The 69,662-nt window shown below is 41.2% G+C and overlaps 6 protein-coding genes across 9 annotated transcripts; 3 read left to right on the plus strand and 3 right to left on the minus strand.

Annotated features, from left to right (window-relative positions):
• The first annotated feature begins 8,311 nt into the window (after nt 1-8,311).
• Nucleotides 8,312-9,944, plus strand: gpr101 (G protein-coupled receptor 101). Its single transcript, XM_030116695.1, has one exon. It carries the CDS (start codon nt 8,392-8,394, stop codon nt 9,775-9,777), a length of 1,386 nt encoding a protein of 461 aa, XP_029972555.1. The 5' UTR covers nt 8,312-8,391; the 3' UTR covers nt 9,778-9,944.
• Nucleotides 9,945-12,107: 2,163 nt separating this feature from the next.
• On the minus strand, nt 12,108-21,465 carry tm9sf5 (transmembrane 9 superfamily protein member 5). 2 transcript variants are annotated; one of them, XM_030108223.1, is made up of 18 exons: nt 21,184-21,465; nt 20,562-20,629; nt 20,384-20,477; nt 20,147-20,274; nt 19,680-19,809; nt 18,327-18,454; nt 18,073-18,190; nt 17,893-17,972; nt 17,670-17,775; nt 17,301-17,351; nt 16,545-16,677; nt 15,915-16,034; nt 15,737-15,794; nt 15,402-15,561; nt 15,155-15,306; nt 14,930-15,041; nt 14,658-14,829; nt 12,108-13,077 (listed from the first exon to the last, which is right to left on the minus strand). In XM_030108223.1, exons 1-18 carry the CDS (start codon nt 21,319-21,321, stop codon nt 13,010-13,012), a joined length of 2,016 nt encoding a protein of 671 aa, XP_029964083.1. In that variant the 5' UTR covers nt 21,322-21,465; the 3' UTR covers nt 12,108-13,009. The 2 variants fall into 2 exon arrangements, with proteins under 2 accessions (XP_029964083.1, XP_029964092.1); XM_030108232.1 differs by lacking the exon at nt 17,301-17,351.
• A 3,480-nt stretch (nt 21,466-24,945) lies between these two features.
• Nucleotides 24,946-29,852, plus strand: rbmx (RNA binding motif protein X-linked). The gene is made up of 10 exons (XM_030109384.1): nt 24,946-25,089; nt 25,171-25,295; nt 25,839-25,945; nt 26,023-26,188; nt 26,340-26,483; nt 26,604-26,721; nt 26,922-27,050; nt 27,135-27,226; nt 27,996-29,645; nt 29,735-29,852. Exons 2-9 carry the CDS (start codon nt 25,187-25,189, stop codon nt 28,313-28,315), a joined length of 1,185 nt encoding a protein of 394 aa, XP_029965244.1. The 5' UTR covers nt 24,946-25,089; nt 25,171-25,186; the 3' UTR covers nt 28,316-29,645; nt 29,735-29,852.
• A 1,323-nt stretch (nt 29,853-31,175) lies between these two features.
• Nucleotides 31,176-52,507, plus strand: arhgef6 (Rac/Cdc42 guanine nucleotide exchange factor (GEF) 6). Of its 3 annotated transcripts, none has more exons than XM_030104706.1 (22): nt 31,176-31,441; nt 32,500-32,583; nt 34,461-34,545; nt 37,578-37,696; nt 37,916-38,123; nt 38,372-38,424; nt 39,172-39,266; nt 39,471-39,566; nt 40,108-40,230; nt 42,641-42,779; nt 43,043-43,102; nt 44,157-44,303; nt 44,925-45,011; nt 45,829-45,910; nt 46,455-46,570; nt 46,776-46,955; nt 48,874-48,894; nt 50,181-50,277; nt 50,559-50,645; nt 50,797-50,896; nt 51,194-51,248; nt 51,565-52,507. In XM_030104706.1, exons 1-22 carry the CDS (start codon nt 31,277-31,279, stop codon nt 51,685-51,687), a joined length of 2,322 nt encoding a protein of 773 aa, XP_029960566.1. In that variant the 5' UTR covers nt 31,176-31,276; the 3' UTR covers nt 51,688-52,507. The 3 variants fall into 3 exon arrangements, with proteins under 3 accessions (XP_029960566.1, XP_029960575.1, XP_029960583.1); XM_030104715.1 differs by having other exon boundaries at nt 50,800-50,896; XM_030104723.1 differs by lacking the exon at nt 48,874-48,894.
• A 2,108-nt stretch (nt 52,508-54,615) lies between these two features.
• Nucleotides 54,616-56,072, minus strand: cd40lg (CD40 ligand). The gene is made up of 4 exons (XM_030104734.1): nt 55,764-56,072; nt 55,611-55,638; nt 55,400-55,519; nt 54,616-55,323 (listed from the first exon to the last, which is right to left on the minus strand). Exons 1-4 carry the CDS (start codon nt 56,004-56,006, stop codon nt 54,941-54,943), a joined length of 774 nt encoding a protein of 257 aa, XP_029960594.1. The 5' UTR covers nt 56,007-56,072; the 3' UTR covers nt 54,616-54,940.
• A 3,329-nt stretch (nt 56,073-59,401) lies between these two features.
• tmtops3a (teleost multiple tissue opsin 3a) lies at nt 59,402-65,699 on the minus strand. Its single transcript, XM_030114555.1, has 4 exons — nt 65,252-65,699; nt 62,534-62,862; nt 59,728-59,961; nt 59,402-59,626 (listed from the first exon to the last, which is right to left on the minus strand). Exons 1-4 carry the CDS (start codon nt 65,637-65,639, stop codon nt 59,402-59,404), a joined length of 1,176 nt encoding a protein of 391 aa, XP_029970415.1. The 5' UTR covers nt 65,640-65,699.
• Nucleotides 65,700-69,662: the final 3,963 nt, after the last annotated feature.

Raw genomic sequence — 69,662 nt, forward strand, 5'->3', positions numbered from 1 at the left:
AGTGTCATTCACCTCATTGACCGTGGAACTGACGTCAAAATTGAAGTGCAAACGGTTTATCACACCAAAGTTCCTGACAAGGCATGACCTGGCACATGGGCCTGTTACGTAAGAGAAGCATTGTTTTAACTGTTTATATATAATTTGAAAGAATTTTTTTTTTTTTAATTAAAGTTTGCAAAGTTACAAAGGAATTTAAACAAATCTATCACTAATTTTATAACAATATATACAAATTTAAATGGTCTTACCGAGAAGTCGAGGCAGTTTTTGGAGACTTGTAGTTTCGAACTAATCCAGTCCAGTACGGCGACTCAAATTATGAGCAGAATCAGTCAGTTTACTTCCTGTGAACACATCTTTTTTTTCCTCCATGAGCTATCACTGTGGGCACAGATTTCAACTAATTTCATGCCCACAACACACCTCTGACTTCTTCCCCGTCTCAGGATCAGTTAGTCTGACTCCTGTGAAGGTCAGCACTGAATCGTGGCCCGCTATAAGACCAGACCGAGAAGAAGTGAGAAGGCCCCTCTCTCCACCAGGGAGTGGCAGCACAGTGTGGACAAGCTTCACACACACACACACACACACACACACACACACACACACACACACACACACACACACACACACACACACACACACACACACACACACACACAAAAAAACAACTCAAGTCTGTGTGTTTATTCACATCCGCAAATTCACGTGCACATACACAATCTCACACACACACACACACACACACACACACACACACACACACACACACACACACACAGGCACACAATCTGCCTTACCCTCACATAGACATACGCATACAAAAGCACACCTGTCAGGGCCTTTCCACTGTGTGAGCAAAAGCAAAGAAGTCTGGCCCCCCCTCCGTCTCTCTGTATGTGGTATCCCATGTCTGTTATATTAAAGCAAATCCATTCAGTTCCCACTTTCTCATCTGAAATAATGGCATGAGCAATTTTCACATTTAGACTAGCAAGGACACATGCCGTCTCTCCCTCTCTTGCTCTCTCTCTCTCTCTCTCTTTCCTTAATGAATGGATTCAGACCTGGGCCCCTGTGGTTGTGGTCTAATCTTCCTTTGAAGATTTCTACAGTTTACGGCAGAAAGAAGGAGCCCGAGTTCCTTTCCACAATTTTACTCATTTGTAAAATACACCGGTAAACGAGACATACACTCGCGTCCTATATTTGCTTATATTTATGAGTGCATGCGATTTCTCTGCTTCTGACCGTGGTCAAAAGAGCCCCCGGGGGCTTTGCTCGGAGCCTCCTGATTGTGCCAGTCAACTGGTGTGTGACGTCCATTTGAAGGGGGAATCTGTCAAATAGAATGATTGAATTAAAGTGCACTTTGGTCCAAAGTGCTCTCTCTTTGCCACTTTGCACCATAACATGTCTTGTCCTAAAATAATTAGATTGAGGCCTTGGATGGTAGAGTGTCCGGATCCTCAATGGTCAAAAGAAGGAATGGCCGAGCGTTGAATGGAAGCCTCCGATCTTAAAAAACACTTTATTTCTTTACACTTGAGGTTTGTTGTCTTTTGTGAGTGTTATCCCCATTCACCAATTGCTTTCATGCAGCTGTGCCCCTCTTAAAAAGTCTTTGTGCCAGCACCATGAATACAGGGAATGTGTCCATGGCAGGTAGCCCTTATTGCAAGTTAATCTCCTGAAAGAGCCTCATACAAGTACTTTTAAATTCTCTCCGAGCCACAGAGGGCTCATCATCAATCGAGCACTTCTCCCCTTTGTGGGGCTGATGAGTGCGGTGCGCGACCGGTAACAATGGCTGCCAAGTGTGGCAAAGTAATCACCTTCTGGGGAAAACACTAGTAATTACTTCTAAACTGTTTGGGCTTCGGAGACAACTGCTATTGTGCAATAAAATGAAAGGCTCCCTTCAGCGGCATGATGGCCGCTCTCAATCTGTTTGTCATCTGTTTGTTTACAGAAATTCTTCTTGCAGTTGCCCACTACAACCACGCTTTATCTGTTTTATCTTTTGTGTCTGTGTATGTGTGTGTGTGTGTGTGTGTGTGTGTGTGTGTGTGTGTGTGTGTGTGTGTGTGTGTGTGTGTGTGCACATGCGATTTACTGCGTGTGTATGTGTTCCAGGCGTGGGAACGCACTGTATTCCCAACACAAGGCCGTATTTACATTCAGCGCACATACAAGAGCCACTCGGCGTGTTAGCGTTGCTTCGACAATGAGGAGCGCCTACATTTTCCTGACTTTATACACGCTCATCAATACAACTATTTTCTGAAAATACAGATATTTTCCAAGCATTACTGACAACATACAATTTTTCAGATCTTTATTTTTTTTTTCCAGTCCATTTCACATATTAAGAAATACTGAATTAAGTGTGATGATGTTTAATCTCTGCTATGATATCCCATTTTATTTGAGCTGCTGCTGGTAAGTACTAATCTATTATGACACTCAAAAGCAGCATATATTAGAGTGGATTTTTCTATAACCTGTTGACGTTCCTCAGCATGTCTTATTAAAAGGCTGATCAAGACACAAAATTATTTGATTTGCTCCAAATTTGTTTTAATTGCATCAGTAAAGAAACTTGTGGAAATTGGTGTGACAGACACATTAAGACACAATCTTTTTAATCGCTAAAACTGTTCGCATGACAACAAGGAAATGGCTCTCATGTTACAAGACTTTGATTTCCCTTGTAATCTCTTTAATATCAAATATCAAAAGCACACTCACTCCAACCATTACATCATGTTCACATCTGTACGTGCATGCCAGGGAAACGCGGCGATTCAAAGTTACTCTGAGGATTAGCGATGAATACAGACAAAAACATGGTCTTCGGAAACTTGCTTTCATGTCACTGTTCAAGGACGACTCACGCAACACCACCTCCACTTACCTCAGCTCCGCCATAAGCCCATCTTCTCAGTTTGACACGGTCATGGGGGCCCGACTGGAAAAAAGGCACAAGACGGTTTTTCATCCTGTCAGGAATAAAAAAGAAAAAAAACATATGAATTAAACCCATCAAAATATTTCATACATTTTAAATGCAATCTACTTCAGAAGGAAAATTAGACAGCATGATATGAAAAAAATAGGAATTGTTTTTTGCATGGCTGGACACGGAATGCTTTTTACATTATGAATTATAATGACTCAGTGTATACATCTATGAAAACAATAAAAACACGCTGTTAGAAGAATCCATTTCCAGAAATATGTGAAAGAAATATTGGATGCACATTTTGATTTTGCTATATTTTATTGTCTGCAGAGTCTCAGTCATTCACAGGATTCATGTTTCTTTTTCTTTTTTTTCTTTTTTTTAAGGCAACTGGACTTGCTTAAGGTTTTGAAGATGCTTCACAGGCCTCTCATGAGAGAGGTAAAACATGACCAAAACATTTCAGTGAGTCCAGTTTCTTCTTGTTGTTGCTTTGTTCGACATCTGTATGCTCGAGGTTTTACGTCTGTTTGTGCAAAACACATAATACATGCGCTGCCTTTTTAAGTACCGTACATCTGAACCGGGTTTTGAAACAAATGCAGCAGCTCTGCCAGAGTTCCACTTCTATGAAGCTTATGATGGTTCAGTTTTTGATTTTATTTTTTGGACTCTGCCATCAAAACATACTGACTGCAGCACTATGTTCAGTTGTGTTAAAACAACAGGAACACACGTTAATTCTGTTCTCACCTGCACGGTACAAAGTAAATATTTCAACTGTGAGTGCACCAGACTTTCATTAAACCAGGCATCTGACAGAAAAAACTAAATAAAATCTAAAGATTCAATTTTGTGTGGGGTCCTTCAGTTATGCTCATATCACCTTCACACAGCTGTGATTTCTGTGTTCATGTTACTGTTTGGTGGAACTGAACAGTAGTGATCTAGAACAACATGCATTCATTTCCCTGTGACTAAAAGACATGTTAATTTGGACATCATTGCTAAGCTTCTTTATTATAGTGGCATTGAAATGTCCTGTATTGTGCTGAGAGGTGTTTTGGTTCTTCATTCAGCTAATTGATGCATATAAAATCTTTATATAAAAATGGCAGAGCATCTGTGCTGCAGAACACAATTCAGATTCATATGTTATGTGCATTTGCTGCACATTTTTTTCGGCAACAACAAGACAAACAACAAATGTATCAACACTGGCAATGCTCTGGAAACACTTCAGAGCAGGAAATCAAGGCTGAATTCGTTGAATTACTTATGTTTTGTTTTGAATAGCACACATGTCCGATTACTGCTCCCTGTCCTGATGTGCTTCACCTGAGCCAGAGTGTGTGATAATCTTCACCTGGTGGCTGGGGCATAGAGGTATCTTCTTCTGTGTGTTCAGATTGTTGGTGATCTGCAGGATTTTCTGATTTTGGTCATTTGGATTTCAGTTTTTTCATTTGCTGAAATACGAGGGGCTCAAACAACAGCCAGGCCCCACGTCCTCCTCTGAGTAAACCATAAGATGTTTTAGCTTTTGAACTCATCCAGCTTTTAAGAATTGTATCATTTACTACTACAGGCAAGATGGCATCCAGTGATGGCTAAATGCTATCTGTTCCTGTTGTCTGTTATGGTTGCATGAAATGCACGAGTTTTTCTCTCAAAGAAAAAAAGGTGACAGACTTGAATCTCTTTTTTCTTGTTGAATGGTTAAGACTGTATTAGCTACATTTACATGTGCTTTCATCTGTGAACCTGCCTCTTGCCAACTAATAAGCTAAACTCCACATTTACTCACCTCTTCCTTGTGCTTTGGTCTCTTGCTCTCTGCAGGCTGTTTGCAGCTGAACTCCTGCTATGAACAGGCTGCACTGCTGTGAAGACACAAGTCATTTACAACTGAGTGGGTGAGAATCATCTTCAGAGATGGATCCTGGCTACAGACCAGGTAGGACAAATGTCACACCTTCCTGGTGATGCCGTTTGCAGCTTTTCACCCCCTACTGGCCGAGAAAAAAACTGCTAAAAAAACATATTCGATCAGTTGTGGCAGTCGTTTTTTTAAGTTCTCAAGTTCAATGAAATTATTACATCTGCAATTTCAATCTGCTGTGTGAGCACGTGCCATTTATCTATATTATACTCTTTCTTTTTGTGTACATATTTTGAGTCAATATTCTTTTTTTTTTTTTTTACTTTTTACTTTTGTGCCTTTATGATTTGCTGCAGCAGCATCTTGGATTTTCCAAAGAATAGGACACAAAAAGGAACATTGACTCTATTACCAGCATAGATTCTCGCCTCACACTTAAAAAAAGAATTTAAAAAAAATGTTTTTAAAAAATCCCTGATTGTAATCCGGTTGGGGGCCTTTCTGTGAGCAGTCTAATCTTGTCTCCATGGGATTTCTCTCAGTGTTCTGATTTTCCACCACAGTCCCAAAACATGTATTCAAGGTTAACTGATTACTCGAAATTGCCCATAAGTGCGGCTGTGAGTGTTTGTGGCTGTTTGTTTCTCAGTGTAAGCTCTATGATGGGCTGGTTATCCCTCTTCTGCTCATAATCAGCTGGCGTTGTTTTCAGAAACTCATCACCATGCGATGGATGGATGGATGCAAACATACAACTTGACCTGTATCCAAGTGTCTCTTTAATCTACATGCTGTTTAACGTAGTGTAATTCAGATAGGATATATAAAAAGTGTAGCTCAAATGCTGAACCTGGCTCCTCAGTGTGTGTACAGCTCTGTCGGTTCATTAGTTTCAGTGTGTATTGATGACCGAGCGAGAAACTGAATAATAGAGGCATCAACAGTTGAGAACACTGTGAGGAATCATACTGTATTGTGAATTTGATAGTCCCAGGAGGTGGCAGGCCTGTGGCTCTCTCTTTGAACCACGGTCCATTCAGCAGAGGAACAGGGAAACGTCTCCCCACCCATTCACCATCAACAGTATTTCATTTGCAATCTAAATCTAAAACACAGGGTGCTCGAGGATCACATCAAAGAGCTTTTTGATAGCGGGGATGGAGCAAAGACTTTAAATAAAATGGCTAATTATGAGTGTTGATTAGTAGGGCATGTAAGCTACAGACTAATTGGATTGCACAAAGTAGTATGCTTTTGTTTTCTACGCATCTCAATGAAGCCTCTTTTTTTTTTAACCAAAGCCCCAAAAGTACAGACAATTTTTGTGTTCCCTGCAAAAAAAGGGAGGAAATGCTGGCTTAAACAAGTATTCATAGAAAGCCCTTCAGATTTTAGGATAAGGCTACGTGATCAAAACGTGGCTATCCACATAACCATTAAATTTAAATGTGGGGGCTTTTTGTTCTCAAATAACTATGTGAGAGTTGATGTGAATGCATTTCGTTTCAGCAGGGCCTTTTTTGAGCCGTGCATTCACTTTTAGCCTCAGAACAAATCAAGGTTACATTTCCTGCGTCATCCTGTCAGGTTGAATAACACAGCCCAAAAGAGTTGGTACTTAGTTGAAAATAGCTCACTTAATTTTACATTAAATCTCAATTGTTTACTTTTGATCCTCAAAGGATGGCGTTGTGGATATGTGCTCCTGCCTCTGTGTCTCCTGCCTGTGAATCACACAGATCAGCAGTCAGTGTCAGCTCTGACTCAGTGTTACAACTCTCTGTAAATATTAGTGGACAATTGTCCATCGTGACAAGCCTCACACACACACAGTCATTAAAGAAAGGGAGAAAGGAATGTGGTTATTATGTGAATGTTTCAACTTGTTTCTGAACAATAATTTCAAAACACATATGAGGAGGTGTCTTTATATTTCTTTACTTTCCTCTCAAGGTCCAAAAACATGCATGAAAGACCCTTGGTGTGGATGTGAGTGTGTGTGGGTGGCTGTCTCTCTGTGTTTGGACTGTGATGGACTGCTGACCTTACCCGTGCCCTTAGTAAACTGTGATCGGCTCCAGTGACCCTGAAGACAAGATGGATGGATGATTGGATTGCTGCAGCACCTCGCGACCGCAGGAAAAAGCAGTATGGAACATGAGAGGAGATTTTCTTCATCCAACATGGCAAATTTCATTCGGCCCCAGGATATGAACATTTATAGCGCATACCATTAAAATATTAATTCGTATTTATGATTTTTAATCATTCAACATATAAGGGTATATACTGTAACTCTCACAACTAGGTCAATGCCTGAAGAAATCTAGCGATCTGATAAGTGTATTCCATAATCAACCCATGTGCAAAACATCTCAGAGCCATGCAGGACTGACTTCATAAATCCTGCTTCGTCCTCTGCCCTCACAAGCATCCCATTATGTGAAGATCACATAAGCAGCTGTATGATTGAATCACTTGTTACCAAGGAGATCCTGAGGACTATGTGTACATGGAAATCCAGCCTTTCTGCCTCTGGGAGGAGTAAAAAAAAATCCATCAGAGAGAAATATTGTTTTATTATTATTATTATTTGTAACCAAATGAATGTTTATTGGCTGTGTGTCCAGTAGGATATTCTTTGCATGCATCTATTCAACCAATTAGAGGATGGGTTAATTGAACACAGTGTTTGTAAAGTGCAGCTGGAGGATGATGAAACGCACAAAAAAACCAGGGAGAAGGGATGGGAGGGGGTCGGCGGCAGGCAGGCAGGCAGGCAGGCTCCGGCGGGGGGGGGGGGGGGTCTCTGTGCAGGTGTCCTTGTTATTCCCTGACACCTCGGAGACGGGACTCGACCGTAAGTAGCCTAAGACCTTCCGAGCACGGAATTCGGAGCTGATAAAATAATAAATGTTTGATCTGCCATGAAATCCGAAAAGAGCAGCAACGCGGAGATATTCTCGTCTGGATGAGAGACCCCCGCTGGGTGAAGACACGCAGCGTCTGCTAGCTGAGCCGTGAAAGCGCCGCTGCCATCGACTGGAGCTGAAGGCTGAGACGCGAGCGGAGCGTCCTCTCCGCGGAAAATAACACCGCATGACCGATCAGCTCAAGGTATTATACATTAATGAGAGATAAGCATTTGCCACCGGTTGGACATTTGCTGTCGGGGCTGGGGACTGGAACGGCTGCACATCACTGTCGGGGGAAAATAGCTTTTTTTTTTTTTTTCCATTGTGCAGATGTGGACTGCCAGAGGAATTAGGCCTATGCGGAGGGTGAAACGTTCAGGGATTTAAGCAGCGATCACGATGAGCGGCGGATCGGTGCTGATGGTCTGCAGCTGCCCTGCCCGTGGATGAGTCTCCTGGACGGCTGACACATGCCGTGGATGATATTTCAGGCATTTTGATAACATGTTGGATTCTGAAGTTCTGACTCTCACAGCCTGAAAAGCAAACTGAAGCTCTCCTGCTGTCCTGATCAGGATGGGACTAACCTGACTTCATGTCTACGCTCCACTGATGTCAGATGAACAATGTCAAGCTCTCAGGAGCCCGGGATGGGCACAAATCTGACCGATGTTCCCCGGGAGCTGGGTGTCTCCGGGGCCAGCCAGGATCCGGTCTGGTCCTCCACGGTGAACAGCGTGGTGAAGATGCTGCTCATATCTCTGATCGTGTGCGTGTCTTTGTTTGGGAACGTGGTCGTCCTGCTGGTGTTCCAGAGGAAGCCTCAGCTGCTTCACGTGGCGAACCGCTTCGTCCTCAACCTCCTCCTGGCGGACCTACTGCAGACCGTTTTAGTCATGCCGTTTGCCATCGCAGCCACGGTGCCGGGCGTGTGGCCGCTGGACGCTCGGCTCTGTCAGGCTCTGGTGGTGCTCATGCATCTTTTTGCTTTTGCTGGGGTCAACACTATCATAGTTGTCTCCGTGGATCGCTACCTGGCCATTATCCACCCTCTGTCGTACCCCACCCGCATGACCCCTCACTTGGGCACTAACCTAATCATCTGCACCTGGGTGCTCAGTTTCCTGCAGAGCACACCTCCCCTCTACGGCTGGGGGACTATAGACTTTGACCGTCGTCACAATATCTGCTCTGTCGTGTGGTCTTCTAGTCTCTCCTACTCTGTTGTGGTGTCCACTTTTTCATTCTGGCTTCCAGTTCTCATCATGCTCGGATGTTACTGGATGGTATTCAGAGCCGCCCGCAGACAGAATGCTCTTGTGCACCCCATTCAGACACAGTCCTACTCCCAGCCCTGCCCACAGGAGTTCCAGGGATCCAGCAGTCCACAGCGGCAGCCTCAGCCCCAGCCCCAGCCCCAGCCCCAGCCCCAGAACCAGCTCCAGCCCCAGCAAGCCAGCTCACCTGAAGGCCCTTGCTCAGCAAGACGATACCCAGTCCGTATCAGACACAGACGTTTCCATTACCACTGCAAGGCAGCCCGAGTAGTTTTTGTGATCATGGCTTCATATATTCTCAGCATGGGTCCTTACAGCATACTGAACACTATATCTATGAGCACCAGAGCAGCTGTCCCCCCATGGTTATCCTCCCTTGCCCTTGTTCTCTTCTTTTTACAGTGCTGCCTACATCCCTACATTTATGGCTACATGCACCGCAGTGTGAGGAAAGAATTCCTGGCTTTGCTCTGTGGGCTCTTCTGCAAGCAAGGCCGCACCAACCAGAGCTCAGCGGTGGAGAGCTGCTTCACTACGACCGAGGGCCGCTCGGGGGCCCACCCTCACCTGCCCAGCCTGGCTGCTCGAGTCTTCCCGCTTCGAACTTGGGAGGAGTGCACAACATCCTCCTCTCCCACTTTCGAGAGGAAGTCAAGAGACAGCCGCAAAGACACCACCTCTACCAGTATCAGCTCTGAAAGGGAGCTCACAGTCCACAGCAAACGAAGCACATGAACTGCCTTGAGTGCTCACTGACCATTATTGCTCTTATCTGCGGAGTTTGCGGTGCTGTGTTCAAGCATAAGCTAATATTCTCAACAGTGTGATTTAACTCTGAGGTCGTTGACGTTGGGAGCAGTAATACTACCTACCTGATCACAAACAGAAACATTTTATACTATTTTCTCATAGGGGTAAATGAAGAGATCACATTTCTCTTCTGTGAATTTTATGTGAAGCTGATTGTGTGTGTGTGTGTGTGTGTGTGTGTGTTTTTTATGTTAGTGTTTGGTGGATTGGCAACATGTCCATGGAACGTCCTGCCTTTTGCTGAGTGTTAGTAGGGGCAGCCTCCAGCCACTGAAACTTTGATTTATATGACCTGACATGAGGCCAAATGTACATGTAAACCTGGTTTGTTAACTGTTTCATTATGAATGTAGATCAGAAATGTTTGTGAGAAAAAGACTGTTTGTTGACATGTAAATGCTGTTTAGGGAGCGACGGGGGCATCAGAAGTCAGTGTGTGCATTTTACCTGTATAAACCTGTGTTTTTAGACGTGTCAAATAATTGTACTGTTACATTAAATGGGTACTGAAATTGTTCCCAATCCAAATACTTCAATATAAACTTGGCCTTGACTCAGTCATGGTGGTTTTTTTTTTTTTTTTTACAGGTTTGCTTTAATTGTAGGCCTCTGATGTCCTTTTTCTTTTCTTTTTTTTGTAATTTCTGCACAACTAACCAATCTCCTTTAAACCTTGACCCTCCAGGAGGGTCTGGGATATAAAGTCTTAGTGTGCAAACAAGCTGTGTTTGCAATTCAGGAACTCAGGGTGTTACTTTTGGAAATGTTTGTAGTGCCCCTTTGTTGTTGAGCATAAATTAGATGTGTGTGTTTACCTGTCACAGTAACTTTTCTCATTCTCAAAGCGCCTTTTGAAAAAAAAAGAAAAAGAAAAAGTAGAAAAGTGATTCATCGTGCCTGTTAGAGAACACATGAGTGTCGGTGGGTCCCTGATGGGATATCCACAAAGACTTCTCAAGTCCTTTGTTTCTTTTAGCTGAAGCTCAACAGATGTGGTAATATTACTTCAATGTACCACCACATGTTTAGACTCAGTATTCACTGCCTTTGTATTGCCAGGCTCCTATTTTTTTAAGTACTCTTGTTGGGGAAAAAAAAACTACACTGCTAAAGAAACAGTGTGATAAAAAAGAAAATATCATCCCGGTGAACTCTTTGCACCACTGACTTTGTGTAGGCTGCATGCAGCAACATCTTATGTAACAAATGACTGAACACATTTGTAAAGATACCTCCTGGTAATGTAAGGTGCGGGGAAAAAAATCTGCCACGGAGAGGTTGCAAGCACACACATCTTTGTGTCTAATCTCAGAGAAAGGCAGTTCACTGAGCCTCGAGTTCATCATGAACACAGAGGGTGAAAAAAAGTGCATTAATTTAGAGTGTTGTGTTTGGATTTTGTCAAGTTTTTATGCCTTTTAGAAAAAACAAAAGAGTGATCAGGGTGTTTTTGCTGTATTATTATTAGACTGTGATAGCTGTAAAGGAAAAAAAGTACTTTTTTTAAAGGATTTAAAGTCTCTGGATAAATCCTGTCTGCAGTATTATAGGTGACAATCAAACTCGTGTAATAAACTTGTCAGAATCTTCATAAATGACCATGTGTGTTACATTGTGACAGCAAATAAGGAGTGACAGTTTAAAGTACATATTTTTGTGATTTGTATTATTTATGGTTACTTTATTCAACATTATTTGCTGTCTGTTGTTTAATAAAAGCAAATTGTATGAAACTTGAGTCAAAGTGTAACACTGTGTTCCAAAAAAAGTGCCTGAAATCACTTGAGAATAACATAAATGTGGGTGTGAATGTGTAAGGTTCGAGATAGGGTTAGGATTCGTTTTTTTTTTTTTTTTTTTTTTAATCTTTGAATGGTGTCGCCCAGCCTTACCTCTCTGACCTGATCAGCTGATCCTAGAGGAACCAAACAGAAGCTCTGAAGGAACAGAACTTTGCCCTTAAGTTGTGGGATGAGCGACCCACTTCTACGTCTTGGCTTTCAGCCCAACTTGACACTGCTCCTGTATTTAGTGTTGGTGTTTTATTGTATTCTTATTGCTCACACCTTACGATTTTTTTTAAAATGTCCATTTATGTACAGCACTTTCTCACAGCTGTAGTTGTTTTTAAAGAGCTTTATAGAACTGAGTTTTTTTTAGTATAATTATTACCAGGTTGACTTCAGTTTTTGTAAAAAAAAAACCCCAAAAAAACAACAAAAAGAAAAAGACTTGGAAACAAGTAGGTTTTCATTTTGAATTAATTGCATTTATTCATAAAAACGTTATCACCTTTGGTGATGACTCCTCACCGCTCCACGCAAAAAGAAGCAGTGTTCCGAAAACAACTTTTCTAAATAGATGCAAATGCAGTGACTTGATCAGGTCTTCAACGATTTATTGATTAACTGAGAAATCTCTTCCATGGCCAAACAAATGCACAGACCACGGGGAGATCATCCTTTACCTGCACTGCGGCTGTAACACAGTACTATGATACAGACGTGCTCCTTCACCATGTGTACCCTTTGATGCGATGCAACCTAAAACTCAAGAAATGGATGTATCATAGCAATGTCAGTATTTTATATAATTTCTTAACTGCAATACAGACTGATATTTGAAGATTTACACCCCTATTTGTTTTAAAACCATAAAAATAAAAAAGAAAAATTGAAAGAAACTTTTATAACGGTGACAATCTTTAAGTAGCACTCTCTCACTTTCTTTTTTTTACAGTATATTTACACTTTTTTTTTTCCCCAACATAAGTAAAGAAAAAAACATTTAGCAATGAGGGAGTAGAAAAGCAAAATACATAACATTTTACTTTCTTTAGAAAATTAAAGTAAAAACATTTCCGAAAGCTGCTCACTATCACATCTAGATCATTGAAACCTCAAATGATTTTCAAGGCGCAATTCAAAATATTACTGCTCAACAGTGAACACAAAATTTTTATAGACTTCATGAAGAAAAAATAGCAACAGGTTGAGGTTTAAAGCACAGAAGAGGACGGGCTCTGTTCTTCGGGGGGGGTTTTATGATCAAAGATGGTTTCAGTTCGGGTCCATTCAGACCGCTTTATCACACAAACAGCACTAAGGTCGCCAGTGCTGAGACATCACGGACTCTGCGCTTCCCCCTGCTTCTCTAGTCAGTCCACTTTGACCACGCTGTAGATCTTGTTTACAAACCAGAAGCAGGCGAAGAAGCCGATTGTTCCTGAAAAACAAATGGAAGGTGAAACAAATCAGAATTTATTTCACGTATCTACAAAACACCGTCAATAGATCTGGTTGCCGATAACCAAAAAAAAAAAAAAAACCCACCAACATTTGGCGAACTAAGTACAGCCAAACCTCAGGGAGCTTTGCAAAAGGTTTGGATTCCAACTTAAAAACCAGTAGTTGCAGCACTTGTCACAGGAAGAACATGGCTGCCTGGGCTCAGTCCCGATAAACATGGAAAAAATCCTGGATCAATTCATTTGGGTATAAAAGTCTATCCTATCTGACTGCTCAATGGGGGACGTGCTAACATAATCCCAATGTTGGGACGAGGTGAATGAGACAGACAACAACATAAGAGGGAAATGAGGAAGATTAGGATTATTTAGATCAAAACTGAAAGCAGGGAGGGAAACTGATAATCTCTTCCATGAATCCTTGGATTACTTCTTGGTGATAATCTTTTGACATTTCACCCCTTTCGTGCTTACAGCCCCGTCTTAAGATACTGTCAAATAGTGCTGAAATACTGACGAACCCGCATACAGCCCAACTTTTATCTGGCCTAAATGGCAGAATAACACCATAAAGTATGTCATCATCTGATATCCTGGCATGCTGCACATTTTTCAGAAGACATGCGGAGTAGGCGTGTATTCGCCTGTTATCTACTCTTTAACATTATCCCCTCCTCGCACACTCCCATGGCATCACTCGGGGTGAGGTGCGAAAAAAGCTTGAAAGGACCAGTGAGAGATGTTCGCGCCTGAGCGTGTGTCAATCCTTTAACAAGGAGACAAAAGAGCCAACAATGCTCGACTCATCCCGGCTTTGTAATAACAAGTGTTAGAGGATCTGTGCCACCTTAGACACACAGCTGGATTTCAAACACGAGCTCAGAGAACCTGTATGAACAAAGGTAGTTTGCGAACGCTGACAGCGTATAGACGTATATTCATCCATAACGCCGAGTGGATGTGGAGGATGTACCTTTTGATGTACAGAACAAAAGAACAAAAACAGGAAGTCCCTGGTGAAACTAGGCTCCTGCTTGTCAAACCACAGCCAGTAGGAACTATCCCAAATGAGTCTGCAGAACAGACTCTGACTGAGGGGACTGTAAAGTCTTGAAAAAATAAAATTCTGATCATCACTATGCTAAAAAATATAAAAAAAAATAAAAAAATTAAAAAACAAACCAAAAAAACCTCTTTCCAAATGAATGTTCGTTGACTCGCTTATAGCGAGGCCAAACAAAAAAAAAAAAAAAACGAGCCTAAAACGAATGCTCCAAAAGATAAGCAAACAGTCTAAAACAGTGCAAACAGTGTCCTGGTTTATGTTTGAAGTTAACAGGATGTTGATTCCTCCTACAACAAGAGAGCCGATGTCAAAATCACTGAGCAAACAGTATTTATGAGGGAACTATGGGAGTGTCTGCACCGGTCATTTACAATGCAGATTTTTTTCCAGCAAGAGGACTTTAAATGTAAAGACATCTCCGAAGTTTCTTTTTTTTTTTTTTTTAAGAAAGTCCAAAAATAAAACAATGTCTCGCACAACAAAAAGCCTTACCTGTGAAGAGGAAGAAGATGAGAACCATAATCATGGTGTACCCGAAGTAGAGTATGGTACTGGCCGCGCCAATTATTTGCAGCTTTGAGAAGAAGTAATGCACGGCGTAAATGAACAGGTAGACTGCTGTGAAGCCGCTGGTCAGGAAGGAGCGCCACCACCAGTGGTAGTCCTTGACACGGAAGAGCGCAAAATGACACGTTACCATCGAACAATCCGACAACAGTTTGACAAATGAGACGAAATGAAGGACTAAAAAAAAATGTGAGTACCTCGGCACATAGGTGGAAGTAACAGAGCAGAATTGTGGCCTCAGAGCAGGTAATGAGGAGAATAATGAAAACCAGGAACAGGAACCCGAACATGTAGTACATCTGATGAGACCTGTAATGCAAATCCTCCATGTTAATATCAGCAATGCAAATGGAGACGTTGTGTTACTGGAATGACAGGAGTTCATCACACAGAACAAACAGACTGCATTCTTCTCTTCTTACCAGATGCTGTTAAGAATGAAGAAAAGCTGGATGAAAATGCAGCCAAAGGGCAGGATGCCGCCCATCACTATACCCGGAATGGGCTTAGTGAAGAAGGACTGCTCGGGAATTTGCCGGGGGATCTGGTTCGTTCGCACCGGTTGCTCAATTGCCTGCAAAGAATCAGAGAAAGAGGCTAAAAATCCATTCAGAAACATCGAATACCTCCAGTGAGGCAAATGAGTACATTAAAAAAAATCTAACTCACCGGCTTCTTGAATCCAAAGTAGGCGCCGATAAAAGTGAGGGGCACCGAGATTCCAAACCACAAGGCCAAGATGGCCACCAGCGTACCGAAGGGGATGGCCGCCGAGGAGCCCTCCACCCACAGAATCAGGTTCATCAGGAAGAAGTCGGCAAAGACAATGCTGGAGGAAGAGATGTGGAGCAAGGACAATGACACAGAGAAAGATGACGCCTGTGAGAGGGACGGCCTCGGCATACAGTGCTAAAGAGTTGACACAGAGAAGTGCCAACAGCACTGAAAGGCTGAAATGAGACAACACGAGCAGCAGCTAGGCAAAACGTGTCAAGTGAACATACCCTGGGCACAGCAGTGCTGTCAGCAAGACGTTTGTCTTCCACTTCTCACCTCCGAAAGCTGACAACAGAAACAGACAACAAAGAGATGATCACAGGAAGAATCCCAGATTGCAACGCCGTCCGAGCGGACACCTACGACTATAATCTGCCACGAAGAAATGGCTGGCGAGACACTTACTTTTGTAGAGGCGGGCGGACACGTAGCCGGCAGGAGTACCCAGCAGAACCCAGAGCACCACAGCACAAGTCATGAGAGCCCCTCTGTTGGCCGGCGACAGGAACCCAAGACAGGCCAGGACTGCAGGACATCACCATAAACATTTATCGCTAATGCCATAAATTTCAATTACACAGATTACGATGAAGCATTAAATGCAGTTTTTTTTTTTTTTTGTAGTCCTAAAGTTATAAAACATTCAGTCGAGGTATTTACACTGCCTTCTTTATGAATCACCCTTCTAAAATGCATGTGGCTACAACTCCACCCTGTTTGAATGTCGCACTAGATTCTCACCCAGCCTGTCTGACTGCCTCCGACTCCGGGGAAATGCAGAACAGGAAGAGTGACTTCAGGATAAAACAAGCGCACCGCACTGCAATGACTCTGAAGATGCACTCTGACGACTGATTTCACGTTCATGATCATTTTGATGAATGAAAGAATATGATCGAAACGTTGCGAGATCAATACGGGCTCACATCTTATCTATGTCCAATTTTGTGTCATGACTTGCATTTCTATTATTCAAAACATTCTTTTCTAATTCAGTGTGTTTAATTATATAATAATAAAAAAAAAAGTTCTTACAAAGAGTGATGAAGGTCATGATGAAGATCTGTGTGCCCTGGCCCAGGAACACAGACAGCAACATCCCTTTTCTTGGAGGACGGAAAACGTCTCCGTGTACCTGCTTCCACCCCGACTCCTCCTGTGCGTCCTCCTGAGAGCGCAGCAACAGCACAGCATTCAGAGAAATGTCTAACAATTCTTAATTAAAAAAAACAAACAAACAAAAAAAAAACCAAAACCACACACCTGAGAAAAAAAATAAAGATAAGGGTTAAATACCCACCAATCCATGTATGCTGAGTACTACCTGTCACCTTGTAGCAGAGAAGAATGAAGCAAAGACTAAGCAAGTGTGTCAAATTTAATGGTGAAAGATAATTCAGTCAGTGAGCTGATTGAATTGAAGACTTTATGGAAACGTGGAGTTGCTACAAGTGTCAACTCTCGGTTAAAAGAAGACGCCACACCACATTTTGCGCCAGGGGTGTTAAACTGAATCCTAAAAGGGCCGGGCCCCTGCATGTTTTTGCTCTCTCTCTGCTGCAGCGCACCTCAATCTCATGTCCTCAGGCTTGTAGAAAAGTCAAATCACTGCAATCAGCCGTGTTACAACTAGGAGAGATCTAAAACATGTAGAGTCACCGGCCCCAGAAGACTGGAGTTTGACACGTGTGTTTTACGTAAGGTGCCCCGCCGCGAGAATCACACACCCAAACACCTGATTCAATTACTGCATAGAGGGTTCTGTTTAAAAAGCCTTTTCAATAAGCTTACATAGTGCACACTGTTTTTTCCCTGGGACGATGGAACCTTTACCAAGTCTGCCTGTGAAACGTGACAAAACATGATTTGGGGCATTGTGCAACCCACAAGTGAAGCGAAAACTTCCCACAGCAAAATTAAAATATACCTGTGAGAAAATCCGCCAGATACAAAAATCACAACCTTAGCAATGCAGATATTTAAGTTAACATCTAAAGGTTTTAATATCGGCTACAAAATGCGTTAAAATTAGTATAGTTATCTAACCAGAAACAAAACTGGAGTTCAAATGATAAAGAGGCTGTTGGCACAGAAAGTGATCTGTACAGTGGATTTGAATATCAATGAGGAGTTTCCATGGCAGTAAGCAATTACTATTACCTGGTCCACCTGGTTGTATCTGGCAATGTCTTTGTGGAGAGTTCTCAGCATGATCATGGCAACCATGCCAGAGAGGAACAGGACAATAACCAAGGAGTTCATGATACTAGGAAAAAAAAAACACACACACACATAATAGGAAGACAATGCAACTATTGAAAACCTTCAACAGCCAGGAGAAATCGAATTTTTCTGGTACACAATTTCATGAATGTTCTCAAACCTGAACCACTGGATGTTGGTGTGAGGCATGGACACAAGGATGTAGTCCCATCTGGAAGCCCACTTGATATTGTTGTTTTCCTAATGAAGAAAGAAAGAGTCTTATGTTTATTTGCTCCTTTGAGATCCACAGAAAGTTCAATGAGTTGCATACAAGTATACATTTAGTTTGTAGTCTTACCACAAATGACACAGAGTATGTGTAAACTATTGAGACGTCGTTGCTGAACTCTCCAGGGACCTCCATTGGGGAGGTTCCTTCACCGCAGTTTGTGTTCTTCTCATCAGCATGTTTGATACTGATGTGTGGAAAACACACATAACATGCATGTCAGAGTATATTCTGCACAATCATTTTGGGAAGTTGCAATTTTTTTTGAACATCCTGTTTTAAAACAGCGGTGTGTTATCTCTTTGCTACCAAGCAGCAGTTACCTCTTTGGTTCCAGTGTCGCACCGACAAGCCGAGCTCCTGTCCACCCCTCCGCTGCTCCGCTGTGGTAGGTGATTTGGATGTCCACGTGGTTAAAGACGTAGAAGGTGTTCTTCTTGTTGAACTCAGCCTGGGAAATTGTACATGATCAATACATGAGTTCAAGCTTGTCCTTCTGAACAAACCAGTCTATCGTCCCAATACGCATCACTAGGCCTTCCAAATCAGATCATGCAGCTTCTTTATTAATGGGAATGACTTTCCTTCAGTTCAATGACTGCCAAAATAGGCACAATTAAAATCTTTAACATGTTATTAGGGCTGGGCGAGATGGCCCAAAATTCATAGCATATTACTTTTTTCAAAATAGTGACATGTGACAGAAATTTGATTTTTTTTTTTCTCAGTTTCACCACAAATACAATTCTGCAAATTGCAACACAGACACTTTCACTATTCACTAGTTACTTTAATGCATTAAATAGATTAATTAATCACAGTAAATTAACGCATTATGAAAAATTAATCTAAGATTAATTATAGCACATTTGAGTGGCAAGTCAATGCGAATATTATTTACAGGCACGTCATACTTGTAGTATTCATTCTGAATTGCTGTATTGAGTTAGCTTCAGTATTCATTTTGTATTTAGTTTGCTTAAGTGCCTATTTGAGACTCAGCCTTTTTTTTTTTATTTCAGAATTGTTCAATCTATATTTGTACTGCATTTTTGAATAATGTACCAGGATATATTGTCGATACATTGTCTAAATCAAACATTCTAAAACTGTCGCACATTGTTAAACTATAGATCTATATTGTCACAACTGGAGATGTACATATTTGTCGGTCATCCAGGACAAATAAAACCTTTAAACTAGAAAGGGCATGACAAAGGAAAAAGTTTTTCAAGGGTATTTTACAGAAATCAATAATAATGAAGTCTGGAAACCAATTATCACGGTTACTGGAGTTAGATATCATTCCTTACTTGACAGCTTGATGAGTTGAGGTGCCTCACTTGTTCTTTCCTTTAGGTTCTTTGTACCATTAGCAGAAGGAAACATGCTGTTCTACAGGTAATGCTTGTTGAACAAGGCTGATTAACCTTTCTAAGTCTACCCACATTGAAATTTTCATGCAAACATCACAGGAGAAGTATATTTAAAAGGCTTTTAGAACTTATAAATATACTGAAAGTTCTTCATTTTAAAAACAGTACTGTGTTCTTTTTTAATTATCAACCAAAACACATGCATTCTCATCACTAAAGGTAGAGCAATCAAATGAGGGACTGATTATTGAAAAATCTGAAAAGTTAGGTGAAACAAACCAAAAAAAAGACCAACCGTACATTGATAACACAGGCATCTTTCACTCTGCCATCTGATGTAACAAGGCAGCCAATGGGGAAACCCGGGTTGCAGTACTTCTGACCATCTTCCACATCATAGCACCAGGTCACCGGCATGTTATCAATGATCCTGAAAAATAAGTTGGTTAACTCAGATTTACAATGCGTATATTTACAGTTGTTTTCATACCCAGAAATTAAAAAAAAAAATTTAAAAAATAAAAAACTTCTTCATTTAACCAATATGTTAAATTTAAAGTTCAAGGCTTCTTCGGGTCATACGAGTAAAGAAGCAAAATACTGATGTGTGCTTGTGCAACTTCAACATTTATAGCAAGTCGAGCTTTTTATTGGTCACAGTCCATCTTTAATCATCTGCCAAACAATCACTTTATACAGTAGGGGTAAAAAAAAAAAAAATCAACATACACACAATAGAATGACTGTAAAGCTTCTCTTCTACTCACCAGTGGTGCTGATAGTTCAGCTGCATTCCCATTTTGAGAAAATCCAGCTTGGCTATGTCTGCCTTATCGCCTTTCTTGAAGTTTGTTGTGCACACTGGCTGACAGTCCACTTTTTTATTGAAGAAAAACTAAAGAGTGCATGAAAGATATGCTTTATTATCAAAATACACTATCCACATGGGCGATTAAATATGTAACATCAAGATGGGACTATCTACATTTTCTGTCAGTACTGACCTTGTAAGGAGACGACTCAATTCGCTCACCGAACAGCACTTGCCCAAGGTTTTCAGTTGGTCTTTTTTCATGGTCATCTTTGCAGAATGGAAACCTTATAAGATATAATTATCTTGTTATACAAAGTTTAATCATTTAGAAATCACAACTATGCACACAGAAATAAAACATTACTTACACATCATACTCATAAGGCAGAACAGATTCCACTGAGTCCAAGCGGTTGACATAAAGCTGGATCTCTTTCTGTAAGGAGGAGAAACGTGTTTCAGTGAGTCTTACAGGTTTTCTTTTTTTTTTTTTTTTTTTTTGAATCTGGAACAAAGCAGCCTCTCAAGCCAGCCGGCTGAATATAGTCTATGACTAGTCGTGTTTAGAGGATGTCCTAAATGGTCAAAGTGATGTATGATGTACTAAAGTCTTGGGTGAAATAGACAAACTGACAGAAACATGTGGATTCGTGTTACTTCGACGGTATTGATTAACCTGGATGTAATCAGGTCACTTTAACAGGGAAGAGCGCAAGTGAGTCACTATTTGAATTGGGCTTAATGATTAAATATAACAACGTGAATACAATTAAGCTTAAATACAAGTATGACACCAGCTTCTAAAGCAAACTCCAATAGAAGATTAATATTACTTCACTGCGCAAGGTGACAGTAGGGGCCTAGGAGGGAAATAAGGAAGCTAGCAAAGGCTTGGGAAGCAAACGCATAAATACAGATATGCAAAATCCAAATTGTAAAAAAATTCCACAAGACTAGATATGACAAGTAAGTCTAACCCAGCGACCATACCTGACAATCGTCGACATCTTTGCCTTCTTCACAGAAACTCACTGGGGCTAAACCCGGAAGATAAAACGCCGAGCACGAAGAGAAACATAAGATTAGCAAAGGAAACAGCACGGAACCGAAGTGTATCCGCCTCTTCATTTTGGCAGCGATTTTAAAAAATGTAGATATGCTACAAGAAAGGAGGGCTCCTTCTCCTAAATGATGGTAATATTTGGTAGCTGTTCCCAGCTAGCTGCTCAGTGCGCCTTTCTTTTACTCGGCGAGCAGCAACTGAACGGCCAGCACGTCGCTAACGTCACCCCTCCTCCTCCGCCAACCCCGGAAACGGTGCTACAAAACAAACAGACGAAGCTTCAAAATAAATACACATTACCACTAATGTGGTTATCATACATGGATTATGAGATTTACATTTGTATTAATGTTCTCATTGTGGAAATGATTTACTGTTTTTGTTGTATTATGTGTATAAATTCATAATTTCTTAATGGTAACATAATTAAGACTATTTTCACAATGCAATGCTTTATTTTGAAAATATGGAACAGTAGTCATATGATTCTGACACGGTGGAAGACTGACGTTGCCCTTCCTTATTTCCCTTTTTTTTTTTTTTGCTTATCTTCTCCTTCATCAACGTCCTTGTATTTGTGTCTCACCTGGACATGAACCTTAAAAACTGTGAATTGTTACCCATTGATAACGCTCCTCTAACAACAATTAATAATTCGCTGACAACAGTGAAATAACCAGGCATGGAATAGAATATAATTACTTCATTGATCCCAGAAGGAAATAGTTTGAAAGCATTGCACCACAAAGATTACTATACTGAGAATATAAATAATACAAGATAATAATAAAATAAGAAACATGCATAGATTTTGCAGTGGCTGGAATAAGCATAGAAAGGATTAAATTAACCAAGACACAGCAAGCAGTAAAGAATCTTATCGCTCCTGGAAAAAATAAACAAAATTCCAGTAGACTCTGTAGTGCACTTTGGTGGGAATAATGTGGTAATGAAGGTACTCTTACACCCTCATGGAGAGGGTGACATTGTTCAGGATGGAGCTCTATTGGGCTGTGAGGTTAACTCTTTTAAGGAATGAAGACAGTACTCTCATAGTTTTACAGCCCACGTTGCATTTCAAATGTGTAGGATGAATGTTCTATTATGACCTATAGGGTAATCTGGGATAAATTTACATTTCCCAGAACCAGGACTAAATAAAAGGCTGAAAACTTTCTTGTTTACAGCAGCACTTTCAAGATATCAGTACTACTCATTGTAATCATTTTAATCAAACTATTGGAAATGCATTTCTGTTCACTTCATCTTAAGCTTCTTGTTTTGATTGCCGTTTCTATTTTGAATGTTTGAACTTTTCTGTGATTTTAATTGTATTTGTTTCTGTTTCCTTCATGAGGCACTTTGAATTTCTTTGTATATCAGTTGTGCTATATGCAAATAAGCTTACCTTGCTTCGCCTTGCCTTGCTGTCCTTTCCAGGCCTTACTAAGATGTGAGTATGACTTGAATAAGCCCCTCAACAAATGATCTGCTTTTCATTGACAGGCATTACAACATTGGAAAATGACCAATAAATACAATTTTAGTCAACACTCCACTGTGCGACTGTTGGTATAGCCAACTCAGGAATTTTATTCTTAAAAATTGGATAAAGAGATTAATTTGGTATGTGATTCTCTGATATACTACTGATTTTGATGCCCTTTGATGATGTCTGATGATTTAGCATATAACAAAATAATACAATACAAAATGCTACTAAAGCAATCCCTCAGTCTGTCTTATAATGTCTTATATATTGTCTTATTATTTAATTAATAAAAAAATAATCTTTTATTCTTATAATTTACATCAAAGCAATGTCAGTCCTTTAAAAACTGCCCACAGTAACTCAGATTTTCTTCAACAATCTATATACAATTTCATCTAAATTTTGCAGTTCTTTTCTAAAGTAAGCTACAAAAATGATATATATTCTTCGACTGAATTTTTAGATGTAGATTTGATAAAGACATTGAAACAACTGAGCATCTGTTTGCTGACTGTATGCTTTTTGGATAGATCTGCATAACTGTTTGTTTTGCATATTTGACAATTCTTCTGACCTTTAAAAAAGGAGAATTTTATTTTGTATACCTGTTGAAAATTCCATCCAGTTGGAGGACTTGTTTTAATCATTGGGAAATTCTATGTATACTAAAATAGACATAGAAGCACAAAACCAAAATTTCACTCTTTTTTTAATGTAAGGAACTATGTCACTATTTTCCATTTCTGAAATACACCAAATGCTTTAAAACTGTGCACTGAGAGAAAACATACAGAGATACAATAGTTTTTCCACACCTATTCTTCTGTCTGTTTGTTTAGTATATGTTTAGTATATGTTTAATTTTCATCTTTTAGTTGTTGTCTATATATATATATATATATATATACATATATATATATAGAAAACAACTAAAAGATGAAAATTATATATATATATATATATATATATATATATATATATATATATATATATATATATATATATATATATATATATAATCTTGTTTTTGTGATGCGTCTTTATTGTCGAGCAGAAAAAGTGAAATGATGCAACTGTGCCATGTATATATAAGTTGTATATTTGTTCACCTAAAAAAAATGAAGTTAACTTGGACATATTTACATAACTGCTCAATATAAAAAAAACATGCTTCAGCAAAGTTAATAACTACATGGGATTAGTTGTAGAAACATGTATGTAATGCATCATTAACATATTTTCTTTTGTCTTTTTTAAAGACCGTGCATACAATGAGTAACCTGACGAGAAAAACCACATCACCCAGGTGTTCGTTAAATGCAAATGCCAGTCATTTTAAATGCTGAAGTCAGAAAAAGCATTTGTCAATCACTGTGAAAACAGACCCACCATCACCACACTATTTGGCTATTCACTCAACCAACCAAGTGGTATTTGTTTAGTAAATTCCATGCAAGTCAGCACAAATGCTTCTTCGATGTCTGAAAAAAATGATAACATGAATTTCTTATGAGGAGTAAGTAAGAGATCATCATAAGTAAGAGAATGAGCCAATATGATCCTTAATGTCTGTTTGTAAGTAACTCAATGAGTTAAAACTTTATCTGTTTTAAACTTTAAACTGATTTGATTTGATATTAGTTTTATCTTTATATTATTAATTGCAAAGGATCATTATCTCTCAAACATTTCTTCCAGCCTCACCTCAGGAAGCTATCCCAGTATCCAAACTAGCCTACCTATTTTTTCTCCCTTACTGCATCCATAAACCTCATCCTCAGCATCCTTTGCCTATTGTTTCTTTAGTAATAAATTCTCAAGCTGATCAACATTGAACTCATTTTACTGTTTCGATGATAAATTGACACTCTTAGATCAATAACCAGTCTTCTATTATCGATGTAACCGGGAATGTAAAGTCCATAAACCCTCGCTCCCTCGTCCCTCAACCATTGAGCTGTGGCGCTGACTGTGTGTTTTCAACAGTATCTGTCTGCAGGCTGCAGGGGGCAGTGTCCTCTCTCAGGACGTTTTGCTCTACCGGAAGTCGTAGAGGAGAAGAAGAAGCGGGAAACGGAAAGGGCACGAGATCTGTTGTTCGCTGTTGTCGCCGTGCATTAGCCCGCCTCTTCGCACGCTAACCTGTTAGCCACTGGCCTCCTGTTCGCTAACAATTCAACCACGTTTTTTTTTTATTTTTTTTTATCGACTAAAATACGGTACGGGGATTTGTTGAGCTTACTCTTCAGCTGCACTAATTTCTTGCTTGCATTATAGACATAAGCTAAAACCATTGCGCGCCTTTCGCCATTTTGCGCACCCAACATTCTTGCTTAGCAAGGTAATGACTACAGATGAGTCACGAGAGCAAAGACAGTTTCACTTTATATGCATTTCTCGACAACATTTTTTTTTTCTACAGGTAGTTATTTTGCAGCATGGCAGAGGCAGACCGACCGGGGAAGCTCTTCATCGGGGGCCTCAACACGGAGACAACCGAGAAGGCCCTGGAGCAGTACTTCAGCAAATATGGCCGAATAGTAGAAGGTGAATAAAAACACTTATTTTTGTGTCATCTGAAATTGGTCGCTTACTCGCTTTTTTAATTTGTTGTAACACTAAACTCAATCAACCATGTGTGTTTGTACTACACGTTGTTTTAAGGCCATGGCAAATTTGATTTATTTTCAAGTTTTGTTTTCAGTCAGCGCTCTTACAGATTTGAGTTTGCAAACCTCACATTTAAAAAAAGTTCATTACAGGCTAATCCTTTACGTAGATTTAAACATCAAACGCTTAATTGCAACAGATCGGTGTAGTTATTTTTTCACATCGAATATCAAAAGCTGTTTCCTTGGTGTGCACACTCGTTGATCTGGTTCCATTGAAGTTGGAAGTATGACCATAAGAAATCAATCTTTTTTCCTTCATGTAATATAGGGTCAGTGTCAATGATTGTGTGGCATTAAACCCTAGAAACACATTCATACTCATTGTTTCGAAGGCTTTTGCAAGATATATGAATTTTATATCTGAGGTTAGTGATGTGTCAAAGTCACTGAAGAAACACGCCTCTTTTCTACATTTCAGTTCTTCTGATGAAAGATCGTGAAACTAACAAGTCCAGAGGGTTTGCATTTGTCACTTTTGAAAGTCCTGCAGATGCAAAGGATGCAGCAAGAGAGATGAATGGAAAGGCAAGTATGATCTCCTTTACAATGCAGCCTGTTAAAGGAAAAAAAAAAATCTTGTAATTTTCATCTTGTCACCACAGTCTCTTGATGGCAAGCCTATCAAAGTGGAGCAAGCTACAAAGCCTCAGTTTGAGAGTGGTGGGAGACGGGGACCTCCACCCATGCACTCCCGGACTCGTGGTCCTCCCAGAGGACCCCGTGGTTCAAGAGGAGGCCCCGGTGGCATGAGGGGCCCGCCATCCAGAGGTGAGATGTTTCAATATTGTGGTCAGTTTAGTAAAGCCAGATGTAGAATGGGTCTAAACTTCAAATAATCTCATTAGATGTAGTGTTACAGTCTAAAGAGTATAACACTGGTGCAATAATTACTTTTTTCTTTTTTCTTTTTTTTTTTTAGATTACTATGATAATTCAGGAAGCATGGACCCCTTCTTCAAGGGGATGTCGTCCAGGGGCCCACCTCCAATGAAGCGAGGACCCCCAGTTCGCAATGGAGGCCCTCCACCCAAGAGGTCCGCCCCATCTGGGCCCATGAGCAGACGTGAGTGTTGTTGCCTAATTTAGCTTTATTGCAGAAAGATTTGAACAAATCATTAGCAGCACTGCTGGGATACCTGATGCTTTGCAGTGACTAATCATGTTTTGTTTTTTCATGTTTCAGCTCCCATGTCAAGGGACAGGGATCCTTATGGACCACCGCCACCTCGCAGAGACTCCATGATGTCCAGAAGGGATGATTATCCGTCGCCGAGAGATGACCATTACAACTCAAAAGACAGGTATAGTTTTGTTAAAGTGTTTATAATTTGAAAGTATTTGCAACTTATTAGATGTAGATTTACATCTGTGTTATGATTCTGCAGTTGTTACCACTTTCCCTGTTGTTTAAAGGGAAACTAAATGTTAGATGTGTGTAGTAAACAAAATTCTCTCAAATCTTGAAGCTATGATAAAAATGTTCTTATTTATGCTCTTACAGCTACTCCAGTCGGGATTATAATTCCAGAGATTCAAGGGACTACGGGCCTCCCCCCAGAGACTATTCCTACAGAGAATATTCTAACTCCAGCTCCCGAGATGACTATGGCTCAATGTCAAGAGGATACAGGTATGAGCAGAGTTTGAAGTGAAATATTCAAAAAAGACATCTCCTCTCTTACCAGGCCTCACATAATAATTTCTCCCGCTCTAGTGACCGTGACAGTTACGGAGGAGGCCGGGAACCAAGAGGCTACATGGACCGTCCCAGTGGTGGCTCCTACCGAGAGTCGTATGATGGCTACGGTAAGATACAACCCCATGGATTTAATGACACCAGACAAATACTGTGGCAAAGAGAAGACCTGCCCAAATCACAACCAAATCCCAGCATGGGTTACCACGTCGTCCAGTCACAAGGAACGTCAGTCACCTCATCAGAGGTGCCAACATTGGGGAAAAATGTTCTTTCCCAACCTGTCTGACATGCAGTTCAACTTGCAAAATGCCATGCTATCTGAAATGTTAACCCATTGGCTGACAAAGCAATTTTAACGCTTAAGTTCACGTATCAGTTGCTGTTACATCTGCATCCGTCAGGAAAGTCAGTGAGCTGCAGTATCAAGAAGTAATGGCGCAAACCATTTGTTGCGCCTCAGAAAGTTTTGCAACCTTAAGGAATCCCCAAAAAAATCTCCGGAAACATCCGTTGTCAAGTATGTGTTGCCTAGCAGAGCACTCCCTCAAGGAGTAACCTTCAAAAACCATCAAGACAACTCTGAAAATCCTCGTCCCTACCTACTCTTGGAGCTCTTAAAGGAAAAATCGCTACTCAAATCAATGGCATGCTGAAATGGGTGACACTGCCTATTTGTTCCCTGTTGGTACATTTATTGCTGAGCATTTGAAGTAAATGTTGACAAATTCAAGTTGGAGAAATGGTGACATTCAAACATGTCGTCCGTTATTTTATCACAGAATTCTATTGGCGAAAAGAGAAGAATTGAGCACTTGAAAAGTGCAAGAACATGTATAAATTGAACCTTGCCAATTACCTGAACCGTTGACCCTGCAGGTAACTCTCGCAGCGCCCCGCCCTCACGGGGTCCCCCACCATCCTATGGTGGGAGCAGTGGAAGCAGTCGTTACGATGACTATGGCAGCAGTTCCCGGGATGGCTATGGCAGTCGTGACAGTTACCCCAGCAGTCGGAGTGACCAATATCCACCTAGCCGTGGAGACCGAATGGGCAGGCAGGAGAGGGGCCCGGCCCCCCCTGCCGACAGAGGCTACCCTCCCCGTGACTCGGGCTACAGCAGCTCGAGCCGCGGAGGGCCACGCGGCGGCCGCGGCGGCAATCGAGTCGATAGGGGAATGGCTCGCAGCAGATACTGAACTGGACACATTCAAACAAGCATCAGTCTCCGTGCACAGTCGACACGTGTTTTGGATGAGTTCTGACCTAGTCATGTCTAAGTTTGTGGGATACGAAGATTAGGCTTAAACGTTATGACTTCCCCAGTTTTTTTTTTTAAATGTGTAAAGGTTCTTTTTTTAGTTTTTTAGTATCTTTTGCTTATGTCACAGTACAGTTATTGAGTGAGTGTTAGTTTTTTTTTTGTACATTCAATACTGTTGGAATCTGCATTGCCCTCTCCATTTGGCTTTCCTACTCTTAATAAAGCTTTTAGTTGTAACGTGACCACTGCTCATCAATTTTCCCAACAAGAGACCGTAACGTGAATGTACAGTGACGACGTGATCTCCTCTCCTCTGCTCGTGATTTAGAAGGATTCAAGTGACGTGAGTTCATATATAACAGAAATGTGCTTCCCCCCCCTGGACACTGCTGTTTTCAAGGTTAGGCAAATGTTACTGTCAAAATGTTCCAATGTAGTTTCCTTGGAAATGGATCCATCACCATAGAGCTATTTGATGGCATGCAGCGACAAAACCAAAGGCAACAACAAGCAAATACATCTCGACTGGTAGTCAACAGCTGGTAAGCAAAGCAACCCTCTTTGTTTCTCATCTGTAAATGAGTTTCTCATTATCCTGTAATGCAGTCGCCACTAAAAGGGTGATGTTCAAGACAACTTTTGCCTCAGGAGAGAAAAGAAAAAAGGTCGACTGAAGTGAGTTTTTTTTTTTTTGTAATCAGTTTTCCTGCAGCTAAAAGACAAGTGCTCCAACATCCCTGGAAGTTTTTTTTTTTTGCCTTTTCAACAATGAAAGTTTTTGACAACTTTTTTTCTCAAATAAACCTTCAAACACAGCGATCCTTTTTGACTAAGCAATCGTCCAAACTTCAGTGATTGGCAACAGTGCAATTTCACATTATATTTAACAATGTATTTTTTTCTCCCACTGGTAATTACCTCAATGCCTTTTTTTTTAAAAATAAAATAATGATTTTCTCAGTATCAAAACGTTTTCTACAAGCATGCCAGTTCAAACAATGGAGACCTCTGGAGGAACGCCAACGTCTGAACTACCAAACTGGAAATTATCGCTGAAGCAAAATTTCACTCGGACCGAGGGCTACAATGTCATCTTCTGAAATTTTAAGAATACACCGTCAAGGAAAGAGCAACATTTTAATTGTAGATTTTCATTTCAGGATGAAGAAACGCTCCAAGGCCGCTGCTCTTGCAACATACTTCATATTGTGTCCTCCAATAGTTGGACCAATTAAACCGCGACGCGTCAGTGTGCACCCACACCCGTAAGTCCTGCAGGTTTTTTTTTTTTTTTAATGGGAAATGTTTAATGATGCTATTTTTGGCGTGTCAACATCTGGTGTTTTACTTTCAGAAGCTGTTGCAGCTCTCTGACGGTGCTGGTTCGAGCTTTTCTTCCAGTAGAGAGAATGTTGACCGGGAAGAAATGTGAAGACGGGTTTGTGATGATTTAAATAAAGGCTTGAAGTACACTTGACTCAATTTTTATTTGGTTCCATAAATGAAAAGAATGTTGCCACAATAAAGCCAGAAGTGTTGAAGGAGTTTTGTCAGTTCACGCACTTTAAGATGGGTGTCAAACATAAGGCCTGTGGGCCAAAACCAGCCTGCAAGAGTCTCCAATCTGGCCCTGAAACCCACCAATTAAATTTTTAGAAATTGCAAAGAAAGCATGAAACTTATCAGCTTTAAGAGGGCCGGACAGGAAGCTGAGGGATCAGAGAAGCTGCCATGAAGGCGAGCTACCGTGTTGTTCTCAAACTAGCCTCAAAGCCACACTGTCAGAAGGTGAATTCATAAAAACATGCATTTAAAGGGCTTCAAAATGCAACACTTGATGTGTTTTCTTTTTTGTGAAAACTGACTTTTACCGACCTGTTAATGTTTTATTTCTTTAATGGGGATTAAAAGAACACCGCATCTTGTCATATAATCTAATCTTTCTATGAACGGAGACTTCAAGTGGTCAGAAGATTAAAGAAGAGATATCTTGGCAGTAAGGTTTTCTTGTGTGAATTGACCATGAGTTTGAGGTGTTGGATGACTGGCTAGAGATCCCATTCTGGTGAAAAAAGCCGTTTGTGTCAAAAACAAGCAATTAAAAACTACTGGATTCCATCTTCATCTTCTATCGTCCAGACTGCTGCTGGTTATGGCTGAAGCCTCTGGACTGGTCACATCGCCTCGACACTTAACCTCAAATGTATGTTTTAGTGCTGTGGGAATATCCCGTGCATGATCAGCTCAACAGGTCCAAATTGCTCTCACACTGGAATCAAGAGTGGAAACCACTACTCCTCTCTGCAGCTGCAGTGGAATCCAGTCTGAGTTACGTTATGGGCTCTGTAAGAGCAGTTCCCATCAGATTATTAAACATTTATTCTAAAATGGAGTTCTCATTAACATCTGATCATCATTCTGTCCATATGGTAACCTGCAACAGATCTTTCAGACAGCTGAAATTATTCCATCTGATGTACTGTGATGTGAATGTCTTCATAAACTGCTGGCCTAATTCATCTTTTTCTGGAAACAACAGGTATGAAAGCAGTTGAGTTTAATAGATTAAGTTGTTTTACTCTAAATATGGATATTCTGTGGTTATTAATGCGACCTGGGTGTTTTTGTGTAGTTTTGAAATGCCCTCAGTGAGCCTGCAGAGTGAAAGGGGTCGTGGTGTTGAGATGCCTGCTTGCCGGTAGGGGTGATCATCCGCTGTGCAGAAACACCGTCTTCCTTCCCCCACCGCCTCTTTTTTTTTTTTTTTTTTTTTTAACTTCTACCAGAAGTGCGGATGTGAGCTGCATATTGATACGGAACAGGCTGCGTGTGTGTGTGTGTGTATATGTGTGTTTTCATTCTTTTTTTATTTAGGCAATGATCATTTTGTGGAGCAATGAATCCAGAGGAGCAGACGGTAACGTGGTTGATCTCACTAGGAGTGCTCAGCTCTCCTAAAAAGAACATAGCGGACCCGGAGGAGTTTCTGAAAACATCCCTGAAGGATGGAGTCGTCCTCTGCAAGCTCACGGAGCGCCTCATACCTGGCTTTACTCCCAAGGTGAGTTATGCAGCTGAAGTTCACACAAGTCAACAAACGACGCGTCGGGCTGAAAAAAGAAGGGAGGGGTTAGATGAGAGTGATAGAGGACAAGAACTTCTTGCTGCAGCAGGCCTCACTGGTTTTTTTTTTATTATTATTATTATTATTGTTAGATCGCAGTCCTCGAAGCGTGAAGTTTGAGCTGTGTCTGTGTTACGGACGATGCGTTAAACGACTTGCAGCAACATTTTTCAAACGTGGGATTTCATAGCGGCGGTTTCCTGTGAAGGCAGAAAAATGTTCCGCATTCTTGACATGAGCGAGCCGCCGTGCGATCAGCCACCAAAACACACCGGCCAGGAGCGCGCACGAAGTGACCCGGACGGCAGCGGAAGTTTGCACTTTATTGAAGGAGAAACGACACAGATAATGGGAGCAAATCACTCGGATGTGCTTGTTGGGACGAGAAAGTTGATAAAGATAAATAACAGTTGCAAAGAGGGTTCGTCACTTCCTCCTGAGCGGCTGCTCTTCCCGGTGCGCCCTCCTCTCCCCGCGAAAGCGCCAAGTTGCGTCAACGCGCAGCGAGAATAGAGCCGTATGGAGCAACTTTTGAATCGAATAGCGCAATCACTTTGCTGTATTCACACCCTTTCCTTCAGCAGCCGGATATTCGCTCCCAGACATTAGTTTAAATTGTAATTCCAAACAGGCAAAAGCCTGACTCGCCTCGTTTTATCCATTTGGAACGCGCTTCCGCTTCTGTTCAAAGGGGATTTATTTTGAAGCCGAGCGAAGTGGACGGATGTTTTGCTTGGATGTGGCTGCTTTGACTCCTCTGTGGCGTTAATGGTTATATATGCATGAAGGAGACGCAGGAAGAATTCAGTTATTTTTGTTAACTGCTGGTTTCGGCACTTGGGTCACCCCCAAAAAAATGTCACTTTCTGCGCTTTTACGCGTCGCCGCTCGGACAACAGCCTCGACCCGCAGCGTCTGATGTGTGGACTGTGTCAGCTATCTGTTTGGCATACTAAGCCGCGGCATGTGTTTATATATTTATTTCGTGTGCTCAGTATTGCCAGGACCCGAGAACTGAAGTCGACTGCCTCTCCAACATAAAGGAGTTTTTAAGAGGATGCACGTCCTTAAAAGTTGAGGTAAGTTGACCCCCTATGTGTGTGTGTGTGTGATGTTAGGAACTCAGTTTATTCCCATGTGTTTATTTATTTATTTCAAAGCTTATCTTTCTGTGTCGTTATCTTCTTACTCAGCCTGTTGCCGTTTAGAGGGAGGACTGCTTTGTGCGGTGATCCTCTCACCCTGCTGGCATATGCTTTCTCTGCACGTCCATGTGGAGTGAGCCTCATAAACAGGCATGCTGTCACTCACTCCCACTGGCCAGTCAGGAAGGCTGCTGATGGCCCTCATTGCTTTCAGTTTCTTATTGAAACGCCTCAGAAACTTAGTAATAACTATGATCTCTTGCAGTCCTTATAAATTCTTTGTTTTTCTCAACCTCTTGGCCCAAACCTCTCAAAACATGTCCTGATATTGAAAAGGGAGGTTGACCACTTGCAGATGTTGGGAGTTTCTTTTTTTTTTTTCTGTCACTGCACCACCAGCCTGATTACCACACTGGACGTGAGTGTCTTTTCCAGCGTTATAAATAATCTTTTCTGGTTTTGAATCACCTCACTGGGTTTCTTTAAACAGCTAATTGAGTCAGCAAGGCTGGCTCACAGCAAAAGCCCAGTGGTTCAGCAGTCCTGCCCAGCTGGCTTGTTATGTCTGGGAGGTCCCCTTTGCTTTTATCCTCCTATTCGGACTGAGCCCATAATTACAGTTTTTGCAGCCAGCCAGTAGTTCTTGGGCAGCAGATTTTGCGCTGCCCCTGTCAAACCTATCAGTCTGTGGCACCACAGCGAACCCGGCCCATCCTCCGGTGAGTTGTAGGCTCACAGGTTTTTTTTTTCTCTCCATTACATTTTTGCCATAGCAAATAGTGTCTGTATGTCCAGTGACTATGCAAAGAAAACAGTCCTACTGCTTTCACTTCTGCTCAGAAGACACAGAAAGAGGAAGCTCCAGTCACTCTTCATGGCCTCTGATTTTTTACTAGGTTATGAGCAACAAGGTAGGATTTCTGCTCTGATTTTGGACACAGCTATAATCTTCTGAAGGAATATTTATTCATGGATGGCTTGATGATCCGAACCATGGTCAGCCAGTGTCTGATCAATGTTAAAACCTTGAATGTGGACCAATTAAAAGCTGCATTTCCAACATTTTCTGGTGTTGATACAAGGAATATATAACTAATGTGTGGGATAAAACCTGTACCGCAGTAATTTTTCTGATGAAAAGTGAGCTGACTAAACCTCAAATCATGTAGACCTCGGAGTTAATCACATATGGAGAGATGTAATGATTTCTCCGTGTGTGTTTCTCTGCATGTGATGCAGTGATCGCGCTTCAGTCTGGATGAGGTTACACACAGCTCATGACCTACGTTTTGCTACGCAAACTTTACTGTATATTTAAGATGTTTTATTTAAAATGTGAAATCTGATCCGCTGGAGGAAAGAAGATAGCAGACTGAGACGGAGCAACAAGCTGCGTGTGTGTATGTGTGTGTGTGCTTGAGTGAGCAGTGCATCACAAATGGGTCTGGTACTGTCTGTTTCATCACAAACCACTAAGTCTCCAAATATGGGTCAGGCTGAACATATCAGTTTTTATCTCAGTCTTGTTATAGGCTTATTTAAATCCTTGTGTGTGCATTTCATTGTGTGTGTGTGTGTGTGTGTGTGTGTGTGTGTTTTTGTTCCCATTGTTTTTGCTTGAATTTGAACTGGCTGTCGTTCTCTGTTCGCACTAAGCTAATATTATTGTGCAGGCCATTGTGGAAAGCTCCAATTTAGACCTTTTTCTGTGTCTGTTCTGTGTGTAATAGACCCCAGGTTGTATGAACAGATGGTTTGTGGGTGTTTTGATTCTGAAAATATCTCTTTTTTTTTTTCTTTGCTCCATCCAGGGGTTTGAACCAGAGTGGTTATACACTGGTGAGAATTTTGGCAAAGTCCTTACTACATTGCTTGCAGTCAACTTTGCCACACAAGGTAAGACATTTGTGGTTCCTTATTTGCTTTGTGAGAAATTGGAGTGGCATCTCTATGTGGGATTTTAATTATTTTAGATGGGTTGAATATTTCGCCACGGTGTTTATGGAACAAAAAAAAAAAAAAACACCAGCGAGAGTCAGAGCTTTCTGGCTTCTGCCTCCTCATTCAAATAAGCAAAGGGGATTCAGAAAGCTATACTCAGCTTTGTTTAAAAGAAACCATGAAATCTGAAGACGCTGAAAATGAGACTCAACATAAAACGCTTCCTCAGTTTCCTTCAGAGCGACTTGAGTGAACAATTTGGTGCTTCAGTAATAATCACTACTGTACATCCACCAGATATTTCAAGAGTAGCCAGATGAGGTCTTATATAATGTTCATGTGCTTTGATGAAGGTGATTTTCTGTTATATTTTCTTTTTTTTTTTTTCCTCCTATGGACCTCATGGAGGTCATGATTGGGTGGGCAGCTGGCGTGGCAGTGTGCGCCTGTATCACGCAGAGTACCATATTTCCTCATGTGTGTCCCTGGCTGCAGTACACTCTGGACTTGTACCTTGTTCGTTCAGCTGAAGCTTCTGTATAAATGTGTGTGTTTCCTTTGAAACTGCATTACAGTGCTGTATCAGATTTGGACTAATTGTTGTACTTAAAATTTTTGTTTGGAGTCAACAAAGTATCACCAACCTCTCCAGTTTTCAGACAGACTGCTGTTGTCTTCAGATCAACAGTTCAACGTTTTCTATTCTCATGCCCTGTTATGAATGTTTAATGTTTTGTGCTGTTGGAGTCATGTGGCTTTCCTGGGTGTAAACAACGTGGTGCGATCATGATTTTTGATGTGTCTCATCGATAGTAAAGAGAAACAGCAGACTCTTTTCTTTAATTAACATAAACCGGTATATTTCAGGAATTTAAAATGACCCATTTTGTCAAGATAGCAGAACACAATCTTTTATTTCAGCTCACAGTCTTGTAATAGACTAAATTAATCCAGTCCCTGCTATTTAGATCTAATAAATGCATGCCTTTAATGATTTTGGAGCTTGATACAATAACCTTGATGATGCAAAAATTAGTAGGAATTAATTTTCTGTGTTTTGGCTTATTTACCTGTTAATCAGCAAATATTTTCCAGCACTGTCTGATGTGGCCTGCTGCACGTTGCTTTGATCAAACAATTTGATTGGCTTTGAATGCATCATCAGTGGCTTGGATGCGTTTCGCTGAGAGGGGGACGCATGCCAGAGTGCGAGACGAGCAACAGAAGCCTCTGTAAATTCTGAGCTGTAATTGATATGCAAATGTTTGAGACGCTTGCTGTACTCGGCAGCTGTTCACCTATCATCACAGGAGAACTTGATTTGAAGTGGATTAGTCACGGGTTAGTTGATCTAATCAAGGCCTCTGTGTTTTCACTCCCGAGCCACTTCTAAAGCCTCGCTTCTGCTTTCTGATCGTATAAAAGCTGATTTTTATTGGGTATCTGTGCTGAGTATTTAGATATTTTTTTTTACTGTAAGTGATGTGGATTCAGCAGTGACCACAGAGCAGAGCCAGACGGGGCCGGTCAGGCTTCTCTGTGCGAGGAGGGGCATGCGGGATCCATGAGCTCCACCTACATCTGCCCTCAGTGTCCTTTTCATCATTTTATTGAAGCATGAGAGCGATTCCCCCTGACGTGTCTGTGTGCGGAAAATGCTTGTGAGTCTGCAGCTTTTGCAGTCTAAACATATGTTACAGTTACATAAATACCAGATAAATGCTCTTTCCTGCCTGCATGTCAAAGTACATTCAAGTAATCGCTGGCTTTATAATCGCTGGGCTAAGCTCTTTATTTCATCTGAAGTTGATGTTACGAGAGTTCAATTAGCTGTTACATTATTTTTTATTCTTCTGGGACTTGTGCATGGATTATAACAGTGAATTTAGAATTTGCAATCCGTCATTTTCTGGTCTCCTGACTTTAAAATAAATGAGACCTTTTAGGTATAAAGCTTCATCTGACTGGAGTGAAGCATCATCTCCTCAGCCCTCTGGGATGAATCTCTCTATTGCTTGAGGATGTAGCGAAACAGCCTTCAAAACCCTGTCTATATGTTTAACCTCTTTTCTTCACGACGAAAGTTTTAATAAGTACCGATCAACGATTCCATCAGTTTTCTTTGGCTCTTATTGTGGAGTTTGGGTTTGGTTGGATATGAGAGCGGGCGGACGAGGCTGTTAATTCAAGGACTTCAGTGGAAACGAGACGTTTCATCTCGGCAGTCTGTCCTTTTGACACATTAGAAAGTTGAGCCTTCAGCTGCATCTAATAGGAAGTTATCAGTGCCTCTGCGTCTGAGCGTGCGTTGGGCTGCAGCGCTGCCATGTGGCACTGTTCAGGCGGAAGCTGGCAGCAGAATTCATACCTCTGTCAGTGCAGTTGAAGGACCGCACTCATCCTGCGGGACTGCCGGCAGCCTCTGACCCTAAATCACACTCGTCCCGCTGCAGCGGCTGAGCGATGGCGCTGGAGAGCAGCCGGGTGTCAGCACCCTGAATTGATTTGGGTATTTTTCTGAGTCGCACTTCAGATAAAAAACAGCTTTGAGGAAGTTGCATTAAAATATGCCTGTTAGTCATGGCAGATTTACTTACTGAGCCTAGTGTGTGTTTACTAGGTGCAGGTTATTATTCTGAAGGCTGCCAGTTGTCCTCTGTTTCCACAGCGGCTTGAACTGGGATCCTGGAGCGTGTGTCACGTTTGGTTAAATCACATTAATCCATGAGGAATGGTACATTTGCTGCCTGTGTGTGTCTGTTCGTTGTCCTCGGGCCATGCAGAGAAACAGACCGTTCTCCTATAAATCGTCATCAAGTTGTCGGCCCCAAAGTATTTGTACCTACGTGAACTTTGATCGCGCTAATGACATGTTTGTGCGTTTTCAAGGTGAGGTTGCCTGACAGGATCTATAGCATTGAATCAAGTTTACACATAATTATAGTGCAAAACACAAGACTTTTGTTTTTATGTTTGTATGTCCATAGATTGTGCTGCAGAGAGATGTCCACAGTCCGGTGCGTCCTCTCCTAGTCAGACTACGTCCTCACACACGCTGTCATCGGCTAAATCCAAAGGCTCTCTGCGTCGACAATCCAAATCAGTGGTACTGTTCTTTTTTTATCGTTTCATTCCTTCATTTTTAACATTTTTCTCTTATTTAGATGACTCAGTGTTGTAAATATAATGAAAAAATTATTATATTAACTAAACTTGTTTAAGCCAAAGATTGCATCTTTTCACTTTGATGCATATTAAAAGAAATTGTTTTTGGTTAAAACATTCTTGTTTTCTTTGTCGACTGCCATGGCAACCCCTCCAACAGGAAATGTCTGAGAACGGCAGTGGCGGGGGCCAGCTGATGGTGAAAGCTCGCTTCAACTTCAAGCAGAACAACGAGGATGAACTTTCCTTCAATAAAGGCGAGCTCATCCTGGTGACGCGGCAGGAGGAGGGAGGATGGTGGGAAGGCACGCTCAATGGCAAGACGGGCTGGTTTCCCAGTAACTACGTCCGCGAGATCAAACCCTGCGGTAAGTCGAGCTGCACCGTTTAGCATAACGGTTTCATCGGTCTCACGGAGATCCGTGGTAATTGCTTATGTGATCATATGTGGAATGGCAACACTTTTTCTAATAAACTTCCACACAGAAACCTTTGAGTCCTACACTGATCAATAGGATGGCATTTAGGTGTTTAGTATGAATGCTTTCTAATGCTTTGATGGTTTTGTATAAGCTTTAAAAGACCCTTCTGTCTTCATTTCTAATTTTCTCTACAGAAAAGCCAGTGTCTCCGAAAGGAACTCCGCTGACCAAGAACTACTACAGTGTGGTGAGTGTCTCTCAACGTCGAGGAGTAGCGGCTCAACTTAGAGTCACTGCTGAATCACCGAGCTCTTCACGCGATCACAAAGAGTGACAGGCGCCACTAATTTTGCCCGCTTGTATCCCCGGCTTCGTTCGGTAAGCTCGGATTTGGTGGTGCAGATCCACATGATGCCCTCCTGGCCTCGACACCTTGTCCATGAAAATTTCCCAGGGATGCTGAGAAACTGAGAAGTGTGATACCTTGATAATTGGCACACACACACACACACACACTCTCCGGTTCCCCTTTCTGAAAACGGGGACCACCACAGTGGTCTGCCTGTCTGAAGGTTATGTACTTGAGGTTCATGTCAAACTGTAGAGGTGTGTCAGGATCAGCCCTACAAGGCCTCCAAGTTTAACATTTTTTTAAATTAATTCAAAGCAAGTTCTTATTTGCATATTAAAATATTTATTTTCTTTGGCATCTTCTTCACATCAGTTTGTTTGCCAAATTTCTTTCTGCATTTACTTACTGTTTTCTTTTTTGACCTTAAATACCCCACTGCTGTCCATCCTGAATGATGCTCTATTAGCACTGAATCTCATTGTCTCCCACTGTAGAGTATTGGGGCGGTGGGGAACTGCAATTTTGTTAACTAGCCATTTGTATCGTGATTTATTAGAATTTTACTTTCGGAAGATGTGTTTTGTTTTTTTTTTTTAATCAGAAAACATGAACTTTTCTGCTGACTGTGCGTCTTTTTTGCAGGTGGTGCAGGATATTTTGGAGCACGAACGAGAGTTTGTCAAAGAATTACAGACCCTGCTGAGCTGTTACCTTCGCCCCCTGCAGGCCAGCGACAAGTAAGATGAATTCTAATCACCGTAATACAGAGTGCTAGAATTTCAAAGTTTTGTTTTTGTTGTGACACAGTTGCAAAACAGACCGCTGTTGTCTTGAAGCGACTGAGATTAGGATTTGTGTTGGGGCTGAAGGTTTGTCTGGTGATGCAGACTGTAGGACTGTTTTGCCTCTCCTCTCTCATGCTGCTGTGTGTTTACTCTCAGGCTGAGCAGCGCAGACAGCTCCACCCTGTGTGGGAACCTGGAGGAGATCCTCACCTTCCAGCAGGGACTGTGTTCAGCTCTGGAGGACTGCACCAAGTACGATCTTTCAAAAATTGAATTTTTTTTTTGTTGGTTCGATACTCCATTCCAGAAAGAGCATACACACAACTTAATCGCTTCTAAGATGATTCTAGGCATCCTTTACACACACTTTAAGACAAAAGTCTCATTTTCTTCCGTTTCAAAAGGAAACTCTGGCATCAACAGCTTTAGTAAACACATGACCTCCTTGGCAGGGACACTAAATTGATCAGGAGGTTGTTTGGTTTATTTTGGAAAATGGCCAAAAGGAAAGTAATCGTTCCTGCCTTCCAAAATATTTCACCTTGAGTTTGAGGCGTTGACATACCTCACATTACTTTCATCCTCAGCTGCTCCTCTGCTATGGTGGTGAAACTCAGAAATCCGTTGAGCGCTGCGCATGTTTTCTAGTCATTATTTTAATGATTTACCAAAAACACTTTGAATAGCGTCAGCTTTTCAGTTAGTTAAGGATTCAGGGTGTCGTTGGTTTCTCCTTTTTCTTTCTCTCTATTTTCACCTGCCTGACTTCACCTCCTCTTGCCTGGCTTCGCAGAGTCTCGGAGGGACAGCAGCGAGTGGCCGGCTGCTTCTTAAATCTAATGAACCAGATCAAGAGTCTGTACCTGGCCTACTGTTCCAGCCACCCCTCGGCTGTCTGCATCCTAACGGACCACAGGTGAGCGCCCGCTCACGACACAGGCCGCAGCACGTGCTGCTTTGCGGGCAAACTGCCGCGACTGGATGCAGATTATTAACTTTTTTTCTGACACTTTAATGAGTTAAAGTCAGATAACAAAAACACAAAGTTGGTTCAATTATTTCATCGCATGTTTGTTGTTTTTATTTGATTTGACTCGTGAGGATAGGAAAACATTTGATTTGCAAAAGAGCTTTCTTTTTAATTTATAAAAAAATAAAAATCAGGGACATGGTTTAGATTTGAGATAGAAGAACATATGTTGTGAAATTTTGTCCCCCAATTGGGACAAAATCCCACAACATGAATTACAATCCAGCTGTTCCCTACCGAGGGATCGAGGTTATCTCAAGACTAAGTGAAGAATATCAAAATAATTCTTCTTGGAAGGACGAAAGAATGAAAAATGTTTTCTTTCTTGAGTGTTTTCTTAATTTTTGATGTGTGTTTTCTTTTGATATGGAGGTCGCAAGTTTATCAAAGGGCAAACAGAGCGATGAATACACACACCGACACTGGCAGGCGATTTAGAACCACCAATTTAAATGCATCTTTGTTTGTGGAGTACTCTGGAATTATTCTTCTTATGAAGTTAGAGTGAACCACGCGACGGCGAAGTCCTCAAGTATTTTATCATAATACTGCTTAACATTATGCTAAATATTAGTGGATGAAAGTGGAGAGTAGATGTCTAAATAATTATATGAAGTGAGTGACTGCAGCAGATCTTTAATTTCAAAGTCTGACTAAACTATTGTTGATAATGACGTGCTTTTCTTTCACGCATCAACCGATGAGAGCCTGCTGTCACAGAGTGTGTGTGTTCAGACACGTGGCTCTCTGGATTTGTTTGATTGGTCAGACTGAGTGTTTGGCGGAAGTCTCTCCACCAGAGCGAGATAATTAGATTATTCTTAAGCTTTCCAGTCAAAACTAAAGGTAACGAGACATTTAGCTCAGCGTAGCACTGTAAAAGCTGTTTTGGTTCTCAAGTAAAAGCACAAAGTACGATTCTTTAAAACTACTCTCACAAGCACATTTTATCCGAAAAGTTACTCTAGTAACTAACTATTCATCCAGTGTCTTTGCTCGGTCTTGATTTGTAACATCAAAAGATTGTTTAATCTCCCTTAAGGATGCAGGTGAGCTGCATGGCTGTATTCCCCTCTCTGTAGAGCAGCTGTAGTTTGTGTTTGTTCCACAAGGTGTCACACGTTCCATTTGACAAAACCACCAGAGTTGCTCACCCCCTGCTCGGAGATCCTGAAATGTGCCTCAAGTTCCCTTCGTTTCGGTGATCAAGTGAATCATGTCTGTTGAGTCGGGGTGCTCATTAGTGTTCGCTTATAGATGGCATGGACATTAAAAAGTTGGCACGATGCCTTCAGGTGCTGAAGTCTGAGGAGCCGGGGAAGGTTTTCAGGTTCTTTAGTAGAAATTAAAACTGATTAACACAACGGAAGCCAGGCTGACAGGATATATACATTTGTGGTTATGTGAGCAGGTTCTTTTTTACAGTTGATAATTTGCATTTCAGCTGCAGTATCTTTTTTTTTTTTTTCACACATTGGGCTGCGTGGCTCTATGATACTTTATGATTCAAGGTTTGGATCATTGAAACTCACGAACAGTGTTACTTTTCAGTCATTGTGATCATTTTGTGGCCTACAACACCAAAAAAATCACAAAAACCGAAACTGCTGAACTAAGTGTTGCTCCGAGTTGTTAAACTGTAAAATACTACTCTTTATTCACATTTTTTTATGCACTGTTTTGTCTTTAACAACTGAATTAGACTACAGTTACTAATCAAAAAAGCAATTTTAATAGCCATAGAAATGACTCTAGTGTTTATTACATGTCTTCATAAACCTTTATGCTGCAATTAATTTATTTTCTCAAGAACTGAAGTTATATGAACGATTTTTGAAGTGTTTCTGTTTAAGTACATGGTATTATGTAGGTTTTTTAGGGTATTAATTGTTTTCTGTTCCTAGGATCAGAATAGATGTGCATAATTAGAAAGTTGGTGAAAGTTGAAAGGAATTTACTATTAATACTCTTCATTTCCTGAGTAGTATAGATGCAGATGTTTCCATTTTTGACTGAGAGAAGATGAGAAAGTAGAAATATTTCCTGTGTGTGGTTGTGTAATATTGTGCTATTTTCACACGTTGACTGCAATTGTGTTCGTTAAAAAGTGTGACAAGACATGTTCCGTCTCAGCTGGCTGCGAAGCTGAGTGAGGGCAAAAGCTCTCTATACATATAACATGTATGATAAACTCATGCCTTTTAATTGAAATTTTCTCATACCTACAACATTTAAAAATGAATTGCATTTTATCAATATATTGCCGTCGTAACGCCACCTCGGACTCTTTTCACAGTGAGGAACTGGACAAGTTCATGGAGAGCCAGGGAGCCAGCGCTCCGGGGATCTTGACACTGACCACCAGCCTCAGTAAGCCCTTTATGAGGCTCGACAAATACCCCACCCTGCTGCAGGAGCTGGAGAGACACGTGGAGGTACCACACACACAAAACATGTCCAAACATGCTTCCAAAAAAAATTAAAATTCTGAACTGTATGGTAAATCATTTCGAATTATTGTGTTGAACTGATAAAGTCTAAATCTTCCATAAAATATCTGAGTGTGCTGACAGCAGACTCCCTCTGTGTCCCTCTGAAGAGCCAAAGCTGGCTGTGCTTTAACATTTAGAGATGAAGGTCTTGGCTTCGATTCAGGCTGCTCTCATCAACCCGATGTTGTTATTTGTCTGCACCACAGGAAGCCCACCCTGACTACACCGACATTGTAAAAGCAACTTCAGCGTTCAGGAGCCTGGTGGTAAGTTTGGACAGGAAGAGGGATCCTGGTGCTTAAAGCAGCCTTTAAGTCTATCGATTTCCTTTTAACCAAGGATTTGTTCTTCCTCTTTTCATCAGTGGACAACCCTGAGTTAGACCACATGTAATTATGCCGCGTCAATTCTTCATTTACTGGATTTTAAAGCTGCTGAAATCCCTGTTTTCATTTGAGATAAAAACTCCCCAACAATCGTCATCAAATGTAAAATGGTCGTTTATTGGCCGTTTTTTAAGATAATTTCTCATCATCGTCTTTATGGTAATTCACAACTGAAAAACCTGAAAGTGAGTTATTTTAGGCAGACTTTTCTTTTAACTGCCGACCGTGGCACATGAGTGTTGCGCTGCGGCGCTTCAAGCACAAATTTGAATAGAGGAAAAAAAAAACTGAGTGAAAGGGTCGTCTGCTTTTCCCTCCTTTGTCTCAAATGATCAGGTTGTTCCTATAGTGGGTGAGAAGTGAAATACCATGTGTGAGGAGTTGGATTAAAGATGAGCCACCGCGTAGTACCTGAGCACACATCGCTCCGAGACACAGTTTCCCCCCGTATGGCTTTACGTTCCTTGCTGAGCAAAAAAAAAAAAAAAGTGAAGTGACTCACGCACTGCAAAGGTGCACAGGAAACAGGAAAAAAGATTCACATAGCGCTGCCTATTACATGTGCAAGTATAACGTTGCTTTGTGTGTGTGTGGTTTCCACCAGAAAAAAAACCTCATTGGGGATTCAGGCATTGAAGAATTGCTCGTTTGCATCTTTGCCGTTTACCGAGTACAACACCTTGGAGGGGAAAAAAAAAAAACATTTGCTGTAATGTTTGCTGTTTGAAGAGGGAGAGCCCCGTTGTAGCACCTGAAATTGTACGGATTTTTAAAGTTGCTTGTTTAGACTTGTAACACAAAGATGTGATGAAATAATAATAATATGTAATATATCAGACTGACTTCAGCCAGTAAGCATTGAGTTCACAGTAACTTTTCACATCCTTGTTCCCGTGTCGTCTCATTTCTGGTTTATATCTGTGTGTTTATTCAGACGCAGTGCCAGGACCTGCGGAAGCGCAAAAATCTGGAGCTGCAGATCCTATCGGAGCCGGTGCGGGGCTGGGAGGGAGACGGCATGAAGAGCCTGGGCCATGTGGCCTACATGTCCCAGGTTCACGTGAAGAACGGCTGCAGTGAGGTGACGGAGATTTTATTGGTCTGACTTGAGCTTTAATCATCAGCGGCGGATCATTACTTTTACAAACACTAGAGTGCAAGTACAATAATAGCACAATACAATAGCACACATAAAATGATTCTGTGAATTTTTTTTTAATTTTTTTACTATATATGAAGGAACTAAGTTGACAAATGCGTCATGATCGTGTAGCAAATAAAACAGATTATTGTGACTTAAAAGCAAAACCGATTTGATTATTCTCGTGTTATTTTTTTTCTCATTTCCAGTAGTCTTTTTTTTTTTTAATGAAATGCAAAGTGGTTATTGTTGCCCGATTGTGTGGTTTCTGTGTAGGGGGGATGCTTTTGAGTCTGTGGTGGGAAGAAAGCCTGAGATGCACATTTCAGTCACCCACTTTGACAACCACTTTCCAACCACCGTGACGGTTCTAAAAAACATAACTGAAGCTGCTCATCCAGACCAGCACCGTATTGCTTACCTCAGCTGAAATGTGCTCCTGGTGGTTGGTTTTTGCATCAACGGCTTTATTGTGCTTTTTCGTCAAACCCGACAAGCCGCTGCGACCTGCACTATTTGGAAAATTGTGCAACCGGAACGTCTGCGTTGTTTGTCTTGCAGGAAAAAGAGGAGCGCTATCTCATGCTTTTCCCTAACGTGTTGGTGATGCTCTCTGCCAGTCCACGAATGAGTGGCTTCATTTATCAGGTGAGGAACCGTACAGTGTACAAAAAAAAAAAACCCACTGAAGGAACCTCATAACACACTATGTGTGAAATACAGTTTCTATGTATTGTTTTTGACTAATTCGTTTTTCTCCTTAGCCTGACAATCCACGGTTTTTTTTCCCTCTTGCTCACATTTGGGCCTTCCTTTGTGTAAACTGCAGATACTTTTTAAAATAAATGACATACTGCAAATGTAAACCTTGACGGTTGGGAATCACTGTTCTTAGGGATCCCAAATTTCTTTGTGAGTCCTAAAATTTTATCGCCAGGTCCTCCTGCAGTAAGAGCAGCCGTGAGCGTGTACCTCCGGCGGTGTTCACACCCGTCACGTGGCCCATGGGTCCAGAGCAACGTTTGGTTTCATGCCGCGAGCTGAAACCTTTCAGATCGCTTCCTGTGTCTGAAGGGTTTCAGTCAAACTCTCCAACGGCTCCAGGATCTGTGCCTTGTGTGCAGCAGAGTTCAGGTCTCAGCATTAAAACTTGACTGTGAACTTTTATTTATATTCATACAAAACGAACTGTGCCCACATGTTTCGAATAATTTTGAATTACAATTAAGGCTGAAATGGTGCGGCACAGATCCTGATCCTGGGCTTCAGGTCTCTTAGTGTGGAGTCGGCAAGTTTGACTTTGTTTGCTTTTACCCTGTGATGGACTGGTGACTCCGAGTTGGGGTGAAGGGAGCCCCTCCCTTCATGAACAGTCCACTCGGATCAGCTCCAGTCCTCTGCTGCTCTAAGTTGGATTAAATAATGCTGTTTTTCTACACTATACCGTTTATTTTCTTCCGTTCAGGGACGGCTGCCGCTGACAGGCACCACAGTAACAAGACATGCTGAAGATGTAGACAACGCTCACTACGCTTTTGACATCACAGGTTTGTGTTGAATTCGAAAAAAAAAAAATAGTGTTTGAAATGGCGATCTTAACAAACAGAAACCTATTTATAAGATAGGAAAATTGATCAGAGATCAGCTTTTTTGAACAGGTGTCAAGTTCTCACAGGTACCGTTTTCAGTTTGACTGGTAAATAGAAATGGTCACAATTGGAGATGTTTAGTTTCACACAGTTGAGAGCAGAAGCTTTCTCTAAGATTTTTTTTTCTTGTGTTTTTACATCGAGACAAAAGCTAAATATGAACAAGAAGCTGTCACCAAAACATGTTGCCATAACTACTTAAGTAGTTGCATTTTATTGTTTTAGCCTACAGTTTGTGGAATCTTTGCGTTCGGTCGTGTCAGGTTCCATGAATCGATGTGTTTTTTCTGGATGATGCATTGTGGAAATCCACTAAATGATTTTACTCTTATTTTCCAATTGGGACCTGCCCTCCCAGTGTTGTCAGCGAGAAGTTGTGGTTGTCAGTCGTTCTGAAATCCACTGATCTTTGTTTGTGTGTGTGTGTGTGTGCGTGTGGCAGGAAGCATGATCGACCGTATCACAGTATTCTGCAGTAGTGCTCAGGAGTTACAAGAATGGCTCGAACATCTGCAGCCCTTTACCAAAGGAGGAAGTCCTGTAGGCACCATTTCAAAGGTCAGGACACACTCTCTCTCTCACACACACACACACACACACACACACACACACACACAAATGCAATCTCATGTATGAAGTCAAAACAGTACCAGAAGTGAAGCCTGCTTTAATGCTGACATGAAAAAGAAAAGTCTCACCTCTGAAGTGACTCAATCCCAGTGTACCTCTTACACCACGTTTTTTTTTTTTTTTTCATCCAAAGAATACAGATGGCAAGTCATTGAGCATGGTGGGCACTCCCACACATCTGTCCCACCTGGGCAGCCTCAGTGCCGCCAGCCGCGGCCCCCTGGAGCCACCAAAGATCAGCAAACCCTGGTCCCTCAGCTGTTTGCGTCCCGCTCCTCCCCTCAAACCTTCCGCCGCTCTGGGCTACAAAGAGGTGAGACGCTGCTCAGCAGCACGCAGCCACCTACACTGGGGTCTTACAGTAAGTCGTGATTAAAGTGTAAGAAGTTCCACTCATCCCCATAGTCACTGTCTGTCTGTAAGCTTCCAGGTAATTCATGCAAAGAAGCATCCTGTTGTACTAAATAGCTGGTGGAGTGCACGTCTGAAATGCATCGAAAAAGCTTCAGAAGGCAGCGTTGGGAACCTTCAGGCTTGTGCTTGAGTGAGACGGACATCTTGGGGTCGCAGATGTTTTATTGGCACCTTGATGCCTCCAGATTTCGAAGCTCCACCAGGTTTTCACAAAGATTTAGTGACAGTCGGGGTGGTTATGACGAGAATATTTACCTGAACACATTGTAGAGAAGTTTCTGCTTTTCCACTTACTCAAGTCTTTCTCCTCCCGTGAATATTTACACAAATCAGGATTGCCTCTGTCAATGCCAAACGGTTAAAGAGGAAATATCGATACAGCTGCTGTCCGGCTATTCGGTTATTTCTGCTCCCAAATTCTGGGGCCAGTCTCATAAAACTAGCTCTCTGAGGGCGAGCTTTATCGGATGGGCAGGCAGCTGGATGCAGCATTTCTTCTTCATATCCTCCTGCGTTGTGATTGACTGTAAAAACAAGTGTTGTTTTTCCAGTGAGCGTAATGCTGCTCCGTACCGTCAGCGGAGCATTCTCTGTGTCTTTTCCACGTTTTAACTCACAGTCCACGAGCGTCATTGCTCAGTCATCATCTGGAGGCAGCAGGCACTCACAAAAAGAGCTGAAACAGAAACATTTATCTTCAAGAAACATTATTACACTAAAGAAACAATCTATCAAACCTAAAAAATACAAAAAAAAAAAAAAATCAGGTTGCTCCTGGTTTCAGTTGTTTGTTATAGGTTGTTTTTGATTTTTGCCTTTACTGTTGTTGCAGTTTTACATTGGAAGTTTCCCCAAGAATAAACAATTCATTCAGAAAAGACAAAGAGCATTTAAAAAACTTCATACTACAACAGAATGATGCTTCCCACAGTGATGTGTTGCCGTTTCAGCCACCTGCGAGGAGATGCTGTGCCTCACATGTTAAAGATGAATGATACAAGCTCTTTATTACCAACCGAGAAGCAGGGACTGCTTTATTACTGTTCAATAACTAACGTTGCTGTTCATCAAAGTAACTCAACCTAGAAGCTAACGTAATGTGACATGTTTACCATTTTATTCTCATATTCTATTTTATGTGTTCAAGCGCTTCACAGCCTCGTCCCGGCTGCTTGATACGCAGCCGAAGTGCATGATGATGGAAGCGAACATCATGGTTACTTTCATGATTGAGTAATTAGGAGGAATGTGAAACCGCTCCGTGTGAGACTGAGCTGAAACCGAGTTTGGTTTCGTGTGTCCCCATGCAGCATGTTTACTTAAGTGGTATTGAAGAGCAGTGACTACACCAGAGATTATGAGTCCTGTCTGCAGATGATGCACAGTCTGTGGTCTGTGGGGGAGGCAGCAGCTTTCACAGTTGTCAGTCAGCACTTTTTAAACTTGCACTTCTAAAAATGCCCCTGTGCTTTTTAAACGGATACACCCAGAATGCATAAATTCATTCAAACTCCACGGAAGCAAACAGCGATTGCTTTTTCTTTTTTTTTTTTTTTTTTCAATCTGCCATGCAGTGATTGCATGAACAATCCTCTGAACGCGTAACTTTTTCAGCCAGTTCTCCTCTTTCAACGTATATCTTCTTTTTTTTTTTAAATGACTTTATTTATAGAATATTCACTGTTCTGCATCCACGAGGAAGAGGGGAAGAGTAGAGGTGCTGCATATGTTCACTCTTGACTCTATCACATCCTTCTCTCGTCGTATTTTTCATACACAAATCTCCTTTTTCTCTTTCTCCACTCTGCCTCCTTTAGAGGATGTCTTATATCATGAAGGTAAGGTTAGCTGTCACTCTGTGCCGTTGTGTGTGAGTGTGTGGGTAAGGATGTAGAGTGGGGAGGTGAAACGGGGTTGCCTGTGTGTGTGTGTGTGTGTGTGTGTGTGTGAGAGAGAGTGTGTGTGCTAAACCCAGTGTTGATCTGTCATTGCAGTGTTTGCTTCACTCTTCTTTCACTGTCATTTGTTGGTTTCCTGTGTTCTGTGGCCCAGCAAGTCTGCTATGTATTTTTTTTTCTTTTCTATTCCGTGTTGCGAGTTAAGGTGTCGCTCATCGTGCGTGCTGTCAGTTCTCTCTTGAAAGCCTTTCACATGCAGCAGTACGCCTACTAAAAGGACTATTTTTGAGCATCTACACGCTCCAGGCAGATCCGTCTTCAGTGTGCCTGCAGATGCACACAGCAAAACACTGATTTTATTAATGCAGACATTCAAAGAGACCGCTGCGTTTAGTGTATTTCTCTCACGAAGCTCATATTTTGCGATGCTGTTACTTCACACATTTTATCACTCTGTACTATTTTCATGTGATAATTTTCTCCCAATTTGTTTCTGAAGTCTCAGAACATCTTTGCACCATAATATAAGGCTCAAAGAGCAAAAATCATTATAGACTGATTTCTACTGGCTATCTGGATACCGCCTTGCTTTGCTTTTTTTTCACCGTGAGACCCGAGAGCCTTCAAACCAACAAAACCACTGGACCTTGCTGTTTATCTGGTGTCTGAAGACATGCCGCTTTGTCCCTTTGAGTCCCATGAATGGGGATATCTCTGATTTCGGGGTGTCCCAGCATCGTTTCCACCAACATGTCTGATGATACTGTGATACTGTGTCAAGTATTTTATGAGTAACATTTAAATTATTCATAACGCCTCAGCCCCAAAAACCTGATCTTTACAGGAAGTGCTTTTCACATCAGGAGCTGAATGCACCAAAAGAGAAATGAAACAACCACATCTTTGTGGTTTTTCAGTGTAAGTCTATAGTTAGAGAGTCGTAAAGATGTGATCAGTTATTCGATAAAACTCTTGTTCTTGAATCCAGACAGGTCACCCAGCAGACTGGGTCTCAGTGCACCACATGCTTGCTGCTTTTTTTGTCGTTGTTTTTAACGGTTTTGTGTTCCTTGATGTTGTTTGTTCATATGGGATTGCACGTACCTGTAAGCTTGCATCATTTTTGGTTTGAAGTCTTGGCTTTCAGGTGTGTGTATCAGTTTTTTTTTTTTGCGATTTGCTTTTGTGCGCAGAGATGCACTGAATTTACCCCTGTTCTCCTCCAGGACTCCAGCAAGAGCCCGCGGCCTATGAAGAAGTTTTTGCCGGGAAACAGGAAGAAAGACCGCAAGCCGTCTGACGACGAGGTCCAGACGAGAAAAAGTATGAGCTGTGCTGCAGTTTGTGCATGAGAGGCACGAATGACCAAGAACCCAGAATAATAATAATAAATTCACACATCGATATTAAATTATGTGGTAAATTATCAACTTAATCACTGTGATCAATGCAGCAGAACCTTTATAACGTGTCCATCAGCTCATTGTGGTCGTGATTAATAGAATCTTTATACTTCTTCTTGCTTGTTTGCTGTTTTCCTCCTCGCTGTGCCCTTCATGGCATCCTGCAGTGAATGCAGTGTGTGTTTTTCACGGTTTTGACAGGCACAGTTGCTCTGGAGGAGGACGCTCAGATACTGAGGGTGATTGAGGCGTATTGCACAGGAGCCAGCCTCCATCAGACCACCACAGGTGTGTGTGTGTGTGTGTTTCTTCAACAAATGAGGATAAATAGTTTCTGTAATGCCTATTCAGATTGCACATCTTCACCAGCTGATATATCCATGTATAAAGCTCCTCTGGTAATGTGTGTGTGTGTGTGTGTGTGTGTGTCTGTGTTCAGCAGTGCGGAAAGAGTGTGTCCCTCAGGTGCTTCTACCAGAGGAAGAGAAGATAATTGTGGAGGAGATGAAGAGCAATGGACAGACGGTCATTGAGGAAAAGTAAGGATGTTATTACTTTTCATAATGGGAGTTAATCCACTCACATTACTGGCATCAAAGCTCTTATTTGCACTTGGGTAGTGTTTGTTGTTTCTGTGATTCGAGTCAGAGATATGATATTGATCCTGTCTAAGGTGTTAAATGTTTACCCCGAAGAAGGCTGCTACGCTCATCCAGCAGTTACAGGAATTTTACTTGCCTTTTCAGATGCCAGTTAAAAAAAAACAAAAACAAAAAAATATTGTTTTACTGTGAATAAAGCAAATCTTACAGTGTTTTTTTTTTTTTTAATTCCAGGAGCCTGGTTGATGCTGTTTATGCATTAAAGGACGAGGTTCATGAACTGAAAAAGGTGAGATCATTTAGGTGATTCATGAATTTGATGAATATTTCAGAGCAGGGCCGTCTAAATGCCAAGAATATATACAGTAGTTTCACATTCAGTAATTTCATAAGTATGACGGGGAATCGATCGCTAAATGTACGATTGAAATACTTTTTGTTTTGTTTCTTCAGAAATAATTGTCATTATTTCCTTTATCATGCTAATTTTAAGCTTTATTATCAGTCTACATGTTCCAACACCAGTGGAAAGAGTCGAACTCATTGCTAAAACTGATCAAAGTGGAACATTAAAAAAATGACTAACAAGTCCAAATGTTTCCCAGGAGAATAAGTGGATGAAGCAGTTTCTGGAGGAAGAGCAGAAGTCTCGTAAAGAGCTGGAGCGAGTGGTTCGTAAACTGGCCAAGCAGAAGAACGACTGCACGTGGGACGACGGCGGCCACTGAGCACATCCTCTCCAGCGCCCTCACCTTCGTGTGGCCGTGTGTGTACATTCATGTAAACATGATTCGCTTGGGGACATTTAGGGTCGTGTGTGTGTGTGCGTTATTTTGTGTGTCTGTGTTGCGCCTCCTCATTTCAATCACACAAGGCAGAGTGTGTTGGCGTCTCTCTCTCTCTCTCCTGAGCGTCCTGATGGCGGCTGACCCGTCTTCCTGATCCAAGACTGTAAATATGCTTCCTGATGAAGCTCAGCTCAGCTCAGCCAAGCCTCTCCGTCATACTGGCCCATAGCGACTGGCACTGTGAACTCTCCACAGCAAGATGGAGCACTTCTTACCGTACACACGTTTTCCACTGGTTCGTTCTCTTCAGATGGAAACAGAAAAGGAGTCGGAAGCCATCGAGTCTAGTTGTTTTTTTTTGTTTGTTTGTTTTGCATGCACTTCTATTATCAAGGGGACTGATTTTCTTTTCTTGAGTCTGTCGTATTGTATTTGTCTTTAGGATTTCATTCTGGAAAAACAGACTTTTCTGAACTGTCACGGTTATGTTTTTATTTTTTTCTTTCTGTAACATTTTAGACACACTTCATGCATTTCCAAGCTCTTTTTTTGAGGCGTTCAAGCAAGTCACATAGGCGAGGTAGTAAAATCCTACATTCAGCTTCCAAATGCAGCTATTGACTGTTTATTTAAAAAAAAAAAAAAACTGCATGGATGTACAGTTTCTACAGTATAAACTTCTGCATCAGAACTATGATAATCAAGATATTCACATATACAGTCTAAATCTATCAGGGATGTAGCTTCATAATGGAAATAGGGAAGAATTAACTATGATTCAGTAAATGAGAATATGCAAAAGTTACCGTTATGCTTATTAAAATACATTCGAGAGTCAATTTATCTTATGAAATACTTATCCTTGCTTCACTTCAGATGAACAAGACTTTATTTATTTTTTACCCAAGCGTCTAACTGTGGTGTTAGCCTGGTAGATGTAGTTTCGCTGCCTTTAGATCTGTCTGGGATTTGAGAATTTTATTGAGGCAGGAAAAAAACCCCCGAACTTTAACGTGCAAGAGAGGAACGTTTGTTTGATATTAAACCATGCCTTGAGATTTCAGAGGATTTTTGCAGCTTCTGTGATGTCCTGAGAGCAAAGGTTGATTTACTGCTGTATGTAGAGCTCAACTGTTTAAGTGCCTCCAAAATTGATTCGACGAGAAGAGTTAAGGACCAGAGGAGGACTAAATGCATGAAGAATTCTTGCGAATATGTCACAAATGCTTTGCTACCGGTGTGGGGTGTGAATAACACGGGGCTTTGCATGCTTTTTTTTTTTTTCTTTTCTTTTTTAAGGATGCAGAGATCTGCGGCGGTACATTTCCTCATGAGATTGAATGTGTGCAGTGAATGGTGACAAAATGCAATAGGTGGCTGCTTTACTGGCTGAAAGTCTGGGATAGCACCAGCATTGGGGGGGGGGGGGGGGCAGATTCGGAGAAACAGCAATAATGTTGAATGATTTAACAAAAGTTATTAACCAAAAAAGGAAAAAAAGAGGCGGCCAGACTGTGGCGGTCAGGCGATTCGCCATGTTCCATTTGCCTTTGATTAATCACGTCTCGTAGTATAATTATTTAAAAGTAGCTGATCTTGTTGCGATTTCGCTTGCATTAAGTGTTTCAAAGTGAAATTTTGTTTTACTCCAAAATCCTTGTTGATATTTGTGTGTGTGTGTGTGTGTGTACAGGGATTACAGAGCACTGGTACTTTTGCATAGTTTCGCTCCGAGGTTTTCATTTGGTCAGTTTCCGTTGGTAGTTTTTTTTTTTTTTTTTTTTTTTGTCTTCAGCGTTACAGCTGATTCCTGTACAGATGTGCGGTTCTGTCTCATCACGGTCGCCGCTGAGATGTGACATTTTGTGCTGTTTCTGTTTAAAAAAAGAAAAAGTTTTCATTTATCACCACATACTGTAGTTCTCAAATTCCCGAGCACTTGCTGGTGGGACTGGGTTAACCTCCAGTTTCAGCTTGTCTGTCTGAAGTTGTGTCTCCAGACCACTGTGTGTGTGTGTGTGTGTGTGCCATCTTTGAAAGATTGTTCTATGCAATTACTGTTGTTGGAGCTATTGTAAGGCTTTTTTCCATTTTTTTTTTCTCTCTCTCTCGAGATACTGTGTACTTTAAGTTTGGTATGATTATTCTTTTATTAAAAGTTTAATATAATACAAAGTTCAGCTTTTGATGGACGGTGGGAAAACTGTGGCTGTGTGAGCGCACGTACTGGAAATCCACTAAGACGGTGTGCTTTTCAGTGCTGCTACCCAAGGCGTGCGTGGTTCAGAAATAGGAAAGTTGTTCAGAAGTCGCTAGAAACCCTTCAGAATGGAAGGAGTGACTGGAACATCCTGTGAGTGTGTGCGCCACCTCTGCATCTGACACACTCCTCCAGACGCATTCACACTTTCCATGTTGTGTCACACCAAGATGCTGGCATGTGAAACAGTGCAGGGTTTCGATATTCACATGTAAAAGAGAAAAACTTTTTTTTTTTTCTACCACTTGAGTCACAGTTAAGTTGATCAAGCATTATAAATTTTCGGTAGAATGTACAAAAAGAACATTACTGCTTTCTAGAGCACTCTGCGGTTTTTAACCTGTCCAGGAAATGAAAAGATTACAGTCTGAACTAGACTGCAAAAGGTTATGTGGCTTTTAGAAAATTCACCAGGTAGCTTACATTTGTTGAGCATTTGTTTGAAAATGAAGAAAATTGGCATTAATCAAAGCTGCTGTATTTCTATCTTTATAAATTCACCTTTATTCATCTTCTGAATGCTAGAATGAACTTAACTTTTTTGTCTTTAAAAGACGTTTTCTGCTTTTTTGCAAAGAAATGCCCTACAAAAAGAACATCACATCACAGATAAGCGAGGGTTTTAATCAGTTTTTCATATTTCCTTTGGAACAAACACCTCAAATGGATCAGATACAAAACACAAGTGTTGAAATGTTTTACACTTAAAACAATACAGTTTTCATCCTAATTACAAATAATAAATAGAAAATAATCAACCACAATGCAAATGGCACATCTGACTTAATAAATTATAGTTTCAGAGGGTTCCTCTCAAATCCATACAACAGATTTTTTTAATAAAAGTGTTCTCAGTAGATGTAGATTCGAGTACATCCAACTTGAAGAAAACAAAAAAAAAAAGGAAAACTTAGCTTTGGTCCATATGTCCCTTCAGGAGTCCCATACCTTGTACATCCCAAATGATGTTGTGGTTTCCACATAGTCCACGAGTGAGAGGTTGTGCACCCAGACACCGAGTTGGTTGCCTGTTTCCAGTGTGATCAGTCCTCCCTGCGAGGCCGTGCACATGTTGGGGATCGACGGATCGCCACTGTCCAGGGAGCAGAAGGCCTGCATCGCGACCCTCTCCTCTCCATTTTTGTCTTTTCTCAGCTTGACCATACTGACCAGAGGATGCACGGGGTCGCCCCTGGAGAAAGTCACCCTGGAGTAGACGTAGTAATCACCGGGTTGTTCTATAGTCAGCCAGCTTTTGGCGTAGTACCCGATCTTTTTCAGAGCCGAGTTTTTCATGTCCCACTCAAGATGGCCCGCTGATGAAAGAGAGAAACGGGTTTAGGAAAAATAAAACTCTGAACATTTGGAGGGGAATGTTCTCGAGCTTCTCACCTGATTTCTTTGGTTGAGTGACCCGCTTGTCGATCACCATGTTTGCTGAAACTCTGGTGGATGTTTGCCTCTTTTCAGATGATAGAGAAGAAGATCTGGAGTCCAAACCAGTCATCCCACCTGGTTGTTAGGGTCAAGATAAAAACCGCTGTTGAGACGAGTTTTATATTCACACCTTAACATATTAAATTAATTAATGAAGCAACTGTACCTTTTTCCTCAGTCTGAACCGACTTTTCCTGTAAGGTTGACCACAAATACACGAGAAGTGAGTTGTGAAGGCAAAATTTTGACCAACATTTCTAATACATGTTTAAAATCCATCAAATAAAACTACACAGAAGCAAACAGAGCGTTATTTTACCGTGTGGTGTTTCAGGTACAGATAGACAAACGCTGCCAGAGACAGAAACAGGTGCGCCACCACAACGCAGACCAAAAACCGGATCAGCGGCTTGCTGTGGCCCCTGGACGGCAGCGGCGCCTGGATGAGGACGGGCCTGTTGTCGCGCGGAGGCACGGGCGGCGGCGCCAGGCTCGTCTGGTAGGTGTTGATCATGGCTGAGCAGGTGCGGGAGGAGCTAGAGAGGCCTGACGTCCATGACATCCGAGGAGCTTCTGAACGACTCCTCTGTCGCGCGGCTGAGTTTTGTACTCGCTCTCCTACACAGACGATTGGAGCTCGAGAGCAGGCAGAACAGGTTTGCAGCAAACGTGACCTCTGTGAGTTTCAGTGAGTTCACATGGTGTGAAAAAAAACCAAAAAAAACTTTCTGCTTCCTTTTTGTCAGATACGGATGTTTGAGGGCAGAAGATTTCTATGTTGCCAACAGAGTTAAGTTTTCATGTTTTACACAGGAACAAATGTGATGACAGTAGGAGCAGTAATGTTTTATTTATTTATTGAAATTCACCTAAATGCAACTCAAAGTGCTTCTCAAAAGAATCAATACTGTAAGGAAAATTATTCAAAAACATATTTAGTTCAGATAAAATATAACTAATATAAAATATGAGGAAAACAACTGAAATTTTATCAGCATTCGCAAAACATCTGTGGTTGAGATTTAACAGCTTCAGCAACATTTACCCTTTATGTCTACTGAATTACATATTCCATTTAAAGACATTTTCTATGCTATTTTGGACACATACATACACATGCAAACATATTTTTTTTTATCTATTTTTGTATTTATTACTGAGTAGTTTGGGAGAATTATGCTTATTTGAAACATGTTTCAATCTCTGTACTGCAATGTGCTATACGTGAGGAGAATTGTACGTGGTTTTGATTTTTAACAGCTGAAAATGCCGTCTGCTTTCAAGTGCAAATTTTTTTTTGTTTACGTAGACAAACTAAATGAAAGTAAAGAGTTCAACTACACTAATCTACAGACAGGAAAATGAGCCAAACCACAGAGAAGCAGAGCAGAGAGCGCTAACTGACACTGCCGGTCATAAATTCAATGTATGCGCTAAAAACTTCATACCGTGATATACAGCATTTTATCTTATTACCAGTGTTAAATATGTGGGAATGAATAATTTCCTCACGTTATTTTGAAGCAGAATACTCTCTTTGGGTCCCCTGGACCTTCACATGATTATGTAACCACCATGCTCAACACACACCTCCCCGTCACTGCACCAAGGTGTTTATCTCAACATGACATTAAGTTAAATGAATCAGTTAAAAAGTACACACTGCCTTTTGATTGTAGCAGATTGTTATATCTCAAAAATGTATTGAAAGACAATTTTCTAGATCGTTTTAGGTCTTTTTGAAACCAGCTGAACTTGAACAATGTTGACACAAAACAAGGTCAGTTTGCAGACATAACAACAACCGCCAACTCATTTCGGTCATCTTGGGGGATTTTGAAACTAGAGCCATTGATGTGTGTGTGTGTGTGTGTGTGTGTGTTTGTTTTTTTTACACCCATGCATCTTGGTTTGGTTCCTGCGAAGTGTTCTGCAGATATGTGACATTCTCACACAGCGCAGCAGCTGGAAAGTGTTGCATTTGAGCACCGAGCAACACAATACTGTTGTCACTGTGGCCCAGATAGCTCCACAGTTAGTGTACTAAAAAAAAAAAAAAAAAAAAAAAAGGTTATTTATATAAGAATCAATAAATAGATAACACTGTTCCAGTGACAGACCACAACACCTTTGTTCTACATCTGAAACTGGTGGTGGTGGTGGTGGTGTGTGTGTGTGTGTGTGTGTGAGAGAGAGACAGCGGGAGAGAGAGATGTGAATCATTTCTCGTTGTCCTTATTTTACATTGAACAAAAACATTCCAGGACAACATTTTTGTTTTCATGAGTTGAACTCAAAGACCTGTTTCCCTCAAATATTGTTCACAATAATGTGTAAATCTGTGTTTTTTGTGAACACTTTCCCTTTAATCCGTCCACCTCTCAGGTGTAGCGTATTAAGATGCTGATTAGACAGGATTATTACACAGGCGTGCCTCAATAACACTCTAAAATGTGCAGCTGTTGCAACAATTGGTATGTATAATGAAAGAACCTCTAAAAACTGTCAGGAAGCGTCTCAGGGAAGCTGCATGCTCATCATACACAGCCGATCAGTCGTTTCCAAACAATTTTATTTACAGAAAGGAAACAAAAATCAGATCAATCCAAATACAGTGAAAATACAGAGGAGCATCTTAGGAAGAGAAACAGGACTCCAAAAACATGTAATACAACTAACTGAGGACTCAGGCAGAAATACTGGCCAGCTCTAAAAGGAACTACCTGACAGGCTGTGAGCTAAAAAAACAAAGGACTGTGCAGGAACTGCTGGCCCAGCAGCCCCGAGGGGTCCCAGAGACTTTCCCAGCACAGAGTCAGAGTCAGAAGCAGAGGAGGCTCAGGGGCGTCATCCAGGACTTGGTGCAGCAGGATGATGATGAAGGTCGCAGAGGACAAGCTGGTTGGAGCGCAGTGGAGCTGAGCAGCACAGGTTCCACTGACTGTTGGTAGTTTTATGATCCGATGCTGCACTCTGGTCTGAGCCAGCTTCATAGGGAGACGAATTGTTTGGTGTAGACCACACCAGTAAGTAAAAACTATTTTTTAATGTTTTTTTTTTTGTTTTGTTTTTTTGTTGAATAAATGGTTTGAGCTGATTGGATGAATCTTAAAACTTTTGTTAAAATTAGGAAATTAGGCTTAAAATCAGAATTGGGAGGGACAACTGTCATTTAAAACATTATAAGTTCTTCCTTGCATTAAAAAAAATTTTAAATAGTAAATGTATTATGTAAATTCACATGCACAGTATGTACAATCAAAGCAAAAATGCTGAATGCCCTCAGTGTAAAAAAAAAAAACCCTCACATTAACTAATATATTTTAATTTATTATGCCAGTATATGGATGCATCATATATGGAGTTTGATTTACCAAGAACTGTTCGTATTGAAGTGAATAATGCAAATTTTTTGTGGTCACTGGTTATTTAAGGAAACACTTACTGAAGGATCATAAAAGATAAAGGAGATTATTAATATGTTTAAAAAAACACACAAGGTGTGCATGGTCACAGTTACCCAATTGCTGATTAAACATAATCAAAACCACACATATTTATCTTCAGAGCATTTATTTGAAATATATACATACTTACAACCCTGAACACAGACGTTCCCTCTCCACACAGAAATGATCAACATGTTACTCAGATGATTCATGTTTTGTCTGCTATGGAATTCAGAACGATAAACTGTTTTATGAATTGGTGGAAAATCTTACCTTGAACATTTGAGATATTGTCTATGTTCTGTGTTGTGGTGTAAAGTTTTGTGAGCTCATGAACAAATTCCAGCAGCCCTTATTCAGAGGCTGAACTAAGGCAAAGAGTTTACATTCATGTCGTAATAAGTTGGGATGACTCTGTGTTGGAAAAGATATTGGACATATGTTATGCAGAACAACAACAATGGTTTTGTTTCATTTTTTGCAATCTGTAAGGAGTCCAGTGGGAACATTATGGGGTGTAGTGCACAAAAAGGGTGCAGCCCTCTTTGCGCTGGCAGCAGAGGGCGGTGTTCCTGGACTGGCTGAGGGTCTGAGGCTCCGAGGAGCTGAGGGAGGCTTGTCTGTGGACGTAGAAGAAACTTGACAGATGCGTCCTTGGGGTTGGCTGCTCGTCTCCGTGGACTGACTGAGGCTCCTCGCTGCACTTCACGAAGGCCACAAAGCATCTGGAAAACTGTCGAAATGCACAGAGAGCATGAAGCCACCTTTAACCTCTGCTGCAAAGGCTTCATGTATGAATTCACTGGAGACAGTGACTCATCATTCATCGCTCACCTGGTTGTTTAGGAACACATAGATCACGGGGTTGACCACAGTGCTGAACTTGGCGAGGACGGACGGCACCACACTGGCCATGGGAGTGACCAGCCCCGACCGGCCGAAGGTGGCGAGCATGGCCATGATGCCATATGGCATCCAGCACAGCATGTAGCAGGACACCATGGACAACACCATCACCAGAATGTGCTGCTCCCTGCGCTGAGCTGCCAGGAGGTTTATTTTACCCACCTGGAGACACGAAAAGCAAGGAAAGTCAGAACACGTCTGAAATGGGGTTTTTGCAAAGCTGAATCAAACATTACATTTTCTGAGTGTCTCTTGTAACATCGGCTTTTCTCTTGTGATGGATAAAGTTACTGTTTAAAAATGAAGTGATTGTTTTCGGCAACTTTTGCTCTTTTGAATTTCTCTTATTAATAATTGTACATTGCCCTGAATAAAGCATTACAATATCTTCATTGAAATGCAAATAATTACCACATTGATTTAAAAAAAAAAAAAGTGCCAGAGCAACCCCTTAAACTAGTGCAAATTTTTAAATAGGCACTAAATGATTTATATAATGTAGTCGGGTTCCATAATCACACTATGGGTCAAGGCATCAAGGCCACGTTATCCTCAACAATATGTTTTTCAAATTTTACATCTTTGAGGCCATCCAGTGGTAGAATAAAAAATTACACTGTGGCGCAATTCGAGCACAAAGGTGCTTCCAGCAAAGCTTGGTGAAGATAAATGATGTGTCTGAAATCTAAAGACAGCGCCCGCATTCAGATGTTTGTCATTTTGTGAAGCTCAGGCTTCAACAGGATGACACCCAGATGATGAAAAATGCATGCAGGGAGATTTACTTCATCACTGTTTGTTTCTAAAAGCTGACTTTCTGTAGCACAGGTAATTCTTTATCCAAGAACAAGACAAAGTTATCCTGATCATGTTAACAGAGTTAAATCACATGTTTCAAAAGTACTTTAATGTTTTCAGTAAAGTTAACCTTTAACGTGTAAGATAGTAAATATTAAAATAAAAAGTTTACATTTATGTGCATTACCGCTTGATCTGGTGGAATGAAGAAGCAGGCCCAACAACTAAAAACCCTTTTTACAGATACTATAAACACATTTAGTAAAATGATTTTTTTAAGAAAAAGTGAGGGTAGCAGGTGTTTGACTACAATAGATGGTTGGGTGTATTCATTATATCCATTCTGCTGGTTTTCTCTGATGCGCGATGTCTACGGTGGACTAAATTTAGACATAATTCATCATAAGCCGAGAGGTATCATGTCTTCGGTGACTGTCACCTATTCAATATTGATTTCATACCCCTGTGGACACGTCTCGGTGTAATTACCACTGTGAATCCCATCAGGGAGCTTTATAAATACATGAGCATGTCTACCTTATGAAAGGAAACATGCCCTTCAAGGGCGAACCCCCTGCTCTTTCTGACATATGACTGCACATTTCTTATTCACTCAATTACACTCCTCCTTGTATGGCATCAGGCCATAACCTTTCTTGTCTGTCTGCACGATTCTTTGATTCTTTGCCATGAATTACCGCCGAAAACCTTTGATCAGCAGTAATTTGTGATTATCTTCCAATCACCAATTTTTCGACATTGAAAAAGTCAATGATAGTGGTGTGTGTGTGCGCGTATGTGTGTGTTTGTTAGGTGGGTAGATTTATAGGAAAAAAATTCTGTATAAAGCAGCCTGACAACAATCTAAATACACTGTCATTGTGTGAAGTAAAGAAAAAAGCTCATATATCTATTTGAAATTGAAGTTGTTGAGTGTCGTTTCTTTTTGTGGCCCGTCATTGTGAAGCTCATGAGAGGCGGAAGGCGGCGGAAAGCTCTGCAGACTCACTCTTCTAAGAAAAGCCTTTCCTTAGAAAACCCAATGACAGAGCTCTCCTTAGGTGCACAGCTGAGCCCCAGTTCATTCGTACAGTAATCAAGTCTGCAAAGACCCTTCTCCGCTCTGACTCCCTTGGGTGCACCGGGTATAAAACGGGGAGCGCTTGCATAACACTAGGTATCCAATAGTAACAAACTGCTTCCACAATCTAAAAATACCACCTGGGTGAATCATCGATAGGAGTAGTAGAAGCAGGGAGCATGGAAGAACCCAATAACAACTGGGAGACCTTAATTACCAATTATCTGTGGCACCGTTACGTTTATGTAAGCTTCACAAAGATGGGAGTGAGTCACTGGAACTGTGAGGGGGTCATCGCCGTCAAGCTGGCAGTCGTACTCTAAAACCTCTCGCTCTCCCCGAAGACTTTACCTCTCAATCCCTCTGCTGTCAGATGAATTGATTCATGGATCGTAAACACAGGTCAATGCCTCCTTGGATTATCTGGTTTGATGCTCCTTCAAATTACCTTGAAAACACATGGCTGGTGGACGCGTGACAGCCAGCCCTCAACTCCCGAACCACGATCCTACAGCTGAGGAACACCTCGACGGCCAAGAGCCTCAACCGAGGCCATTTCTTGGCACTATTAAGGCTCCACAGCTGAGCAGATGGAAGATGTAAAACTTTGTGCTTGTTATCCTGAGGAAACAGCTGTTCTGGTTTGCAGTGAGCATTTGCAAATAGGTCACTGCTATGGTACAATGTGTGGATTGTGGCTGGAATTCCCATATTGGAATTTTAACATTTGTTCAAACTTGAACACCTGACACTTAGTTAAATATATTTATGTTTATATATGTATAAACAGAACAACTCAGCTCGTATTTTTTGATGCCTTGTTTTTATTTTGTGTGGTGAAAATCCTGAACTCACCCTCTTAATGACCACCAGGATCCGACCGTACGAGTAGACCATGAGCACAAGAGGCAGAAGGAGGCAGAAGATGAAGAGACACAGCACGTATGAGACGCTCGACGGCGAGCGGAGGTGCCACTGGACGGAACAAGTGGTACCGGGGCCTTCGGGACCGTAATTGCTCCAACCCAGCAGGGGCGGCAGTGTCCAGAAGAGCGAGTAGAGCCAGGAGCCTCCGACGCACAGCCATGCCTTCCTGAAGTCCGAGCTATCAACCTGGGAGGCGCGCAGCACAGCCGTGCAGCGCTCATAGGACAGAATAGACAAGGACACCAAGGACACAATCCCTGAGAGGATGAAGGAGAGAAAACAAAGAATAAATCAATCAAAGACTTTCTTTTTCCACCAAAGTAATTCTACCGGGTGAAGGACAGAACACTGCTGACAAAGTCTCATGAAGTCTGCATAATTTCTGAGAAGAACATCTGAACACAAACATTATGACCATTTTCTTGCTATTTTTTTCAGAACACATGAATGACTGAGCAGCTAAACCCATCGAACAGAGCGATCAGCCACTAGGTCTTTCTGTGATTATGTGAACATAATGCAGAATAGCCCATGTATTTTGCTGTCAGTCCAAAAAAACTTATGACAGGAACGTACTAAATGCATTCCATAAATTTATAGAATAAATACCGTGTACACACAATGGTATAATAAGTACCTGCTGGGGAGTTGGTGACTGGTCTGAGCAGATTGTAGGTCCCACCCATGATGTCTTATGCAAACTTCACTGTCAAGAAAAAGCTTAAATGCTGTTTCATTTGTTGCCTTTAAAACTGAACGCAGATGTGACGAAGCTTTTTGTTAAGGATACACTCAATTAAGATTGATACAACATGCGTGGTTCCTGCATCTTTAACTGTGTATCAGCAACAAATCCAAAGAAAACAGCTCCTCTGCAAGGCCACAGGATTTATGTTTGTGTATTGGGAAGTGCTGGGTCACGGGGGCAGTGCACAGTTAGAACAGAAAGACAGCTCAACGGGTCAAAACTGAGTGAGCTCTGCAAAATGACATGTTGGAACGCACTCCCCCTCACCTTGACACAAAATTGATAGGTTCAAATCTATAAAACACTGACACTGCCTGCCAGTGCAGCAAAGTACAGCAGGAATTAAAAGCGTAGATGCTCCTGAGGAAAGTTTCAATTGTATATTCTATTAGAAGCGGTAGAAATAGTACAATTGTAATTATCCTCTCTCCTGAAATAATCATTTTCATTTCAGAAACTTAAAAGATATGGAACGAGGCTTGCATAGCCTGGGTCAGACCTATAGGACTCCATTTTTGTTGATATCACATATGAGCATGTATGAACTACACATGCTTTTTTTCCCTCTGATTTATTATGTTTTTTGAGATTTTGATATTTTAGGGAATCCTAAAAACATTTGAGAAAAGATTTGTTTCCACTGGCTGCCATGAAACTTCAAAGCATATCTACCTATTTGCAAGGTGTTTTCTTCAAAAGCGGCCAAATTCACCTCATCTATACATCCAGACTGTTTTCAGTAGAGCTCAGATATAGTATGTGGATACAGTTTGGAATACTTCATGAAGTGACGTCAAATCTCATATTGTATTGTACACACTCTTCTACTTCGTTTGTGTTTGTGCATTAACACTATAGAGTGTCATACAGTATGCAGCATCATAATTCCCCTATGATATCTGCCTTTCTGCAGTTCCGGCAGAGGCACAGGATGAGGACTGATTTGTCTTATAATATTATATGAAAAACTTGTGAAAAGCTTAGCCCTTGCTTGTATGTGTGAGGAACTTATAAAAGGATGGCTACTATTCAAGTTCTGATGACTCAGTTAAAGCACAGTGAGCCAATAGGATTTCCATCAGAAAGATGAATTACTGTTGAATGTTTTTCAATTCTTGAAGATTTTTCCATATAAAATAATTAAGAAATGTGCATTTGTAATGCTCTAAATTAATTTTGTTTTCCATGTTTTGTTTTCCATGTAAAAATTAAACTTCAGTACCATTTTGTCATTTGATAATGAAGTATATAAAAAATATATTCTCACCTCTAGCTTATAAGCTAGTCTATGCAAACTTAAAACGTTTTGTTTCTCATTTAAAATATTTCTTACCTACTCATTGTCACTATATACAGTAAAAACGAAAAACATCCTTTGAGTCATTTAATTCACTACTCTAAGAGTATGTTCAGATACACTGCATTGTGAGTAGTTTAAATGAATGGCTATATTGACATTATTCAGTAAATAAACACTTCATATCTATACATCCATCCATCTACGCTCACATTCACAGATAGGGGCAATTGGGTCACCAATTAACCTTACATGCATGTTTTTTTTTTTTTTTTTTGTTTTGTTTTCTTTTAGCTGTGGGAGGAAACAGGGATGAAGATGCACACGTGGAGAGCATGCAAACTTCTCAAGGAAAGGCGGGCCAGTATTTGAATCCATGACCTTTTCGATGTGAGGCGAGAGTGCTTGCCACTGCTCCAGCAATCATTTATTTATTTATTGTTATTGTAACTTTATTCATCCGGCACATTCCGTGTTTTATGTATATAAATGCGACTCGAAGTGTCAGACATCAGGGGTGCTGTAAGCAACATTTTTTTTTTTTTTTTGAGAGAAAACACAGAAAAGTTGCAGAGCAGCGGTCACACAAGCCGAAACTCACCAAAGAGAGAATTGGCGAATCCGTACCACTTGCAGCCGTACTCCCCGATGAGCCACCTGCCGTGCAGACTGGCCGCGAAGCTGAACGGAGTCCCGAAGACGCACACCAGGATGTCGCTCAGGCTGATGTTCAGCAGGATCAGGTTGATGGGCGTCCAGAGCGAGCGAAACTTTGCGAATATGAGCAGAGTGAGGAGGTTACTGAGGACCCCCGCCACTAGGATGAAGCCCAGGCATACTGCCACCACCGTGTGTCCGGTCCGGCTCAGCCCCCCGGGGCTCGGCGGCGCCGCGGGGTCCCACAGGGCGGCGGCGGCGGTGCTGGAGCTGGAGCCGGACAGGGAGCTGTCTGTGGTGCTGAAATTGCAGCCTCGCACGTTGACGACCATAGCAGAGCGCGAGGCGGGCTGAGGAGGAGCTGGACGCTCTGCGAGGAGCACGAGGTGTTGTCCAGCTCGGTACACTCACTGGAGTGTGGAGAGAGAGTGTGTGTGTGTGTGTGTCCCCCTACACTTCTTTATACACAGCTGTGTTATATGCAAACACCCCCACCCACTTTACTGAGCAACACACATTGTTCTCCCCAAGTTATTAGAGCAACTCGTATTGGATCACAACAGCTCTAGTAAACAGAGCAAATCCTCTAAATTCAAAGCTTTCCGGTAGCAAATGCCATACCTTTCAAGACTCAGTGCTAAGCTGAGGAAAAGCGACTTAAATTGGCTTCACGCTGTGTCCCATTAGGCTTCATGATTATTCACAGCTGATACTGGAAAGACTAATAATTGTTCAAACTAAAGTTTTAATTCTGCAGTCACACTGCAGAAATTAATCTGGGTGTTACACTTCAGAATTAAAAACTTTGTTGCATGATTTTTGCTAAGCTGTGCATTTTTTTTTTCAATTCATAAAAATGTGTGCCAAACTGCAGGTTCATTTCAGCACAAAGGAAGTGACTACAAACAAAGCTTCACACCTGTTCAGCATTTCCTTCTCAGCAAATCCTCCAAACACTGACGTGTACGAACCATTTCAGAGTTTTTCATGTTTCATCCCGTTTCAAAAGAGGTAGCCAGTCGTTCTCATGCTTAACGTTTGAGGACATTTGCATCATTGATTTTCATGGCTTTTCAGCAAAAACTGAAGACAAGTAAGGCATTACAAACAAAAGGCATTTATTTTCATGTCTATGTGTTTGGATAATCATGCGGGAAAACATCTGCCCCAATGAAATTTCACTGCATTCATGACTGGAAGAGCAGCCATTGTTCTGCTCCTTGACACTGCTGTCACACCGAGGATCTCCATAAATCTCCTTGACTGTGGTCACTGGTGTTATCTGGAAGCTGCAACGCTGCCTCCCCTCCTCGCTCTGCCTTTAACATGACCGGATTGTTGGAAGCTCAATGGGCTGTAATCATTTTAGAGGTAAATGTTTCCCCTGTCTACACCCTCCCCTCCATTCCCCACTTGGAGAGAGGAATTGTCGTTAGATAGCCATGATTATGGCTGACAAGAAGGAAGCACAAGGATTACACTTTGAATCCTGCCTGCTGAATCCTTGATGGCTTCCTGGAAAGACACAGATTGTCTGCTTCCTCCTCCTCCTGCACACCTGCTGACAATGTTCTCCTTACACTGCATATGTGTATGTGCATGTGTGTGTGTGCGTGTGTGTGTGTACTTCAAATATAACTCATCAGGAAATGTCTTATCTGAGCATCAAGATCTTAAAATCTTAAATCTCCAGGTGCCACAGTTTCCTTTCCACCCAAGTCTGAATCTTTTTCTTTTTTTCTTCTTTAAACCACATTGATTTCATATAATCCTGATGATAAAAAGAGCAGTGATTCATTTTTTCCAACAGCCTCATACTAATCTTGAGTTAGATGACTGCAGAGATTTTTGATCTGTGCTGCATTTTAATCATTGGCAACTTTTGCAAAGTTGGACCTGATGTATGCAACAAACTCCTGCTTTCTGTAAATGTACACAGAATGGTCTGAAAATAAGAAAATACATAGTCATCTGTCAAGATACCTTCTAGATACCATAGCCCAGAAAAAAGTGAAATTGATAAATGCCGACCGATGGAAAAAAAATGATTTGAAACAAAACATAATATGACCATCTCTGAGCAAAGTGTGTAAAGCATAGGAGCAGATTGTCTGCAGCATAATTTTCTTTCTAGCTCAGTCTATTTTCATGCAAAGCACCTATATTTGTGGACACAGGGAACAAAGCCAGTCAAAGCTATTGGCTGTAACTGGAGAAAAGGTTGAAGAATGGAGAGACAAGTTAATAATACGCTGTGCAAATCAAACCACTTTAGTCAAATACCGACCGGCTATGTAAAAGACAGCTGTGGCGCATCTACCAAGTGAGATTATATCACCCGATTGTTTGGTCAAGTATGAGCTGTCTGGGTAGAGTCTGAAAATACCTCAGGATGACACTGGCATAATGAGATTCAGTGAGGCTTGTTAAGTGTTTTTATTAATACAGTGTTAAAATGAGGACTGTGTGTTAAATACCGTCAGTAAGTTTCCAGCAGTGTGAAAAGCAAAAGATTTGTCCAAAAAAGAGACAAAAAAAAAGAGAACAGTTGCTCAGAGGCCAATATCTACTGCATGTATGCTGCCCTTTGTTGTTTTTGACTTGCCTGTGAATCATCAATGAAGTAAAGGACAGCGAGTGTACATGATGCTATGTTAGTTAATGGTTGTGATAATATTTTCTCTCTATTTCATTATGTTGAACGATAGCAATTTGAGTCATCATTCAAAAATACAAAGATTTTATTGATGCAGATCAGGGAAAGTCGATTTTGAAAATATTGTAACCTAAAATATTCATCCATGGAGCAAAACAAAGAAGAACTTTATGCAATAACCTCTGCAAGCTTTGCTTGCAAGAATATTTTTTCCTTTCTTTTTTCAAAACTTGAAGTGATCTGAACTCATGGTTGAAAAACAGCCTCAGACTTCCACTATCAGAGCTCCTACCATCTATCCAATTCTGATCTTTGACAACAATACTTTAGTCAAACTTTCTATGGAGCATTTAGGAGACATACCCTAAAGTAGTAAACTAGTCATGTTAACAATTGAGTTAACACTCAATTCAATTTTATTTCTATACTTATCTATGAATATCATCTCAAGATACTGTTAAAGTGAAGAACCCAGCAATTCTACTTGAGCAAGTATAGGTGACAGATGGATGGTAAAAAAAAAAAAAAAAAAAAAAAAATCCTTTTAACCTGCAGAGTCGGGCTCAGAGGTGAAGACTGCTGTTCTTATTGGAGTCCGGGGATACAAGAAAAGAAAAGTGTTGGACAGAGACAGAGAGCAACAAGCCAGATTGTCATCAATCCACTCGGTGCACATGTTGTGGTTAGCGATTTGCTCTCGTCTATTTATAGTCTGTGTCAGTGCAAAGGGATGCAATATTTACCGGCAGTGGGATTGTCTGATCTTGAAGGAACTGGTTGATGTCTTTAATTGGATCTGCCATTTTGAGCCCCTGGGAACAGACACCTGAATAGCCCCTCACTCACCAGCAGCTGCTGTATATCTGGCTCACAGTTCATGTGTAGAGTTCCCGTTTGATTACTCATCCATAGGTGAGGAAGCAGCAGATGGGGGGGCGGCTATTATTAGCACAGCGCTGTCAATAATCCCCGTCATAGTGTGGAGACCAAAAATCCTCCATCTGTGATCATGAATGATGCTAACAGCGAGATATGGATACTGTCATCACTATGATCGCAGAAAAAGCCAGCTGGGGATCCAGTCAAACTGTCTGCCTTGCCTCATGTGAAAAATAATGAATTTCAAGTCATCCACAGGAGGGTGGATAGTAATTATAGGAATGGATCTACAACAGCAAGAGAGCAATTCAACTATTACACCTTAGTTTAAAACAACAAATACCACCTACGAGCACTACATTTGTCATACTATGTCACACTGCCATCTTGGCATACAAGCAGCAATGTCAACTCTTTAATTCATCTGTTTCTGTGTAGGTCATGGAATTAAATCTAATTTTAGATGAGGAACCACTTACTGGGCCTGACGACTAAAATGAGAGCATAATGTCCTAAAAATCATTCAATTCCAAATGCAGTGACGTATGAGTATATGATAAAAATGGTCACATATAATGCACTTTCCCCCCCAAAAAAATCTATTAAAAACAACTTGAAATCCATTTTTTCTAAAAAGGTTTGAGTAAAAACACAGGATTTCTAAAGAAATTGGCATGTTTTTATAAATACAGTCTGGATTAGATGTGAATGTCATTTTGAATAAATTAGATAGCAAGCTTTAAAAGCAGCATCCTCCAGTAATCTCATGTTCAGTCCAGAGTCTCAGTCTTTTGTTCTGTCTACTAATCTTACTAAAGCA

Source organism: Salarias fasciatus, chromosome 2 (assembly GCF_902148845.1).
Source record: "Salarias fasciatus chromosome 2, fSalaFa1.1, whole genome shotgun sequence".
Taxonomy (NCBI): Eukaryota; Metazoa; Chordata; class Actinopteri; order Blenniiformes; family Blenniidae; genus Salarias; species Salarias fasciatus.

Bases quoted from the DNA above. Each gene is read 5' to 3' on its own strand.
- gpr101 (XM_030116695.1), top strand. From the start codon at position 8,392: ATGTCAAGCTCTCAGGAGCCCGGGATGGGCACAAATCTGACCGATGTT.
- tm9sf5 (XM_030108223.1), bottom strand. From the start codon at position 21,321: ATGAAGAGGCGGATACACTTCGGTTCCGTGCTGTTTCCTTTGCTAATC. The intron at 18,191-18,326 runs GTAACTGCTGCT...TCCACACATCAG, and splicing joins GCGACACTGGAACCAAAGAG to TATCAAACATGCTGATGAGA. The intron at 16,035-16,544 runs GTAAGAACTTTT...GATGTCCTGCAG, and splicing joins CATGACCTTCATCACTCTTT to TCCTGGCCTGTCTTGGGTTC.
- rbmx (XM_030109384.1), top strand. From the start codon at position 25,187: ATGGCAGAGGCAGACCGACCGGGGAAGCTCTTCATCGGGGGCCTCAAC. The intron at 26,189-26,339 runs GTGAGATGTTTC...TTTTTTTTTTAG, and splicing joins GAGGGGCCCGCCATCCAGAG to ATTACTATGATAATTCAGGA. The intron at 26,722-26,921 runs GTATAGTTTTGT...ATGCTCTTACAG, and splicing joins CATTACAACTCAAAAGACAG to CTACTCCAGTCGGGATTATA.
- arhgef6 (XM_030104706.1), top strand. From the start codon at position 31,277: ATGAATCCAGAGGAGCAGACGGTAACGTGGTTGATCTCACTAGGAGTG. The intron at 34,546-37,577 runs GTAAGACATTTG...GTATGTCCATAG, and splicing joins AGTCAACTTTGCCACACAAG to ATTGTGCTGCAGAGAGATGT. The intron at 39,267-39,470 runs GTAAGATGAATT...GTTTACTCTCAG, and splicing joins CCCCTGCAGGCCAGCGACAA to GCTGAGCAGCGCAGACAGCT.
- cd40lg (XM_030104734.1), bottom strand. From the start codon at position 56,006: ATGTCATGGACGTCAGGCCTCTCTAGCTCCTCCCGCACCTGCTCAGCC. The intron at 55,520-55,610 runs GTACAGTTGCTT...CCTAACAACCAG, and splicing joins GGTTCAGACTGAGGAAAAAG to GTGGGATGACTGGTTTGGAC. The intron at 55,324-55,399 runs GTGAGAAGCTCG...CTCTTTCATCAG, and splicing joins CACTCAACCAAAGAAATCAG to CGGGCCATCTTGAGTGGGAC.
- tmtops3a (XM_030114555.1), bottom strand. From the start codon at position 65,639: ATGGTCGTCAACGTGCGAGGCTGCAATTTCAGCACCACAGACAGCTCC. The intron at 62,863-65,251 runs GTGAGTTTCGGC...TCATCCTCTCAG, and splicing joins ATTCGCCAATTCTCTCTTTG to GGATTGTGTCCTTGGTGTCC. The intron at 59,962-62,533 runs GTGAGTTCAGGA...TCGTGTCTCCAG, and splicing joins TCCTGGTGGTCATTAAGAGG to GTGGGTAAAATAAACCTCCT.